Source organism: Antechinus flavipes, chromosome 6 (assembly GCF_016432865.1).
Source record: "Antechinus flavipes isolate AdamAnt ecotype Samford, QLD, Australia chromosome 6, AdamAnt_v2, whole genome shotgun sequence".
Classification (NCBI taxonomy): Eukaryota; Metazoa; Chordata; class Mammalia; order Dasyuromorphia; family Dasyuridae; genus Antechinus; species Antechinus flavipes.
This window is the reverse complement of record NC_067403.1, coordinates 262,460,360-262,522,866: the sequence shown is the minus strand read 5'-3', so window position 1 is coordinate 262,522,866 and position 62,507 is coordinate 262,460,360. Positions and strand designations below refer to the sequence as shown.

The 62,507-nt window shown below is 64.0% G+C and overlaps 3 protein-coding genes across 9 annotated transcripts in view; 2 read left to right on the top strand and 1 right to left on the bottom strand.

Annotated features, from left to right (window-relative positions):
- Positions 1-2,387: 2,387 nt before the first annotated feature.
- TNNT3 (troponin T3, fast skeletal type) lies at positions 2,388-27,527 on the top strand. 6 transcript variants are annotated; one of them, XM_051967285.1, is made up of 13 exons: positions 2,388-2,526; positions 5,407-5,421; positions 11,599-11,613; positions 14,121-14,156; positions 17,901-17,919; positions 19,745-19,790; positions 20,127-20,243; positions 20,325-20,402; positions 20,921-21,034; positions 21,112-21,221; positions 21,748-21,838; positions 25,510-25,550; positions 27,205-27,527. In XM_051967285.1, exons 1-13 carry the CDS (start codon positions 2,403-2,405, stop codon positions 27,251-27,253), a joined length of 855 nt encoding a protein of 284 aa, XP_051823245.1. In that variant the 5' UTR covers positions 2,388-2,402; the 3' UTR covers positions 27,254-27,527. The 6 variants fall into 6 exon arrangements, with proteins under 6 accessions (XP_051823245.1, XP_051823242.1, XP_051823243.1 ...); XM_051967282.1 differs by lacking the exon at positions 5,407-5,421 and adding an exon at positions 2,794-2,808; XM_051967283.1 differs by lacking the exons at positions 5,407-5,421; positions 25,510-25,550 and adding exons at positions 2,794-2,808; positions 23,378-23,418.
- A 1,139-nt stretch (positions 27,528-28,666) lies between these two features.
- MRPL23 (mitochondrial ribosomal protein L23) lies at positions 28,667-37,209 on the top strand. Of its 2 annotated transcripts, none has more exons than XM_051967310.1 (5): positions 28,667-28,757; positions 32,282-32,404; positions 33,081-33,163; positions 33,590-33,663; positions 36,945-37,209. In XM_051967310.1, the coding sequence occupies exons 1-5, from the start codon at positions 28,741-28,743 to the stop codon at positions 37,107-37,109; spliced, it is 462 nt and encodes a 153-aa protein (XP_051823270.1). In that variant the 5' UTR covers positions 28,667-28,740; the 3' UTR covers positions 37,110-37,209. The 2 variants fall into 2 exon arrangements, with proteins under 2 accessions (XP_051823270.1, XP_051823271.1); XM_051967311.1 differs by lacking the exon at positions 28,667-28,757 and adding an exon at positions 28,786-28,884.
- Positions 37,210-56,999: 19,790 nt separating this feature from the next.
- LOC127541728 (collagen alpha-1(I) chain-like) overlaps positions 57,000-62,507 on the bottom strand; it is a 5,583-nt gene continuing 75 nt past the window's right edge. The window contains exons 1-4 of the mRNA XM_051966948.1: positions 61,674-62,507; positions 60,901-61,033; positions 58,405-58,642; positions 57,000-58,101 (exon numbers count right to left, since the gene is read on the bottom strand). The exon at positions 61,674-62,507 is cut by the window's right edge and continues 75 nt beyond it. Of these exons, the coding sequence (XP_051822908.1) occupies positions 57,000-58,101; positions 58,405-58,642; positions 60,901-61,033; positions 61,674-62,507 (2,307 nt within the window). The remainder of the gene's footprint in view (positions 58,102-58,404; positions 58,643-60,900; positions 61,034-61,673) is intronic.

The window sequence follows — 62,507 nt, the reverse complement described above, 5'->3', positions numbered from 1 at the left end:
TTCCTCCCCCTCTCCTCTCCCCCTTTCCATCTCTTTCCCTCTCCAGAAGCGAAGCCCACCGCCACCATGTCTGACGAGGAAGTGTGAGTACAAAGCCCACCCTGTTCGATCCCACCCTGGGCCTGGGACCCTCGGGCCTGGGATCTTCGGGGCCGGGCCCCTTGGGGTTGGGACCCTGGGCCTGCTGCTGCTTCCCGCCCCTCAGACAAGGGCAGGGACCTGCTCCTTTTCAGGAGCTCAGAGGAGCTCCAGGAGAGCTCAGATGGGAGCCAAGCCCGTGGGGGGAGAGGATGGTGGGGTGGGGCTGAGCCATACTTGTGGCTGGTGATCGCCCTCATGACCTCCCACTGACCGGCTCTCCCTCTTCTCTCCACAGTGAACAGGGCGAAGGTAAGTCTTTAACCATCTCCCTGCGCTGGGACATTGGCCAGCACCCTGACTTACGGCCAAGCCTTGGGCAGAGCGACCCCCCTTTGTGCCGGACCCCCATCTCCCGGGGCTCCTGGTGGGGGTGTGGGCAGCAGGAGATCCCCTTAGCCCAAGGCCGGAGGCATCTGGCTCCCCACAGGAAGCTCACCATGTGCCCAGACCCTAGGCGGGTCCCGGCCGATGGAGCCCGAGGCAGAGGGAGCCGGCTGAGGCAGGAGCCACCCGCCGGGTGAGCCTGGCCCCGCCATTCTGCCGCCACAGGCCCACACGTCCCCCTTCCGCACTTTAGAATTGAGGAGGGGGACGAAAGGCGGTCTGGAGTTAGCCTCAGCCTTGTGTCCCCCCCACCCTTCTTCCCCCTGCCGGGGGCCGGGGGCTCCAGCCCTCCCTGCCCGAGGCGGGCCAGACCCTTCCCAGCTAACGCGACCCTCTCTTGTGTTTTTGTTCCAAAGCAGAAGAGTACGAAGAGGAAGGTAACTAGGAAGCCCTCCCCCTCTCGGGGTCTTGGGGCTTTCTCTCCTCACCTCCTTTTCCTCTTGCCTGCAGTTCTTCCTCCTCCTCCTCTTCCATGAATATTTCATCATTGTGATGAAATGTCATCACCACTAACGCCTCCTGCTCCTGATTAATCTCAATTAATGTCACTTAATGGATGCTGAAACTTCATTAGTGTTTCCTAATTAAGTCTCCATCACCTGTAATTAATATCCATTAATGGAACCTTCCCATGATTAATATCTTCACCCTAATGAATTAACAGCAATCGGGGCTCCCGGCTGCTTTCCCTGAGAGCCTTTGGGCAAGAACTCGAGGCTCGTCCGTCTGGGGGAACCTCCCTTTCCAGCCTGGCTCCCTGGGTCCCAGTGCCCCGTGGGCCCAGCCCCCGCTCCGACAGGAAGCGCAGACCAGTCAGAGTGCCTTCAAGGCGCTGGCGGAGCCCGACCGTGCTCCCAGGGCTCCCTGGGGTGTCCCCATGGGCCAAGCCACTAAAATGAGCTGGAGATCTTCCCAGAGCATTCAGCTCTTCAGCCCCCAAAGGAAGCTCTTTCCCTCCTGAGATGAAAGGGCTGAGAGGAGGTTTGAGCAGGAGCTCCTCATTTCCAAAGCCCCCCAAGATTCGTTCCAAAGTGTTCCCCGTGAAGGTGGGTCTGGCACAGAGGCCCCACTAAATATGGCCTCCTGCAGTCCCAAGCTGAGTGGAAGCCCCCTCCCCAGATCCATCCTCGGGGCCCCTTCCCCCAACTCTCCCCAGATCTATTCTCAGGGTCTCTGGAGTGACTTTCTGGGAGCTGCAGCCCTGGCTCAGAGGGGGCTGCCGGGGGGCTCCCCCGGGATGCCCAGATCATTCAGGGTCCCTGGTAATCTCTGGCAATGGAAGGAACGCTGAGCTGGGAGTGAAGCCCCTCTCAGGGCTATGGTCACCTGGCGTCCCTCCCGACCTCCCCAGGATGGAGGCTCCTGCAGGGGCCAGGCTGAGGGCTCCCAGCTGGGAGAGCCCCTGGTACAGGAAACCCCGGCAAGGGGGAGGCCGGACTCCATGGCCTGCGAGGCTCTTTCTGGCTCTAGAGCTGTGACTGAGGACCCGTGACGGGGGCGGGCTGCATTAGCTTCTGTGGGCCTCAATTTCCCCATCTTAGCGCGGACGCACTCATTTCTGTGATCCCCTCTGTGTTTCAGAGGGCGCCAGTGAGCCTGGCAAGCCCCTCCCTTCCTCAGAGCCTGGAGGCCAGGGCTGCCGCTCCCTCCCGGGCTCCGGGGCCTGCGGACAGGGGAACAGGCCCCAAAGGCCTAAGGCTTTCCCGGCTGGGGCAGGGTCTCCGGCTCCCCTCTGTCCCCCAGCCCTGTCTGGACTCTCCCTGCCCAGCACCCAGGGAGCCCGCTGCCCCCAGCCAGGCCCACTCAGCCCCCGGGGCGGGACCAGTCCCCAGGTCCCGCTCCTGCTGCCTGACTCTTTCCCTTCCCTGGGTGCCTGAATGTCTTTTCCTCCTAACTGCCTGACACCCCCCAGCCTCCAAGCCTTCACTTCTAACAGTTCCTTTTCTTTGCCTCCTCCTGCGACCTCCGACTTCCTCCCCCGAGCAGAAGCCCAGGAAGAAGGTAAGCTGCCCACCCGGCCCCCGGCAGAAGGGGAGCCGGCCTGGCCTTGGTCTCGGCTTGCGGCTCCCGGGCCCTGCCGGCCCGCCAGCTAACCCTCCCACCGCCAGCGACCCCCCTTGCTCCCCCTCCCCCCCTCGCGCCCCCTCCTCCCCTCGCACCCCTCCCCCCTCACACCCCCTCCCCCCAGGACTTGGCTCTGTGGCTCCCACTAACCCTCTCTCTCTCCTCGTGGCGACCCCGCCCGGCTCCGGCGCTTCCCACCTGCAGAAGTCCATGAGGAAGGTATGACCCCATGACTCTGGAATCCCACGTGTGGGGCCCTAAGCATGATGGGAATTCCAAGGCGGGAGCAGCGCCCACAGCATGTGGCCCCGTGTGCATGACTAACGCCTGCTGCTGCCTGGCCAGGGAGCCCGGGACGGGGGCAGAGGTGCCCGTCTTGTGGAGCTTGGAGATGACGGGCTCTGCAGCAGCCTTGCCAGGCCACTTCCCATCTGGGAGCCTCGGTTTCTCCATCTGGGGGCCGCTTCCAGCAGAAGCTCAGGCTCTGATGGCCTCCAGGAATCGGGGCTTGGCTGCCCCCTGTCCTGAGGTGGGCACTCACAGGTGGTCACAGAGACCCCCCAAGCAAGTCCTGGCTCTGCCGGCCTCTTCCCCGCTCATTACCTCCTTGTAAAAATGAGGCTACTGGGCACCGCCCAGGCTGACAGGGGCTCCCCGAGAACCCGGGCCCAGAGACGCAGCCCACGGGGGGCCTGGGAGCGGCTGGGGGGGCAGGGCGCAGGACTCTCACCTGCTTCTCTGACCGCCTCTCCTCAGCCTCCCTCCCTCCCTCTGCCCCCCCCCCCACGGGCCCCCACCCCACAAGTGCCTGGGCCCGGGTGGCCGAAAAGGAACAGGCCAGAGCCCGTCCCCCCACCCTCGCCCCAGCAAGCTCCCAGCCTGCCAGGAGTGCTTGTGGACTAACTCCCTAACTTGGGCTTGGGGAGAGACCCCTCCCCCTCGGGGCTGCAAGCTGGGCTCCCCCAGGGCCTCGCCCTTCCCAAGTGGAATAGGAGGCCTCAGCCCGGCCCAGACCCTCTCCCCAGCCAGAGCTTCTCAGGAAGTCTCAGGGGGTCCCACGGGCCATTCACTCCTGGTCTGATGTTCCTCAGGCCACCACAGGGCCTCCGTCCCTGCCTTAACCCGGGCAGCAGCTGTCAAAGGCCTGTGGGAAGAGGGGGGCCCTCTAACCTCATGACAAGAGGGCCAGGGGAGGCCCCGAGGCTTGTCCACCTCCCTGGGGGGCTGCTGTGTGACCCCCGACTGCTGTGACTCAGTTATCCTCCATTAACCAGCCATTTTCTGTTTGAACCCCTCCTCCTCTTCCTCCCTTCCCTCCTCCCTCCCCCTCCCTCACGGTGGGTGTCGCCTCTTGTTCTGGGACTCTTCTCACCCATGAAGTCCATGAACCAGGTATGAGACATGACTTCAGGCTCCCACGGCCTGCGTGAGTGCGTGTGTCCTGTGTGAGCGAGCGTGCGCAGGGAGCTCTGGGTGACCCAAGAGGAGGAACAAGAGGGGCCCAGGACCCACGGCAGAGACGGGGCAGCTCCCGTGTCCTCCTCCCTCCTGGCCTCCCTGCCTGTCTCTGTGTCTGCTCTGTCTTTCTATGATTCTGTCTCTGTCTCTGTCTCTGTCTCTCTCTGTCTCTGTCTCTGTCTCTGTCTGTCTCTCTGTCTCTCTCTGTCTCTGTCTCTCTGTCTGTCTCTCTCTGTCTCTGTGTCTCTGTTTTTGTTTCTCTGTCTCTCTCTGTCTTTTTCTGTGTCTGTTTCTCTGTCTCTGTCTCTCCCCCCCCTCCTCTCTGTCTCTGTCTCTCTCTCTGTCTGTCTCTGTCTCTCTCTCTGTCTCTGTGTCTCTGTCTCTCCTCTCTCTGTCTCTTTCTCTCTCTGTCTCTCTGTCTCTCTCTGTCTTTTTCTGTGTCTGTTTCTCTGTCTCTGTCTCCTCTCTCTGTCTCTGTCTCTCTCTCCTCTCTCTCTGTCTCTCTCTCTTCTCTCTGTCTCTGTCTCTCTATCTCTCTCTGTCTCTGTCTCTTTCTCTCTCTCTTTGTCTCTCTGTCTGTCTCTGTTTCTCTCTCTGTCTTTTTCTGTCTCTGTTTCTCTGTCTCTCTCTTTCTCCATCTTCCCTCTCTCTCTGTCTCTTTCTCTCTCTGTCTCTCTCTCTCTCTCTCTCTCTGTCTCTGTCTCTCTGTCTTTTTCTGTCTCTGTCTCTTTCTCTATCTCTCTGTCTCTGTTTCTCTGTCTCTGTTTCTCTCTCTCTGTCTTTTTCTGTCTGTTTCTCTGTCTCTGTCTCCTCTCTCTGTCTCTGTCTCTGTCTCTCTCTCCTCTCTGACTCTGTCTCTGTCTCTCTCTCTTTCTCTGTCTCTGTCTTTCTCTCTCCCTCTGTCTCTCTCTCTCTCTTTGTCTCTCTGTGTGTCTCTCTCTTTGTCTCTCTGTCTCTGTCTCTCTCTCTGTCTCTCTGTGTGTCTCTCCTCTCTCTCTGTCTTTTTCTGTCTCTGTTTCTCTGTCTCTCTCTCTGTCTTTTTCTGTGTCTGTTTCTCTGTCTCTGTCTCTTCTCTCTGTCTCTGTCTCTCTATCTCTCTCTGTCTCTGTCTCTTTCTCTCTCTCTTTGTCTCTCTCTCTGTCTGTCTCTGTCTCTCTCTGTCTCTGTCTTTCTCTCTCTCTCTGTCTTTTTCTGTCTCTGTCTCTCTCTTTCTCCCCCTCCCCCCCTCGCGCCCCCTCCTCCCCTCGCACCCCTCCCCCCTCACACCCCCTCCCCCCAGGACTTGGCTCTGTGGCTCCCACTAACCCTCTCTCTCTCCTCGTGGCGGCCCCGCCCGGCTCCGGCGCTTCCCACCTGCAGAAGTCCATGAGGAAGGTATGACCCCATGACTCTGGAATCCCACGTGTGGGGCCCTAAGCATGATGGGAATTCCAAGGCGGGAGCAGCGCCCACAGCATGTGGCCCCGTGTGCATGACTAACGCCTGCTGCTGCCTGGCCAGGGAGCCCGGGACGGGGGCAGAGGTGCCCGTCTTGTGGAGCTTGGAGATGACGGGCTCTGCAGCAGCCTTGCCAGGCCACTTCCCATCTGGGAGCCTCGGTTTCTCCATCTGGGGGCCGCTTCCAGCAGAAGCTCAGGCTCTGATGGCCTCCAGGAATCGGGGCTTGGCTGCCCCCTGTCCTGAGGTGGGCACTCACAGGTGGTCACAGAGACCCCCCAAGCAAGTCCTGGCTCTGCCGGCCTCTTCCCCGCTCATTACCTCCTTGTAAAAATGAGGCTACTGGGCACCGCCCAGGCTGACAGGGGCTCCCCGAGAACCCGGGCCCAGAGACGCAGCCCACGGGGGCCTGGGAGCGGCTGGGGGGGCAGGGCGCAGGACTCTCACCTGCTTCTCTGACCGCCTCTCCTCAGCCTCCCTCCTCCCTCTGCCCCCCCCCCCACGGGCCCCCACCCCACAAGTGCCTGGGCCCGGGCGGCCGAAAAGGAACAGGCCAGAGCCCGTCCCCCCACCCTCGCCCCAGCAAGCTCCCAGCCTGCCAGGAGTGCTTGTGGACTAACTCCCTAACTTGGGCTTGGGGAGAGACCCCTCCCCCTCAGGGCTGCAAGCTGGGCTCCCCCAGGGCCTCGCCCTTCCCAAGTGGAATAGGAGGCCTCAGCCCGGCCCAGACCCTCTCCCCAGGCCAGAGCTTCTCAGGAAGTCTCAGGGGGTCCCACGGGCCATTCACTCCTGGTCTGATGTTCCTCAGGCCACCACAGGGCCTCCGTCCCTGCCTTAACCCGGGCAGCAGCTGTCAAAGGCCTGTGGGAAGAGGGGGGCCCTCTAACCTCATGACAAGAGGGCCAGGGGAGGCCCCGAGGCTTGTCCACCTCCCTGGGGGGCTGCTGTGTGACCCCCGACTGCTGTGACTCAGTTATCCTCCATTAACCAGCCATTTTCTGTTTGAACCCCTCCTCCTCTTCCTCCCTTCCCTCCTCCCTCCCCCTCCCTCACGGTGGGTGTCGCCTCTTGTTCTGGGACTCTTCTCACCCATGAAGTCCATGAACCAGGTATGAGACATGACTTCAGGCTCCCACGGCCTGCGTGAGTGCGTGTGTCCTGTGTGAGCGAGCGTGCGCAGGGAGCTCTGGGTGACCCAAGAGGAGGAACAAGAGGGGCCCAGGACCCACGGCAGAGACGGGGCAGCTCCCGTGTCCTCCTCCCTCCTGGCCTCCCTGCCTGTCTCTGTGTCTGCTCTGTCTTTCTATGATTCTGTCTCTGTCTCTGTCTCTGTCTCTCTCTGTCTCTGTCTCTGTCTCTGTCTGTCTCTCTGTCTCTCTCTGTCTCTGTCTCTCTGTCTGTCTTTTTCTGTCTCTGTGTCTCTGTTTTTGTTTCTCTGTCTCTCTCTGTCTTTTTCTGTGTCTGTTTCTCTGTCTCTGTCTCTCCCCCCCCTCCTCTCTGTCTCTGTCTCTCTCTCTGTCTGTCTCAGTCTCTCTCTCTGTCTCTGTGTCTCTGTCTCTCCTCTCTCTGTGTCTTTTTCTGTCTGTTTCTCTGTCTCTCTCTGTCTTTTTCTGTGTCTGTTTCTCTGTCTCTGTCTCCTCTCTCTGTCTCTGTCTCTCTCTCCTTTCTCTCTGTCTCTCTCTCTTCTCTCTGTCTCTGTCTCTCTATCTCTCTCTGTCTCTGTCTCTTTCTCTCTCTCTTTGTCTCTCTGTCTGTCTCTGTTTCTCTCTCTGTCTTTTTCTGTCTCTGTTTCTCTGTCTCTCTCTTTCTCCATCTTCCCTCTCTCTTTGTCTCTTTCTTTCTCTGTCTCTCTCCTCTCTCTCTCTCTCTGTCTCTGTCTCTCTGTCTTTTTCTGTCTCTGTCTCTTTCTCTATCTCTCTGTCTCTGTTTTTATTTCTCTGTTTCTGTCTCTCTGTTTTTTTCTGTCTGTTTCTCTGTCTCTGTCTCCTCTCTCTGTCTCTGTCTCTGTCTCTCTCTCCTCTCTGACTCTGTCTGTCTCTCTCTCTTTCTCTGTCTCTGTCTTTCTCTCTCCCTCTGTCTCTCTCTCTCTCTTGTCTCTCTGTGTGTCTCTCTCTTTGTCTCTCTGTCTCTGTCTCTCTCTCTGTCTCTCTGTGTGTCTCTCCTCTCTCTCTGTCTTTTTCTGTCTCTGTTTCTCTGTCTCTCTCTCTGTCTTTTTCTGTGTCTGTTTCTCTGTCTCTGTCTCTTCTCTCTGTCTCTGTCTCTCCCCCCCCTCCTCTCTGTCTCTGTCTGTCTCTGTTTCTCTGTCTCTCTCTCTGTCTTTTTCTGTGTCTGTTTCTCTGTCTCTGTCTCCTCTCTCTGTCTCTGTCTCTCTCCTCTCTCTCTCTCTCTCTCTGTCTCTGTCTCCTCTCTCTGTCTCTCTCTCTCTCTCTCCTCTCTGACTCTGTCTCTGTCTCTCTCTCTTTCTCTGTCTCTGTCTCTCTGTCTTTCTCTCTCCCTCTGTCTCTCTTTGTCTCTCTCTCTCTCTTTGTCTCTCTGTGTGTGTCTCTCTCTTTGTCTCTCTGTCTCTGTCTCTCTCTCTGTCTCTCTGTGTGTCTCTCCTCTCTCTCTGTCTTTTTCTGTCTCTGTTTCTCTGTCTCTCTCTCTGTCTTTTTCTGTGTCTGTTTCTCTGTCTCTGTCTCTTCTCTCTGTCTCTGTCTCTCTCTCTCCCTCCCTCTCTCTCTGTCTCTGTCTGTCTCTGTTTCTCTGTCTCTCTCTCTGTCTTTTTCTGTGTCTGTTTCTCTGTCTCTGTCTCCTCTCTCTGTCTCTGTCTCTCTCCTCTCTCTCTCTCTCTGTCTCTGTCTCTCTGTCTTTTTCTGTCTCTGTCTCTTTCTCTATCTCTCTGTCTCTGTTTTTATTTCTCTGTTCTGTCTCTCTGTTTTTTTCTGTCTGTTTCTCTGTCTCTGTCTCCTCTCTCTGTCTCTGTCTCTGTCTCTCTCTCCTCTCTGACTCTGTCTGTCTCTCTCTCTTTCTCTGTCTCTGTCTTTCTCTCTCCCTCTGTCTCTCTCTCTCTCTTTGTCTCTCTGTCTGTCTCTCTCTTTGTCTCTCTGTCTCTGTCTCTCTCTCTGTCTCTCTGTGTGTCTCTCCTCTCTCTCTGTCTTTTTCTGTCTCTGTTTCTCTGTCTCTCTCTCTGTCTTTTTCTGTGTCTGTTTCTCTGTCTCTGTCTCTTCTCTCTGTCTCTGTCTCTCTATCTCTCTCTGTCTCTGTCTCTTTCTCTCTCTCTTTGTCTCTCTCTCTGTCTGTCTCTGTCTCTCTCTGTCTCTGTCTTTCCTCTCTCTCTGTCTTTTTCTGTCTCTGTCTCTCTCTTTCTCCATCTTCCCTCTCTCTCTGTCTCTTTCTTTCTCTGTCTCCTCTCTCTCTCTCTCTGTCTCTGTCTCTCTGTCTTTTTCTGTCTCTGTCTCTCTGTTTATTTCTGTCTGTTTCTCTGTCTCTGTCTCCTCTCTCTGTCTCTGTCTCTCTGTCTCTCTCTCTCCTCTCTGACTCTGTCTCTGTCTCTCTCTCTTTCTCTGTCTCTGTCTTTGTCTCTCTGTCTTTCTCTCTCCCTCTGTCTCTCTTTGTCTCTCTCTCTCTCTTTGTCTCTCTGTCTCTCTGTCTCTGTGTGTGTCTCTCTCTGTCTCTCTCTCCTCTCTCTCTGTCTTTTTCTGTCTCTGTTTCTCTCTCTCTTTCTCCATCTTCCCTCTCTCTCTGTCTCTTTCTCTCTCTCTTTTTCTGTCTGTGTCTCTGTCTCTGTCTCTTTCTCTATCTCTCTGTCTCTGTTTTTGTCTCTCTCTGTCTCTGTCTTTTTCTGTTTCTGTTTCTCTGCTTTGTCTCTCTCTCTGTCTCTGTCTTTCTCTCTGTCTTTTTCTGTGTCTGTTTCTCTGTCTCCTCTCTCTGTCTCTGCCTCTCTCTCTGTCTCTGTCTCTGTTTCTCTCTCTCTCTCTGTCTCTCTCTGCCTCTGTCTCTTTCTCTCCTCTCTCTGTCTCTGTCTCTGTCTTTTCCTGTCTCTGTTTCTCTGTTCTGTCTCTGTCTGTCTGTCTGTCTGTCTCTGTCTCTCTCTTTTTTTGTCTCTGTTTCTCTGCTCTGTCTCTCTCTGTGTGTCTCTCCTCTCTCTCTCTTTTTCTGTCTCTGTTTCTCTGCTCTGTCTCTCTCTCTCTCTGTCTGTCTTTGTTTCTCTCTCTCTCTCTCTTTCTCTGTCTCTTTCTCTCTCTCTGTCTCTGTTTCTCTCTCTCTCTCTCTCTTTCTCTTTCTCTCTCTGTCTCTCTGTCTGTCTCTGTTTCTCTCTGTCTCTGTCTGTCTCTGTTTCTCTCTCTCTCTCTCTCTCTCTCTCTCCTCTCTCTCTCTCTCTCTCTCTCTCTCTCTCTCTCTCTCTCTCTCTCTCTCTCTCTTTTTCTGTCTCTGTTTCTCTGCTCTGTCTCTCTCTGTCTCTCTGTCTGTCTTTGTTTCTCTCTCTCTCTCTCTTTCTCTGTCTCTTTCTCTCTCTCTGTCTCTGTTTCTCTCTCTCTCTCTCTCTCTCTTTCTCTTTCTCTCTCTGTCTCTCTGTCTGTCTCTGTTTCTCTCTGTCTCTGTCTGTCTCTGTTTCTCTCTCTCTCTCTCTCTCTCTCCCTCCCTCTCTCTCTCTCTCTCTCTCTCTGTCTCTCTCTGCCTCTGTCTCTGTCTCTCCTCTCTCTCTCTGTCTCTGTCTTTTCCTGTCTCTGTTTCTCTGCTCTGTCTCTCTCTGTGTCTTTTTCTGTCTGTTTCTCTGTCTCTCTCTGTCTTTTTCTGTGTCTGTTTCTCTGTCTCTGTCTCCTCTCTCTGTCTCTGTCTCTCTCTCTTCTCTCTCTGTCTCTCTCTCTTCTCTCTGTCTCTGTCTCTCTATCTCTCTCTGTCTCTGTCTCTTTCTCTCTCTCTTTGTCTCTCTGTCTGTCTCTGTTTCTCTCTCTGTCTTTTTCTGTCTCTGTTTCTCTGTCTCTCTCTTTCTCCATCTTCCCTCTCTCTTTGTCTCTTTCTTTCTCTGTCTCTCTCCTCTCTCTCTCTCTCTGTCTCTGTCTCTCTGTCTTTTTCTGTCTCTGTCTCTTTCTCTATCTCTCTGTCTCTGTTTTTATTTCTCTGTTCTGTCTCTCTGTTTTTTTCTGTCTGTTTCTCTGTCTCTGTCTCCTCTCTCTGTCTCTGTCTCTGTCTCTCTCTCCTCTCTGACTCTGTCTGTCTCTCTCTCTTTCTCTGTCTCTGTCTTTCTCTCTCCCTCTGTCTCTCTCTCTCTCTTTGTCTCTCTGTCTGTCTCTCTCTTTGTCTCTCTGTCTCTGTCTCTCTCTCTGTCTCTCTGTGTGTCTCTCCTCTCTCTCTGTCTTTTTCTGTCTCTGTTTCTCTGTCTCTCTCTCTGTCTTTTTCTGTGTCTGTTTCTCTGTCTCTGTCTCTTCTCTCTGTCTCTGTCTCTCTATCTCTCTCTGTCTCTGTCTCTTTCTCTCTCTCTTTGTCTCTCTCTCTGTCTGTCTCTGTCTCTCTCTGTCTCTGTCTTTCCTCTCTCTCTGTCTTTTTCTGTCTCTGTCTCTCTCTTTCTCCATCTTCCCTCTCTCTCTGTCTCTTTCTTTCTCTGTCTCCTCTCTCTCTCTCTCTGTCTCTGTCTCTCTGTCTTTTTCTGTCTCTGTCTCTCTGTTTATTTCTGTCTGTTTCTCTGTCTCTGTCTCCTCTCTCTGTCTCTGTCTCTCTGTCTCTCTCTCTCCTCTCTGACTCTGTCTCTGTCTCTCTCTCTTTCTCTGTCTCTGTCTTTGTTTCTCTCTCTCTCTCTCTCTCTCTCTCTTCTCTCTCTGTCTCTCTGTCTCTGTTTCTCTCTGTCTCTCTGTCTCTGTTTCTCTCTCTCTCTCTCTCTCTCTCTCTCTCTCTCTGTCTCTCTCTCTCTCTCTCTCTCTTCTCTCTCTGTCTCTCTGTCTCTGTTTCTCTCTGTCTCTCTGTCTCTGTTTCTCTCTCTCTCTCTCTCTCTCTCTCTCTCTCTCTTCTCTCTCTCTCTCTCTCTCTCTCTCTCTCTGTCTCTGTCTCTCTGTCCCTGTCTCTCTCTCCTGGGATTTTCACCACTCTATTTCTTTCTTTCCCTCTGCCTGACCCGTCTCGGTGATGAACCTCCTACAGAGGAAGTCCAAGAAGGTAAGTGTTGGCCGCTGCCTTCCCCCGATTTTGCTTCCTCCCTTTTTCCACTTGGGCCTGTCTGGGGGTGGGGGTGGGGGCTCCCTGAGGAGAGGATTTAAAAAAAGTCCTCGTCCCTTCCGGGGCATCAGTGTGGGACTCGCTGACGGAGCTTGGGGCAGGATCCAGGAAGAAAAAAGGGAGGGAGGGGTGAATAGGGTCACTGTCCAGGGAGCTCTGATTGCCGGGAGGTCGGAGTACAAAGAAGGGAAAAGCAGAAACAGCCGATGGAGGGGCTCCCTAAGGCAGAGTGCCAGACTCAGGCGAAGGGGAGGAGGTGGGGACCAGGGAAAGAGACCCAGCCTCCCCCCCCCCCCACACACAGCAGGGGACCTTTGCTCGGGGCCAAGGAGAATGGGACCGGGGTGTGTGGGTACAGAGATCGCCTCCCTCCCGAAGGGGAATTTGGGGATGTTATTGTTTCCCGCCCCACTTCTCTGGCCTTTGGGGACTCCAGAGATACTTGCCCAGCCTTAGCCCCGGCCCCTGTGGGGAGGCAGAGAGGGGCTGTGCCCAGCTTCCCGAGCCTCTGGCAGGTGCTGACAATGCAGTCCCCCCACTGAGGTGGCGGGGACACGGCGATGGGAGGGGCGGGCCACCAGCCTGGGTGTGCGGAGCCCGGGTTAGAGCCCTGGCTTTGGAAGTCTCAAACCTAGCTCCAGAAGTCTGCACAGTGGGCTTCGAGGCCTTTGTGGGAGGGGCCGGCCCGGGCCTTTGTGGGAGGGGCCCGGGCCTTTGTGGGAGGGGGCCGGGGACTTTGTGGGGGGGGCCGGGGACTTTGTGGGAGGGGCCGGCCCGGGCCTTTGTGGGAGGGGCCCGGGGCTTTGTGGGAGGGGGCCGGGGACTTTGTGGGAGGGGGCCGGGGACTTTGTGGGAGGGGCCGGCCCGGGACTTTGTGGGAGGGAGCTGGTCAGGGCCTTTCTTATGGTCCTCTCTAGCTGAGGCAGGTTCCGAGAGGGCGATGCTTCCCTGAGAAGGATGAATGGGCAGAGCGTGTGGTTGGCAGGTGGAGGCAGGAGCGCCTGCTCTGGCAGAGAAGGGGGCACCGGGAGCTGTCCAGGGCAAGACGCCCCGCCCCGAATGCTCCCGCGCTAGCCTTTGCGCTGTGCTGCCGCAACGCTGCCCTGGGCCAGCCGGCTGAGCCACGCTTGTGCATGGTGTGGACCTCCCGAGGCCGGGCCCTCCCCCACTCACTGCCCCTCCCCCAAAGGGCTCCATTCGTCCTCCCCCTCCCTCCTCCCCTCCCCAGTGCTAAGCAAGCTCAGCTGTGGACACCCCAACGTGTGTCCTCTGACGGCCGGTGCTCCCCACTCCTGAGGATGGGGGGCCTCCCTCCCTGCCCCCTCCCCATTATGCAGGCGGGCAGGCAGTTTAGAATTTCCTGGTCCTCCCCCCCCCCCCGCCCCCGCCCCGGCCCCCACCCCTCGGTTCTCTCTCCCTTGGAACCAGGGGCTGCGCGGGAGCCTGGCTTCCAGCTAACTCGGGCCGGGAGGTTCCAGACTCTGCTCTCCTGGGTGGCCATTTCCCAGCTGGAGGCTTCAGGCCCGGAAGCCCCGGGGCCCACTCCCTGTGGGACGTGGGAAGGGCCTGGGGGGGGCAGTTAGAACCTGCTGCCCAGGGAACTTTGGGAACCCCATCCCCCGCCCTGGGCTGTCTTCGCTCAGCTGAACCATGCTCTTGGGTACTGGGGCAAAGGCTCTCGTGCAGTCACCCGGCCCCCCGGCCCCCGGCCTGGAGATTCAGAAGCCCCCAAAAGGGGGCCTGGGTGAGGGGCCCCCCACTTCCCGTTTCCGGGGCAGCTCCACCCCCCCCCACGGGGTCGCCCCGCCCGGCTGCCTTCCTTGCATCCTCACTTCCTTGCATGGGGCAGTCTGGCCTCCAAGGGCCCGACCTGGGAGCCGCGCCTGGCTGCCCTTCAGTCTGTGGCAGGAGACGGAAGGGTCCAGACCCCTCCCGGCTGGACGTGGCATTCATCCTTCCCTGGCCGGGCGTTGCCCCCTTGGGGCAGAGAGCTCCCGGGCCAAGGCGGCCGGGCCTGGGGCGAGGTCGGCCTCCCGGTGGGTGTGGCCGGTCTCCCGCCGCCTGGCCCCTGCCGGAGTCAGTCTCTCCTCTCGCCTCCAAGGGAGGTTGGGGCCGGAGTCCGGCCACTCAGCCTCGCACGCTCCCAGAGTTGGGGGGGGGGGCCTTGCCTCCTCCGCCACCCCCATCCCCCCATCCCCTCCCAGCTGCCCCCGCCCCTCTCGCCAGCTTGTCACAAGGCTCTGGGAGGGACGCGGAGGGAGGTGAGCTGAGTTCCCCGGGGGCCCAGACCCGGAGACGCCCGTGCAGCGCGCTGCCCAGCCCTGTGCCCGCCCCGGCGCCCTGCCCTGCGTGCCCTGCGTGCCCAGCCGCCCAGCCTCTGTGCCTCTCTAACGGCTCTGGCGCTCCTGCGTCTCGCTCTTCTTTTGCATGTGCTTGCCTTTGTGAAGATGTGGCCGAGGACGAGCAAGAGGATTACGAGGAAGGTAAGGGCGCTGCCCCGCGCGCTGTCCGAGGTCTGCCCTTCCCCGCCCGCCCGCCCGCAGCCTCCCCGCTTCCTTTTCAGAACCATTCGGCTGACGGAGCGCCCGGCGGCCTCCTGGGGGGCCAGGACCCGCTTCTGGCTCGGCAGCTTCTCTCCTCCTCCGCCCCCTCCCCATCCTCTTCGTCCTCGTCTTTGTCTCCTTCCTGTCCTTCCTCTTCCTCCTCCTCCTCCCCTGTCTTCTTCCTCCTTCCCATCCTTCCTCCTCTTCCTCCTCCTCTTTCTCTTTCACTCTCTTCCTCCTCCTTCTCCCAGTTCTTTTCCTCCTCCCCATCCTCTTGCTCCTATCTTCTTTCCTCCCCTTCCATCTCTGTCTTTCTTTGTTTCTGTCTTTCTGGCTCTTTCTGTTCTTCTCTGTCCATCTCTCTGTCTCTCCCCTTTCTTTCTCCCTTTCTCTCTCTCTCCCTCCCTCCCACCTCTCTCCGTGCCTCTCCTGTCTCTGTGTCTCCATCTGTCTCTGTCCCTCTCTCTCAGTCTGGCTCCCTCCCCTTCGCCCATTTTTTCTGTCTCTCTCCCGCATCCTTCCTTTCTTTGTCCAGCTCACTGAGCCTCAGGCCCCAGCCTGGTCTGTTTCTGTCCTGTCCGCGTTTCTCTTTCCACTTTCTCACCATTTCCCCCAGGCCTCGGCGCCTTCAGGGGAGATGGGTCCGGGCTCCTGTGTGGCCCTTTCCCTCCTGCCCCCTTTCCATGTGTTTCCAACTTGACTTTCTCCGTCCTGAAGTGGAGATGCTCGCGTCTCTTTTTCTTCGCCCCCTGTCTGGACCCCGGAGCCCTGATGGATGGGCTGCTCTCTGTCCTCTGCTGAGCCCTTCCTGCCCCTCTTTCTGTTCCCTCGGGTCTTCCGGGCCTCGGAGGCTTCTTGTGGCCGCCTGCCTTGTTTGGCCTGCGGGGCGGGCCTTGGGCTGCGCTCACCGAAAGCCTGTGGCCAGCACCGGTTCAGCTCCCTCCGAGCAGTGAGTCTGTCGGTACCTGGCGGGAGATGCAGAGGGAGGGGCTGCTGGTGCTGGTGCCAGAGAGAAGGCTCCTGAATCCTGGAGAGTGATGATGGCCTTAAGAACAGTTCAGAGATGGGGACCAGGGCCTCCTCCCTCCCTCCCTCCTTCCCTCCTTCCTTCCTTCCTCCCTCCCTCCTTCCTTCCCTCCTTCCTTCCTTCCTTCCTTCCTTCCTTCCTTTCTTCCTTCCTTCTTTCCTTCCTTCCTCCCTCCTTCCTTCTTTCCCTCCTTCCTTCCTCCCTCCTTCCTTCCTTCCTTCCTCCCTCCCTCCCTTCTTCCCTCCCTCCTTCCTTCCTCCCTCCTTCCTCCCTCCCTCCTTCCTTCCTTCCTTCCTTCCTTTCTTCCTTCCTTTTTCCCCTCCTCCTCCTCCTTCCTCTCCTGTATCCCAACCCTTGTAGTAAAGCTTAGACTCTCAGAAGTCTCAGAAGCAGCCCTGTGTCCTTCTAAGTCTCTCCCTGTCCCTGCTTCTTCTCAGTTGTTTCTGGAGCCAGATCCCCCTTCTTGCTACCTCTTCCTTGTTCACGAATCCTGCCGTGTGTGTGTGTGTGTGTGTGTGTGTGTGTGTGTGTGTGTGTGCAAAAATTCCTTCGAAAAAATGACTGAGCCCAGGAGGGATGGACGTGGTCGGGGCTGGAGCCCAGTGTCAATCAAAAACCCCATGGGCAGCGGGGGAGGGGGGTCAGCTTGCATTGTTGCTCCAATGGGGGTGGCCCAACCTCCAGGATGATGGGCTCCGAGCTGCCCCAACTCCTCCCCAGATCCCCTGCTCTCAGTCTCACATATGCTTTCTCTCTCTCCTCTCTCTCTCTCTCTCTCTCTCTCTCTCTCTCTCTCTCTGTCTTTCTCTCTCTCTGTGTGTCTCTATGTCTCTGTCTCTCTCTTTTTCTCTCTCTCTGTCTCTCTGTCTCTGTCTCTTTCTGTGTCTCTCTGTCTCTCTGTCTCTGTCTGTCTGTCTCTCTCTGTCTCTCTCCCGCATCCTTCCTTTCTTTGTCCAGCTCACTGAGCCTCAGGCCCCAGCCTGGTCTGTTTCTGTCCTGTCCGCGTTTCTCTTTCCACTTTCTCACCATTTCCCCCAGGCCTCGGCGCCTTCAGGGGAGATGGGTCCGGGCTCCTGTGTGGCCCTTTCCCTCCTGCCCCCTTTCCATGTGTTTCCAACTTGACTTTCTCCGTCCTGAAGTGGAGATGCTCGCGTCTCTTTTTCTTCGCCCCCTGTCTGGACCCCGGAGCCCTGATGGATGGGCTGCTCTCTGTCCTCTGCTGAGCCCTTCCTGCCCCTCTTTCTGTTCCCTCGGGTCTTCCGGGCCTCGGAGGCTTCTTGTGGCCGCCTGCCTTGTTTGGCCTGCGGGGCGGGCCTTGGGCTGCGCTCACCGAAAGCCTGTGGCCAGCACCGGTTCAGCTCCCTCCGAGCAGTGAGTCTGTCGGTACCTGGCGGGAGATGCAGAGGGAGGGGCTGCTGGTGCTGGTGCCAGAGAGAAGGCTCCTGAATCCTGGAGAGTGATGATGGCCTTAAGAACAGTTCAGAGATGGGGACCAGGGCCTCCTCCCTCCCTCCCTCCTTCCCTCCTTCCTTCCTTCCTCCCTCCCTCCCTTCCTTCCCTCCTTCCTTCCTTCCCTTCCTTCCTTCCTTTCCTTTCTTCCTTCCTTCTTTCCTTCCTTCCCTCCCTCCTTCCTTCTTTCCCTCCTTCCTTCCCTCCCTCCTTCCTTCCTTCCTTCCTCCCTCCCTCCCTTCTTCCCTCCCTCCCTTCCTTCCTCCCTCCTTCCCTCCCTCCCTCCTTCCTTCCTTCCTTCCTTCCTTTCTTCCTTCCTTTTTCCCCTCCTCCTCCTCCTTCCTCTCCTGTATCCCAACCCTTGTAGTAAAGCTTAGACTCTCAGAAGTCTCAGAAGCAGCCCTGTGTCCTTCTAAGTCTCTCCCTGTCCCTGCTTCTTCTCAGTTGTTTCTGGAGCCAGATCCCCCTTCTTGCTACCTCTTCCTTGTTCACGAATCCTGCCGTGTGTGTGTGTGTGTGTGTGTGTGTGTGTGTGTGTGTGTGTGCAAAAATTCCTTCGAAAAAATGACTGAGCCCAGGAGGGATGGACGTGGTCGGGGCTGGAGCCCAGTGTCAATCAAAAACCCCATGGGCAGCGGGGGAGGGGGGTCAGCTTGCATTGTTGCTCCAATGGGGGTGGCCCAACCTCCAGGATGATGGGCTCCGAGCTGCCCCAACTCCTCCCCAGATCCCCTGCTCTCAGTCTCACATATGCTTTCTCTCTCTCCTCTCTCTCTCTCTCTCTCTCTCTCTCTCTCTCTCTCTCTCTGTCTCTCTCTCTTTCTCTCTCTCTGTGTGTCTCTATGTCTCTGTCTCTCTCTTTTTCTCTCTCTCTGTCTCTCTGTCTCTGTCTCTTTCTGTGTCTCTCTGTCTCTCTGTCTCTGTCTGTCTGTCTCTCTCTGTCTCTCTGTCTGTCTGTCTGTCTCTCTCTGTCTCTGTCTCTGTCTCTCTCTCTCTGTCTCTGTCTCTCTCTCTCTCTCTCTGTCTCTGTCTCTCTGTCTGTCTCTCTTTTTCTCTTTCTGTCTCTGTCTGTCTCTGTCTCTCTGTCTGTCTCTCTGTCTCTCTGTCTGTCTGTCTCTCTCTGTCTCTGTCTCTCTCTGTCTCTGTCTCTCTCTCTGTCTCTCTCTCTTTGCTCTTGCACTGGCGGCTTGGCGGTGTTCTGAAAACAGAAGAGAAGCCTCGGCCAAAGTGAGTAACCCTTCCCCTGGGGGAGGGGAGCTGCTGGAGGGTGTGGGGAGGAAGGGAGGGAGGGGCACCTCTCAGATTCCCCCAGAGGAGACGATGATTCCTGGAGCATCTCACAAAATGCTTCCCATCCCTTCTGTGAGCCTTCCGCAGCCCCGAGACCTTCTCTGTTGCCATTTTACAGATGAGCAAACCGAGGTTCAGAGAGGCCTGGGTCCTGTAGCTCCCACTTACAGTGAAAATGTCCCATTTTATACTTGGTTTTCAAGGCTGTAAGATCAAGTGCCTTCCCGGCATAGGAGAAGGAACTTCCCCACTGGGTCTTCCTCCAAAATCATAGATCTGACTAAAACTAAAGTGAAGTTTTATATTTGGGGTCAAAGAAATCAGCTCTCCGGATAGAGAACCACAAAGTCTGGGGGTAAATAAGAGCTCATCTGAAAAGGATCTGGGGGTTTCAGTGGGCCACAAGCTTAGGAGAAGCCGATGGTGTGATAAGGCACCCCAGGGAACTGAGGGCATCTCAGAGTCCGCGAGGATCACAGTCATGGCGCTTCGGCCTGACTCCCTGAGTCTTTGGAGTTTCTTGGCGGAGATTGGCCTGGTTGGCCATTTCCTTCTTCAACTCATTTTACAGATGAGCAAACTGAGGCAGCCGGGACGAAGTGCCTTGCCCAGGGTCACTAGGAAATGGCTGAGGCTGGATTTGACTCGGGCCTCTTTATTGATTTATTTTTGCTTGTCTGAGAGTCCCTTCTTATTTTTTGAACTCGGGCCTTTCGGACTCGGAGCGGCTCCTAAGTCGCCTCTGCTCAGGGTCATTCGGTGATCAGCAGGGCGGCCGCGTGCCCGTGGAAACCCAGCCCCGCGCGCTCGTCCCCGAGGTCTCTGATCCCGGCCCCTCCGAAGCCTCCGTCTCCCCGATGCTCTCCCAGAGCCCGCCCTCGGGCCGCCGAGGCAGCAGAGCCACGAGGCCGGTGACGTCAGTCCCTGCCGTGCCGCTGGGGGGCCGAGGCTTCGGGGCGGGCGCAGGAGAAGCCCTGGCCGGGGAGGGGCGGGAGAGGCGGGCACGGAGGGGGGGGGGGCAGCCCGAGGAACACCAGAACGCTTGGTCGCGGGAGGAGGCTCCGTGGGGGCCATTTGGGTGAGGCGGGGCCAAGGGTGGGAGGCGAGGTCCCGCCCCCTGGCCCCCGGGCTCCCCAGGACCCGCAGAACCTCCCCAGCGGGGCCGGGCGTGGGAAGGACCGGGAGCCCCTGGGAGGCTCCGGGAGGGGAACGGACCAGGAGAGGCTGTGGGCGGGGCGGCCAAAGGCTCTGGAAGGGCGCCCCCCCCAGGAGCCCCAAAGGAGGTGATGGAAGCTCGCGGCTCCAAAGGCTCCAAACTCTGCCTCATTCCTTAAGCCGGGACGGCCCGTTCCCCAGGCGGGCCCCGCTTGTTCGCTGATCGGAGCTCCCCTTCAAGGCTGGAGTTCTTCCATTTCTCAGCTGGGGAAACTGAGGCTTGGAGGGAGGGGGGGCGGGCAGCGGTGTGTGGCTGAGCCTCGGGCTAAGTGGGCGGGGCCTGCGGGGCCTTTTATTCTCTCCCGTCCGATGGTCTAGGTTCTTGGTTCTAAGAGCCCCCTCCCCGCAGACGTGCCCCGCCCCCCTTCTAATACGCTAAGTTCTGTGATTCTAAATGGGCGGTGGGACTCGTGGCGGTCTCTGGCGCCCTCTGCCGGACGTGGTCAGAGGTGCAGCGAGAGGAGGGGGGGGGCGGACTCTCCCGGCGCGAGGGGGGCCCAGGAGGCTCCCGAGGTAACGGCGGCTCTGCCCGCTCTGCCCCCCACAGACTCACCGCGCCCAAGATCCCGGAAGGAGAGAAAGTCGATTTCGACGTAAGTTTCTCTCACTGCGGTGTTTGTGGCTTCTTTCTGTCCCTTCTTTCCTGGGCGGGGAGAGAACCGCGTGGATGCGCAACCTCGGGCTCCACGTGCCCTTCACCGAGCTTAACGTGGGGGGGGAGGGGCTGCCTGCCGGGGGGGGAGGGGCTGCCTGCCGGGGGGGGGGGGAGGGGCTGCCTGCCGGGGGGGGAGGGGCTGCCTGCGGGGGGGGGGGGGCGGCTCAGGGCTCCCGGACCCCACCCGCCCGCTGGGAGGACAAGGCCGGAAAGAGGCTGCGCAGGCAGGTGAGGGGAGCCTGCCTGACCTCGGGCCTCTCCTGGTGGCCTCCAGGACATCCAGAAGAAGCGGCAGAATAAAGACCTCATCGAGCTGCAGGCCCTGATTGACAGCCACTTTGAGGCCCGGAAGAAGGAGGAGGAGGAGCTCATCGCCCTCAAGGAGAGAATCGTGAGTGGGGGGTCCGGGGGAGGGGGGCAGGGGGAGGGGCGCCCAGGCTGGAGCGTGGGTCCATCTGTGCGCCCCCTGCAGGAGAAGCGGAGGGCCGAGCGCGCCGACCAGCAGCGGATCCGGGCCGAGAAGGAGCGCGAGCGGCAGAACCGGCTGGCCGTGAGTCCCCTCGCGCAGCCCCTCCCCGTGTCCTCCCTAGAGCCAGCAGGTTCCCCGGGCACCTCCTGCCCAGCTCCAGCAGTGCCCACAGAGCCCCTCAGGCTCCCGGGCCAGCGGCCGATTCAGGGTCTCGGGTGGGCCGGCGCCTGGGGGACGTGGGGTCGGTCCCTGCCCGGGGTCCCCCAGCTCACAGAGGGCCCCTCGCCCCCCTGCCCGGGGACCAGAATCCCCCGCGATGGCTCTTGGGCTTCCTTATTCCGAGTCCCCAAAGCTGTGAGACTTTTGGGGGCCGGACCGTGGCTCCTGCTGGGGGGGCAGTGATGGGGGGAGGGGACCCTCCCTCTGGGAGAAGGACATGGGAATGTGAGCGCGGGGAAGTTTTGTCTCCGACCTCGGCATTTTACAGAAGGGGAAACTGAGGCCTGGGGCAGCACCTGGGGGCAGACAGGAGAAGGCCGAGCCGCGGGCGCTGTCCAGGGTGCTGACCGGGGGCTCTCCCCTGCCTCTGGGCCCCGCAGGAGGAGAAGGCCCGGCGGGAGGAGGAAGACGCCAAGCGACGGGCCGAGGATGACCTGAAGAAGAAGAAGGCCCTCTCGTCCATGGGGGCCTCGTACAGCTCGTACCTGGCGAAGGTGAGCGGGGCTCGCGGACCCTCCCCTCCCCCCCCCCCCCGCCTCGGGGGCTGCCACTCAGCGTCCCCTCCCCCCAGGCCGACCAGAAGAGAGGCAAGAAGCAGACCGCCCGTGAGATGAAGAAGAAGGTCCTGGCCGAGAGGCGCAAGCCCCTGAACATCGACCACCTGAGCGACGACAAGCTGAGGTGGGTCGGGGGCCGCCCGCGGGGCTCGCAGAGGGGGCGGGACGCCCATGGTACGGAGGCACAGCCGAGGCCCGGGAGGACTCACGGCCTGGCAGGTGCCAGCCTCCGCCCGGAGCCCTCTCGATGACCCAGGGCCGCCTCCCTCGTGCCCCCCGCCGGGTCGTGGGGGAAACGACCACCATAGATGGGCAGGGCCTCGAAAAATATCGGGGTCTTCACGGGGAAGGAGGAAAGAGGAAACTGCTTAAGCAGGGCCCCGGGGGTCGGCCTGGGGCATTCAGGCGCAGGGGTGGGCTAGTGGGGAGGGCGGGCAGCCTGGCTCTGCCCCGTGCCCACCCGGGCCGCCTCCTGCCCTCTGGGCCCCTCCTGCTCGGCCATCCTGTTTGCTGTGACTGGTCGGAGGCCGGGCCTGGTGCCCCTCTCCCCCCCCCCCCACGCACGGCCGCCCCCGGGACCCCCCCAGGCAGCCTGGCCAAGTGCGGGGGCTCAGCCGTCCCTAAGGCTTGGGGGCGTCTCCTCCTTCCAGGGACAAGGCCAAGGAGCTGTGGGACACCCTGTACCAGCTGGAGACGGACAAGTACGACTTTGGGGAGAAGCTGAAGAGGCAGAAGTACGAGGTGAGCCCCGGGCAGCCCTCAGGGGCCCCTCAGGCTACCGGGTGCTGGGGGCAGGGGGACGGGCCGGCCTGCCCTCTGCAGCTCGGCCCTCGGAGGGGCCTGTGGGGGCTTCCCGACAGCCCCCCCGGCTCCCACCATGAGCCCGGGCAAAGCGCTCCCCCTCCTCCCCGCGGTCCTCCGCTGCCTGCATTTCAGACCCCCAAGGCTGTAAGGGACCACTGGGGTCATGAACCCGAGAGCCCTTGCAGGAGCCCGGCCTGGGCGGACACTCGGGACGAGCGCCTTCCCGCCCCCCCAGGCCGCCCGCCTGCCCCCCAGAGAGCTCTGCCCCCTGCCTCCCACGTGGGAGGATCGGCCCCCGCCCGCCCGAGGTCTCCCCCCTCCTTGTCCAAACATCCCCCGATCTTTTGAGAGACATTTCTGGAACTTTCCCCAACCCCCTCTGGACCCACTCCAGCTTCTCCCCCAGCCGGCGGGTCGGCCGTTGCTGAGCGCGGCTCCCGCGTTGCTGGGGCCCTTGGGGGCCCTTTCTTCCCTGCGCCAGACTCGGGCAACGGGGGAAGACGCAGCCAAGCCCTGGGCGTCTAACCCTCCTCTCTAGGGAGACTGTCCGTGTGCATCCGCTGCCCCCAAGGCCAGAACCTCCCTGGCTCCAGGGGACCCTGGGCCTCGCCCCCCCCCCCAAGGACAGCAGCTCAGCCCCCGAGCCCCGCTCCGGCATCGCCCAGACCAAGGCCAGCGGGGCCCAGAGGGCCGGGGGCCGCCCGGACTGCCCTGCCGAGGTGTCCGGTTCCGCTCGGGGCGTGAGGAGGAGGGGCCCCTGGAGACAAAGTGTCAGGAAGGAGCGCGCCGGAGGCTGCTCGCCCCCCCCAACCCTCGCCATACCCCCTCCCCCCACTCCTGGCTCTAGCTCTGGGGCAAGGAGGGCCAAGGAGCCCCCCCGTCCCCCCTCTCCCCTGTTTCTGGCTCTAACTCTGGGGCAAGGGCACCCTCGGGCCTCCCGGCCTTGGGAGAGGGGCCAGTCAGAGCGGGGAGGCTGGAGTCCGGGCGGAAAGGAAGGAAACCTGGCCCAGGGCCTTGTTTGCTGCCCCCGATAAGGATCGGCCGCGCTCAGCAGATTCTCGCTGCAGTAAACAGGAGCTAACCGTTGCCCGCTGGCCCGACGCCTTGGCAGGGTCCGTTTGCTCAGCACAGCCTGGCAGCCTCGGGCGGGCCGCCCTCCGTCCGGCCTTTGGGGGCCCCCTCCGTGCTGGCCTCTGGGGCGGAGCTCTCTCTGCTCGTGCAGACCCCCTGCCGCTGCCCCCCAAGCCAGAACCTCCCGTGACCGGCTCCCGTTCGTCCCCACAAGCTTCCCGGGCCCGGGCCCACGGCGAGCCCTGCGGGTGAGGGCAGGCGGCGGCCTGAGGCTCGTGGCCGGCTCGGGCGCCTTCTGGCAGCTCAGGGGGGTCCGACACCCGCCCGAGGCCCAGCCCTTGGTCTCCGGGCCCCCCGAGCCCACGCCCAGGCCCCCTCTTGACGTAACCCTCTCCATCTTCCTAGATCATGACTGTCCGAGCCAGGGTGGAGATGCTGGCCAAGTTGTAAGTACCGAGAGTCTGCCATGGGCTAGGCTGCTGGCCATTTCATGCATGGTGAGATTCTGGGTCCTTGCGGAGGCTGGCAGGCAGCGGGCACAAGGCGGGCAGAAGGGCCGGAGGCGGGCCGAGGCCATCTGCGGGCCTCCCCCTCCCACCCTTCCCCCCGGGCTCTGGCGGAGCCGGGGCGGGGCTGCCGAATGAGTCCTACAGCCGTAGTGCGGGCGAGGGGCCGGGAGACCCCTGGCCCTGCCAGGTGTGAGGCCGGAGGGCGTGGGGAGGGGGCCAGGGCCGGGGAGAGGCAAGGAAGGCAGGCCGGCCCCAGCCAGGCTGTAGGACTGATTCAGCGGCGTGCCCTGGGCCCGCTGCCCCCCGGCCTCCCGTGCCAGCTGGGAAGAGGTAAGTGCCGTGCTCCCGGGCGGCCACAAGGCTTGCCGAAGCAGGAGCTGACCCCGGACACCTTCCCCCCCAGGTGCCAGTCTCTCCCTGCTCCCCCCTCGGTGTCGTCCTTCCTGCTGTTCCTCTTCTCGCCACAGGGCGGAGGGAGAGCGCAGCTTTGCTGGTCAGCTCCCCCAAGCCAGGCGGGAGCTCGGGGGGCACGGGCTGTGCCCACAGAACGGTGCCCTGGGCTGTGCCCACTGGCATTCCCATCCTCCTGCCCCCACGCTGCCGGATCCATGGGGGCACGTTACCTCAGCAAGGGACGGCGGCCCGTTCGGCAAGGCTGCCCTTCGTGTGCTCGGGGAGGGCTGAGGGGCCAGAGGGAGTGACCCCCAGGCCGGCAGCAGCCCCTCCCCCGGGAAGGGCGTCCCCTGGCCCGCTTGGGGCGCCATCCGCCGGCCGTCCCACTGGCAGCCCGGGGCCAGAGCGCCCCCCATCTGGGCCACACCTTTCTCCTTGGGCTGCTGGAGCGACCTGGGGCCTCCTGGCTCAGAAGCCCTGTGCGGGGCCCGTTGGGTGACGAGGGCAGTGCCCTCGGGCAGAGGGGAGCCTCCCTGCCCAGGGGCCGGGAGTGAGGGCCCCCAAGCCCGCCTTCTCAGCGTGACGGCTCTGGGGCCCTGGGTGGGCGGGCTGGCACAAGAGGGCCAGTGTCCGGTCTCCCCACGACTTGTCAGAGGGCGCCTCGCTCCTGCGGGCCAAGCAGCGTCTGCTCTATCCCCCCCATTCTGAACTTCTGCCTCCTGCCCCCTTCCCTGGAGCCCCATCGCCCATTCTGGGACGGGGAGAAGGGCCTGGTGGGGCCCGAGCGTGGGCAGCGGGGGCCCTCCCGGGCCGAGCAGGACCTTCGCTCCTTTCCTAGAGGGAGAGTTCCCCGGGCACTGCTGCCCCGGACGCGAGGGGACGTACCTGGGCCGGCCTCGGGCTGCTCCCTCCCGCCTCGGGACCGCCCTCCGGGGCCACAGGAGAGTCCGGCGCGACTTTGGCACTGAGGGGCCCTTTGTGCGCCCCTCAGGGCTCCGATTCGGCTCGTGCGGCCGGGTCTTCCACGGCCCTTAAGGCCTTTCTGGGCTGGACCCGCTACAGTGGTCACGGAGGCAGAAGCGCCCCCCCCTCCTTCGGGCAGCGTGCTCCGTTCCCGGCCTGGCAGGGCCCGCAGTGGCCTCCAGAGCCCCCGGCCGGACCGCTGACCAGCACAGCTGGCGGGGCCTGAGCCTGACCGAGCGTAACGACTAAAGATCCGCGGGCAGTAAGGGGGGGCTCCTTCCCCTCCTTGGGGGGCACCAGTGCCTGATCCCGGGGGCGATGGGAGCTCTGCGTCTGGAAGGCTGCTCTGAGGCTTAAAGGCTCAGCCCTCGGCAGCCCCGCTCTGCCCCCCCCTCCCCCCTCCAGGCTTCCCGGGAGGCCGTGCCCCCCCCCCCCGAAGTCCGCCGGCTCCCTCCCTCTGTCTGGGACGAGCTGTTTGCTCTCCGGGCCTCAGTGCCCCGGTTTCCGTGGGAGAGCTTGGGCTGAAAGGCCTGGATCGGGTTAGTTTGGTTCCTGCCGGGCCCGGCCGGACTCGGGCCACCCTTGACCAGCGTCACCCACGGACGGAAGGACCCCGGGCCCTCCCACGGCTGCCCCTCCCCCCGTGACAGCCCGGCCTTGTGTTATTTGCAGATTACCACTCTCAGGAACCGGATTGACCAGGCCCAGAAGCAGTGAGTAGCCCAGCCCTGCTCTAGCCCTGTGCCCGGAGCCCGGGCCGGCCCGGGAGGGCAGGGAGGCCAGAGACTAACTGGTGGGAGCAGCCGCCGCCCCCTCCCCAGCCCTGGCAGGGCAGGAGGCGCCCGGGGGTCCGAGGGGCCCGAGTGAGGGGCCTGCAGGCCCAGCTACGGAAGCTCAGGCCCGCCCGCCCCCCCGGACAAGGCCCGGCCCAGAGCCTGGGCGGCGGCGGCTGCGACCCGACGCCAAGGGCAGTTACCCACTAACCCCGTGTGTTCCTGGCCGGACCATCAGAGACAAGGGCGGCCCGAGGGGAAGAGGCGCGGGGGCGGGGGGCAGGGCCGGCCTTCCCCGGGGCTGACCTGTGCCCCTCGTAATGTGTACAGAGGCCCCGCATCCGGGGGCACCGGGCGAGAGTCCAAGCGCTTCAGTCGCCTCTTGGGCCCAGCAGGCTTCCTCCTGTCCCCCACTGCCCCGCGGCCCCCCCGACACCCCGAGATCCCGAGCCGGGCCCGGGGCAGCGCGGGGCGAACCAGAGCCCGGCCTGACCCCGACGGGCCTCGGGGGCCCCAGTCCTCTCCTGCCGGGGGCTCCCTCAGCAGTGAGCAGCTTTGTGGGGGACCCCCGGGGGGGTGGGGAGCGTCAGAAAGCTTCAGTAAGGACTGGGGGGGTCTGTGCTCAGCCTTCCCACCCAGACCACCCGCTCCCCCCCTGGAGCTCCAGGGCCAGGAGGAAGGCCGCTCGGGGCCGGGAGCTCAGAGCCCTGGTCGGAAGGTGCAGGGACTCTCCCCAGTGGGCTTGGGCCCTTGTCTCGGATGGAAAGGTCAGGGGTCGGCACAGACCACTCTTGGAGTGAGCCGGCTGGCTGGCGAGGTGTGCCCGGGGGGGGCATGTGCTGGGTGGGCAGCTCCTCCTGAGGCAGCAGCGAGCCCCCGAGAGCGGCCCCTCCGGCCTCTGCCAGGGAAGCTCTTCTCCGCGGGGGCAGAACCGTCCCCCCGCCTTAGAAACCTCGGCGCCCCCTTGGGCGGTGCCTCGGTCTCCCCGATCTCCTGGTGGGGAGCGGCCCGGAGTCCCGGCTTCGAGCCCGCCTTGCCCTTCTCTGGCCTCAGTTTACCCATCTGTACAATTGGGGCTGGGACTTGGCGATCTCTGAGGTCCCCTCAGGACTGAGATTCTATGAGCCGAGGTAGGAGCTGGTCGCCCTTGAGGAAGGAAGGGACGGCGGGAAGCACGGCGGGGGGGGGGGGTCCCGTGCTTCCCAGCCCCCTCCTCCTCAGACCCCTAACCTCAGACTAACCCGCTTGGCGAGGGACAAGCTCACCCCGGAGCAGGTAAGTGGAGGCCGCTTGGCACGGGGGCTGTGCTTGGAGGGGGGATGGGCTGGGCCCCCCACCCATTCTCCCCGGGCCGGGCACTTGTGGAGCAGCTGGAGGGGAGAGAAGGACCCCCGGGAGCACTTCCCAGGTGCCCTTGGGGCCTCCTGCAGGGACGGTTCAGGACCAGGGACAGGGGCCGAGCCTGACAACTGAGGATGGGACTGGTTAAGGACCGGGGCCAGCGACCTCCTCCCCCAGTGGCCAGAGTCAGCTCCGGACAGTCCCATGGCCCTGCCTCCCGCGGCTGACTCGGTTTCCCTTTCTCCAATTGCAGCAGCAAGAAGGCCGGAGCCAAGGGCAAGGTCGGCGGGCGCTGGAAGTAAAGCTGGAAGCGCCTCCAGAGCAGAGAGCTGCCCCTCCTCCCGATGCCGCCGTCCTCCCTGCCCCCCACGTATCCAGCCTCCCCCCCCCCCCCGCTGCCTCCCCGCAAGGGTTCCAGGAGGTTCCCCCAAAGGGGAAAGGCGGCGCCCCCTGGGGGGCCAGGCAGACAAGAAGCCCCCCTGCTCCCCGGCCCCTCATCTCCTGCCAGCAGCCCCCCCAGGGACTGCTGGGCTCTCCCCGGTGGGGCGTGTAAATAAAGCTCGAGTGACCCCCTTCTCCATGAGTTCTGTGTGTTTGTGGGGGGAGGGGGAGAGGCTGCCTGGAGGAGGTGGCCAGGGGAGGGGGGCAGGACTCATCTGGGGGGGGGAAGGAGAGGCTGGGGGCACAAGCTACCCACCCCGAGTGCCGGGCGCTCCCTCCCCCCGGCAGGGCCCCGCCCTCTCCGTGGGGAGACTGACCAGGGCTCCCTCAGTGTCGGGGAGTTCCGGCTCCGCCCCCGCGGGGTTCCCTGCCAGCTCAGGCTGCTGTGGCCCGGGTGGGGGGGGGCTCAGCGTCAGCAGCCGCAGCTCTGGAGCTCGGGTCTGGGGGCTTGTGGAGCTGAGACCGCCCCCCTTGGTGGACGTGAGGGGGAGGGGAGGAAGAGAGGGGGCTTTCCAAGTCGGGTGAGGAGCTTCCCTGGGCCAAATGAGCCCCCGGTGCGAGGGGGGGCTGGGGCAGCATGACCCGGCCACTGAGGGAGGGGTCGCTGTGGCCGCGGGGGCCGCCCTGCCGTTCCCTTGGGGGGGAGGGGGACACCCCGGGGCGCAGAGAGGGCCTGCCCGTGTGGCCGCTGCCCCCGCCACAGCTTCTGGGAGTCACTCGATCATTGCGCATTTATTAGGCACCTAGTGTGTCCCAGCCCGGCGTTAGCAAGTGGGAGCACAGACGCCACGAGGAGGGAAGAGGCCGCCCTCGGGCAGCTTCAGGAGGCTGAGAAGTGGGGCTACTCTGGGGAGGCGGGGGCTGGCCCACGCGGCTGCCCCGCTTCTCTCGGTACCGAGGGGAAGTCAGCGAGGACCCATTTCATAGATGAGAAAACTGCGGCTGAGACAGGTGGCTGGCTTCCGCCCTTTCCTGATCCGGGCCTCAGTTTCCCCCTTTGGGGTGAACATCTCAGGCGCCGCCTCCAGGAAGCTCTCCCGGACTGCTCCCAGCCACCTCGCGGCCCTGGGACTCCGTCTTTTCACGTGTCCCTGTAGGAAATGGCCGGGGCCTGGCGTCCGTCCCAGATGCGGAAACGGGCCCAGTAGAGGGAGGGCAGCAGACAAAGGTGCGGAGGAAGGAAGTGAAATACAAGAGCGGGGCGCAGCAGGGCAACGCGGCCTCCGGCCGCCAGACGGCGATGCAGAAGGCGGCCACGGCGCAGGCCCGGCGGCCCCCGCCTCGTCTCTACTCCACTTCCGCCGCTGACAGGAAGTTCCGGGAGCTGCTGTCAGAGCGAACGCGCGTCATGGCCCGCAATGTCCTGTGAGTACCCAGCGGCCTGAGACACGAGCTGGGGTCACCAGGGGGGAAACTGAGGCCGGTGCGCCCGTGTGACCCCGGCCCCCGGAGCGGGGCTGGCTCCCGGTCACCCCCAGGGTCGCCGCGCTAGGTGACAGCCCCCCCCGCCGCTCACTCGCCCCTCAGGCGGTCTCTCGCAGCCTCTCACTCGCTCAGCCTCTGGCTCGTTCAGTCCCTGCCGCTGCTGCCCGCGGCTCCCGGCCTCCCTCAGTCTCTGCTGCTGCTGCCCGCGGCTCCCGGCCTCAGTCCCTGCTGCTGCCCGCGGCTCCCGGCCTCAGTCCCTGCTGCTGCTGCCCGCGGCTCCCGGCCTCAGTCCCTGCTGCTGCTGCCCGCGGCTCCCGGCCTCCCTCAGTCCCTGCTGCTGCTGCCCGCGGCTCCCGGCCTCAGTCCCTGGGTCTTTATCCGCTGGTTCACCTGCTCCCCGGCCGCTCCCTCACACATTCTTCCCCCCCTTGTGCATTTATTCATTCGTCCCCTCGCTCACACGCGAGCGTTCGCTTGCGCTCATTCACTCCCTTGTCCCCCATTTCGCGGCGCGCCCTGCGCGTGTTCCCCCCATTGATTCTCTCACGCGCTTGCTCCTTCCTTCCCTTATTCCCTCCCCCTCCTCGGGCCGCCTCCCGGCCCCCCCCGGGGCCCCGCCCTTGCCTCAGACCCCAGAATTTGCCGAGTCCCCCAGCCCCCCTGCAGCGGCCCCCTCCCCTCCAGGCCCGCTCCCGCTCCGGTTCCAGGTTGGAGGTTCTGGATGCAGGGGCGGGGCTTCAGTCTCCGTTTCCCCTGGTTCTCTTGTCTTAGTCCGAGGCTCTGGCCAAGAAAAGTCGCCCCCGGTGTCCGGCCCCGGGAAGCCACAAGGGCTTGATTTGGCGGGAGGCCCGGGGCTCAAACCTGGCAGCGCCCCATGGGGGGCCCCTCAATACACCCCGAGGAGACGCCTGGCCCAGCCCCCAGCTGGCAGCTTTTGCTGGACGTTGTCCTTTGGGGGCAGCCCAGAAGGAGTCCCGGCTCCCAGCCCGGACTCTGTGAGCCCATGCTGCTCCCTTCCCCCTCTCAGGACCATTCTCCCCTTGGGGGGGTCCTTTACTGTCCCCCCAATCTGCCACCAGCGGGGAGGGTCCTGGTCTATTCTTCTTAAAATCCTTACGCCTTCCATCCATCTCACGACTCTCTCGCCCAACTTCCTTGGCTCCCGTTGGCCGCTGGACACCCCTTTCATGGAGCGGGCAGGCCCTGAGGCCCCCTGGGCTCTGTCCCCTTCTGTTTTCCACTTGGAGCCCTGCCCAGTCTCTGCGATCTCCCTGAAGGTGCCCCACCCCCGGCGGAGAGCTTGGCGTTAGGGCGCCCCCGAAATCCTTCTGGCAGCCTGCCTGCTGTGCATCTGTCTGTCTTCTGTCCATCCATCCGTCCGTCTGTTCATCCGGCTACGAACTGATCTCCGCGCCTGTCTGCCTCGCTGCCTCTCTGGGCTGTCTCTGTCTGTCTGTCTATTTATCTGTCTTTCAGTCTATCTTTCTTAAGGTGTATTTATCTAGCTATCTTTCTATTTATCTGCCTCTCTCTTTGTCTCTTTATCTATCTATTTATATGTCTATCTTAATGTCTGTCTATTTGTCTAGCTATCTTTCTGTCTTTTTATTTATCTGCCTGTCTATCTTTTTGTCTCTTTATCTTTTTCTCTTTTTGTCTATCTGTCTTTCTATTTTATCTGTCTATCTATCTTTCTGTCTATTTTGTCTGTTTATCTTTCTATTTTTCTATCTATTTATCTTTTTGTCTATCTTTTTCTATCTTTTTGTCTATCTTTCTATTTTTCTATCTGTTTATCTATCTTTCTATTTATCTGTCTAACTTTTTGTCTCTTTGTCTATCTAGCTACCTGTCTGTTCATCCGTCTTCCTGCCCATTTCCTGTTCTGTCTGTCTGTCTGTCTGAGATGCTAACTGTGGGCCAGGCCCAGGGCTCAGCCTGGGGTGGGGGGTGCACACAGATGGTCAACCCTCCACTCTTTTATGCCATTGCTTGATGACATCAGAGCCTGATGACTGCATCAAGGACTTGGGGGTCGCGCATGGCAGAGCCCTCTGGGATGGGGTTGGATTCTGAGAACTTGTTATTAACATGTTTTGCTCATAATTGGTTTGTCATAATCCCGTGTAGTTTCCAAGCAGGGGCATGATTTTCCCAGAGGAGCTGAGGGACCCCAAAGAAGGAGGATCCCAGCTGTCATTCAGCCCATGGCGCAGCGGGTCCGAGACCCCACGCCCTGCTGGTTCAGAGCCTCGCTTTGGGCTCCCCTGTGTAATGTTCTCTTCTCTAAATGCAATGTTCTCTGGGAGCAGGTTTCTTGGGGAGCTCTGGAGGCAGCCTTAGTTTCAGTTCAGATCAATAATCACCTCAATGCAGCCGGCTGGTAAAAGTTCAGATCTTTTATTTTCTCCTTCCAAGTCTTGTCTCTTTCCTTGGGCCCGGGTAGCTTTCTTAGAGGCCTCTCTCCCTCCTTCCAAGAGCTCCCTCCGAATGTCCCCGAATCCAAACGTTTGTCCTCCAGCCTCCAGCTCTCTCAGACTCCAAAGCCTCCGGCCAGCGCCAAGGGGGAAGATGGAATGAATCTGTCTCCTTCTCCAGTAGCTTCTAATGGGCTTCTGAGCCTGGCCCTGAGAGCTTCTAGCTTATCTGCTGCACACTGAGTACACACCAATCACCAGATCACTGGGAAACCATTCTTTGTTGTAGGATTAACTCAATTCTAAACTAGATTGAAGCGTTGTCTCCTCAGTTCCACTTAGTGCCCGGTTTTAAGTTCTGGCCCAAAACATCTGCTTGTAGGATCAGATCAGTCCTACCGTCTTAGTACCTTGTAAGGATCATAACACCCCTGGCCCCCCCTTCCTCCCCTTCGTCCCCAGGCCATATCGCCTTCCCTAACTGCTTCCCGGCGCCCCCTCTATGGGGGGCCCTTGGAGGCCCAGGATGGGCACATGCCCTGCTGACAAGCCCTGCTCCGAGCTGCTTGGGTGCAGACCGTGGGTATTGTCCACCAGGGGGAACATGGGAGGCTGCTGCCCGCCTGCCTGCACCAACACGAATGGCCACTGGAGGGCCTTGGGGGAGTAGAGTCCCACCGAGGTCTGGAGCTGCCCTTGCAGGCCGCCAGAGGTCTCTCTCCTGCAAGCTCCCCTGCTCCAGCCCCGGGAGTCCCCAGGATCCATCCCTCGTGCAGTCGCCAATGCTGGAACTGGGGGCGGCCTCCAGCATCACCTGGAGGGTCACCCGGAAGCTCCCCGCGCTTTAGAGAGAAACCGGGCCATTTGCTCCCATGTGCCCCCAAATCCTGCCCACGGTGCTTCGGGAGGACTGAAGGGCTGAGGGAGCTGGCCGCCCGCAGAATTTGCCTGGGGAGGGGGGATCTGCCCGCTCTGCCAGAGCCCTTGGCCTTTTAGGTTCTGGTTTTGGGGTGCTCACCACTGAGATGACCGAGGGCTTTCTGGCAGGTACCCTCTGTACCAGGCAGGAAACCCCCAGCTTCGCATCTTCCGGACCAACTTCTTCATCCAGCTGGTGAGGCCGGGCACAGTCCAGCCAGAGGACACCGTGCAGTTCCGGATTCCAATGGAGTGAGTGCTCCCTGGGGAAAAGGGGGGGCCTAGATGTGGGACTTCTTTCTTGGGCAGTGCAGCTATCCAAGGGCGTCCTCAGGAAAGGTTCTGGGGGGGACCCAGGTGGGGCCCCTCGGCCCCAGGAGGAGATGGCCACAGGTTGGAGTACAATGGAGACAAGAAATCCCTGAAGGGCAGTTTTTTCTGTCTGAAGCTAGATGGAACTCCTTGGCTTTATTCAGTGTGGTCGTGGGAGGGCTATGGGGAGGGGGGGTCATAGGGGCCAGACCCCTGGGTCTGGGCAGGCTCTGTAGGCCTCCTGGCTGCCATCTGCATGGCAGCATTGGTCCGGCCAGCCCAGCCCAGCCAGCAGGAGAGAAGGGGGTGCGGGTTCTGGCTCTTTGGTTGGCCCAGCCTGGTCAGTCTGCCCCGGCCTGCACTCGCGTGCCATCGCTGGGGCCAGGCCAAGCTGGTGACCCGGCCGGAGGTCGGTGCCCAGGGGCCGTATGGACTCCCACAGAGGGGCCCACTGGAGCAGGGCTGCACCCACAAGCACGGGGCCACGGGGGACGTGGGGGGCACGGGGGGCGGGGGAGGACCCGGCTGCCGCGTCTGCGACCCTGGCTTCAGGCCGGGCCTCCTTGCTGTGGCTGGGGTTCCAAGGGCCTTCTCTTCCCTCTTGTCTGGTCCGCAGGATGACCAGGGTTGACCTCAAGAATTATCTGCAGAGCATCTATAATGTGCCCGTGGCTGCCGTGAGAACCAGGATACAGCACGGTGAGTGGGAGGGGAGAGTGGGGGGGTGGGAATGGGATACAGCACAGTAAAGGGGGAAAGGGGGGGGCCAGACCACAGCACGGTGAATGGGGGCCCTCTTTCTCTTGCTCTGCTCTCCCCAGCTCTGCCACTAGTGACCAGGTGGTGGCGCTTCAGGATCAGAAGAGCAATGGTCAATGGGGCTGGGCAGCCTCTAGCATGGTGGGCTCTCCCCTTTGGCTGGGCTATTGCCTTTGTCACCAGCTCTGCTGCCAGCTCCCCCCGCCCCCCCGGGCAGGTTCCGAGCCCCCACTAAGGGATGCCAGTGATGGAGCTCCTTTGAAGGGATGGGGCTTCAGGAGCCAGGTCGGGGTGGCGAGACTTCTGGGCCCAGAATAATTGGAGCAGAACTCAGGAGGGGAAACTGAGGAAGGTCTCTTCCAACAGGGTCCAACAAGAAGCGGGATCACAGGAACGTGCGCATCAAAAGGCCGGATTACAAGGTCGCCTACGTCCAGCTGGTGAGTCAGGCCTGGCGGTCGGAGCCACAGGCACAGGGCTGCTGAGGGTTGGCTCAGGGGAAAAGGGGGTGAAGGGTATTCCCTGCGACCTCCCCCTCCCGTCGCCGCCCGGTGTCCAAGAGGGCTAGTCCTTGCAGGCCTTGGGGGGGGGGACTGGTTCCTCTGGGCGTCTCTCTGGGGCTGCTCTGGTCTACCTGGAGATTGTGGGTGTTGGGGGAGACTTCAGAAACCGGCACAGTTCAGGGCATGTGGGTGTGAGTGTGTGACTGTGTAAGTGTGTGTGTGTGAGAGAGAGAGAGAGAGAGAGAGAGACACCTTGGGGAGCATGTCTGGCCCCCATTAGCAGTTGGGCCCAGGGTTTCGAGTGTCTTAACACTGTGGCTGTTGCTGGTCAGTAAGGCTGGGGGCAGCTCCTCAGGCCCCTCACTAAGCAGGCTCCCTCCAGGGGTCTGATGGGAAGTTCTGGCTTCTGCTGGGATCATGGGGGCCTCGGCACTGAGTCAGGGAGACTGGGGCCTCTGGGCCGACTGCAACCTTTGCTCAGCCCGGCTGCTCTCTTCACCTCAATCTCTTGGGATCTTGGCCGTGAGAGTCCCCCCAAAGTGTCCCTTATGCCCCCCTGACTCTCCACCTCCTCTTGTAGCATGGAGTAAGGAGGGGTGACCTTGGCCTTAGTCCCCCCTGGTCAGGTCTTGGGTCGTCTTTGTCTCTGTCGCCCCCACTGGGCCTCCCCTTGGCCCGCAAAGAGCTGGGATTGCTCAACCATCAGATAAAGGCCCATGGAAACAAAGGGCTGTTTGCCTGGGAAGGGGGGTCACGGCAGTGCCCCAGGGTCTCCCCTTCAGAGGCCTCTGGACCCCTGGCCTTGGGATGACCTGGGAGGAGGTGAGGGAGAGGGGAGGCCCAGGGCCCCTGCCCTTTGAAGCCCCCTCCCCACCTGGCCATCTTTGAGCCCTCTCCCCTTCAATCGTGCACATGGCCGGCCCTTGTCCATCATCTGTCCCAGATCTCCCTCCACATCTGAGTCGGGGCGGGAGGGGGCCCTCCACAGGGCCCTGGGAACCCCATTTGTTCCCAGCTGTGCTTCCTCCAATTTCACTTTAAACAGCCGGAGCGGAGGAGGAGGAGGCCGGGTGGCGGGAGCCCGGTGGCCGCCTACGCCCCGTGGCCGCCAGATGGCAGTAGTACTCTTGGGGAGAGCGCGGCGGGGGCGCTTTGTGCCGAGCTGGGGTCAGGCCGCCTCCCTCAGACAACAACTGCCTTCTTTCTCCCGCCGGGAGCCCACGTGCGCGGGCCGCCGGGCCGGCTCTGTGGCAGCCCAGCCCGGGAGGAAGCCCCTCGGCAGAAAGCCCCCTGTGGGGGGGGGGGCGCCCTGGGCCCCGGCCCCTTCGGGGGAGGCTACGGTTACAGTGGCTTTTGAGTCATCCGAGCCGGCCCCCAGCCCCCAGTCGTGAAAATTGAAATGTAGCACGGAGATCTCGTATCAACAGCTGCCTCGGAGGCTTAGCCGGGAACAGTGTGTCTAATGTCCCGGCTCGGAGGCTCCTTGATCATAATTTGTAACGGCCGCTCCCCCATCCCCGACTTGGCTGGCTTTTGCAGGACGTGGGGGGGGGGGATGGGGGAGCCCGAGTGACGGGAACAGCCTGGGTGTCACTTGAAAAGGGCGGGGGGTTTGGGGGGGGGCTGGCTTGGCCTTTCTCTGACAGACTGTGAAACGGCCGGAGGGGCTTTGGGCAGCAATGAGCCCGCTAGGAAATGTATCTCGCACCCCGTTGTCTGGCGCGAGAGTCCAACCCGGGAAACGCGGCTTTGCCCTAATTGTGGACAGCTAGAAAGGCCCCGGCCCCCCAAAGGGTCCGGCCTTCGTGGTTCCGGAGGCTCGGCCCACATAGAGGGGTCCCGGGGAAAAGCGGGAGCACCGTTCCCTTTGTCCCGGGCTTGGGGGCGTTATTTTTTTTATCTGTTTTTCCCTCCCAGTTCTTTGCCCAGGGCAGTTTTTCCTTTCTCTTTGTAAGGACGAGGGGCTTCCTTTCTACCCTTTTCCTTTTTTAGGGAAAGGTTACGTTCTCTAGGTGGGGGGAGCGGCCCCCAAAGAGCCCGCCGCTTCCCGTCGCGCCAGCACCCACGGATCCTTGGAGCCTGCGGAGGAAGCGCCCCCCGGTTTTAGCCCGAACCTCCCTCCCGGGCTGGGCTGAACTCTGTAAATCGCACTCTCCGCATTTACATTTGAAAGTGTCGTTTTGCATCCTTCTCCTGGGGAAAAGCGGCTGACTCCCCGCGATCTAGTCCCATCAATCCCCCGTTCTGGGCAATCAGCCCTGCGTGTAAACTATTGCCCTCTGGTATTTTAAAAAAGAAAAAAGCCCTTGGAAATGTGTAAGCTAATCCCCCCGCGAGCGGGCTACCGAGCTCGCCGGCCCTGCTTTTCATCACTCCCCGCTCTGACACCCCGCTCCATCTGAGCAGAATTTATCAGCCTTCAATTCTCAGGGTGTCCCGTGCTGGCCGACAGCCCGCGCTCCGACTTCTTGACAGAGCGCGGGCTCTGGGGAGCCGGCTGCCCCCCCCCCCGTTTTATTTATTAAAACGTCCCGGAGCCAGGCGGGCCCTTTGTGTCCCCTGACCTATCCCGGAACGGCGGAACGGTTCGATATTTAATATCGCGTGTATTACTGAAGGGGCGTTGATTAAATAGAAATCGGCGATACTTTAGAAACGGAGGCCCGAGGGGGGCCGCCCCCGGGCGGGTTGGGCTGCCCCCCCCCCGCACCCCGAATCACGCCCGGCGCGGGCCTTTGTTGATAGGGATCGCGCTGAGTTTCCTAAGACCAGTTAATTTGCAAAGCCTTCCTGATTTATAGAGCGGGGGGCCGGGGCGGCCGTATTTCTCCGCCGCTCTGGGCCGGGAGGAGGGGGAAGGGCTTGCGGGACTCGGGGTCTGCAGGGCTCCCCCCTCCCCCCCCGGAATGGACACCGTTAATGAGGCCACAAGCGGGGCAAATGCGGCTCAATGAAGAGATAATGTCAGTGAAAAGATCATTGTCCCAGAGTGATGGTTTCCTGCTGCTAGATGAAAGCCGAGGCCGGGGCGGAGGCAGAGACGCCGCTGCCCCGGACACGCTCCGGCTGCCGGGGCGCGGAGTCCATCACGGCCAGCAGCGGGGGGTGGGGGGGCCGTTAATCACTGCTCCGGGCGGAGGGGGGGGCCGCTGCTCGGGGATCGGGCCCTCGTGCCCAGGGGCCCCCCTTCCTGGAGCCCGTGGCTTCTTCCTCCCCAGGCTTACGGACAGACCTTCACGTTCCCCGACCTGTTTCCTGAGAAAGAAACGAGCCCCGACGCCGTCTCCTTTGAAGCCATCCAAAATGAGTTTATGGATAAAGAGAGAGAGAGGCAGAAAAGAGACCCCCGGCGCGGGGGTGTCCCCGACTGGTTCGGTTTGTGATGGGGGAGCCCACGCTGCCCCCGGGCCCGTCCAAGGGCAGGGGGGGGGGGGGGACTCTTTAACAAGGCGGAATTAAAGCTTGCTTTACGGAAAAGGAAAATGGATTCCTTGCTTTTTTTTTTTCCCCTTGCGTAACCCGAAGGTCTCCAGCGAGGCGGCAGCCATTTGTTCCCGGTGGGGCCCTCCTGCAGCAAGCCCCCCAGCCCCTGCACAAGTGTGCTCAGGGGGACCTCAGCAGGTCCAGGGCCCGTGCCGGGGTGGAAGCTGGGCCTGCGAACAAAGATGGGCGCCTCCACCTGCGGGGACCACCCGGCGAGGAAGCACCCGAGGGGCAGGGCCAGAGACGGGGCACGCCAGCGGGGCTCCCAAGTCCCGTCAGAGGCCCGGTGGCCCGAGGGAAGGGTGGCTCAGAGAGGTGGGGAGGCCTGGGGACCGCCCCGCAGAGCCAGACAGCATGAAGGGGTTTGGAGGGGACATGGCCGGCAATGGGGAGCAGCTTTGTGTTTCGGAGCGAGGGAGCGAAGTGTCTGGCAGTGGCTGGAGTGTGGTCTGTAGGACTGCGAGGCTGGGCGGGCAGCAAGGCCACAGGAAAGGGGAGGGGACCCGGGCAACCGGGGAACGGAGCTGAGTGGGCCCGAGTACTCTGCTCTGGAACGGAGCTAGTAAGGAGCGGAGCCGAACCGGGGCTTGCTGCCAGCCGGAGGGGCCGCGGAGGCGGCCCAGGAAGGGCCCGTCTAGAACTCCAGCCCCATCCCGAGGCCCGCGCCCTCCGGCGTGTGCCGGCTCTGGGTGTCTGGAGGGGCCGGGCAGGGGCTGTGTGGTCCCTGAGCGGCCCTTGTAAATAAGTGCCGACTGTTTAGGGGCCCGGCAGTAAAAGCGGGAGAGGCGGGTAATTAAGAGCACAGGCCCATGGCCCCGGGCCACCGCGCCCGGCCTCCTTTCCCTTTTACGAGTCCTGCTGAGCTGCTGGAGCTGGGCTCTTCTGCCCTCCACGCTGCAACACTCAGCTGCCGGCGGGGAGCAAGGCCGCAGACCGGAGCCGGGGCTGGGGGAGTCGGGGGTCCCGGCTCAGTGCCCGGCCTCCCTCGGGGAGTGTGACGGGGCCTCGCTGACCAGGGGAGCCCCGAGGCTTTCTGGGCTGTAGGGATGGACCATGTCTTCACGGGAGCGGCCTGGAGCCGGGAACAGCCGGGGGAGGCAGCGGCTTCTCCCTTATGCCAGGGGGCCCAGGCCGCCAGCTAGGATTCGCACTCAGAGCTCCCGGGCCCACACAACTGCTGTGTCCAGGCCAGCAGCTCTGCCCCAGCCCCTGGGCGCCCACCCTGGACCTTCCCAGAGCCCCCAGAGAAAGAACGGGCCGGAGTCACAGGGGCCGCGCAGCGATGGTTTATTAAAGCAGCTTTCCCCTGTGGGGCCCAAGCCCTGCCCGTTCCCCATTCGCTCTGAGGCCGGGGAGCTCGCCCCAGAACTCGGGGTCTGGGGTCCGGCCAGGCCCGAGGAGGCCCCGCTCCTGCCGGTGAGGCTTCCCAGGGACGGGAGGCAAGAGCGCCAGGTCTTCGAGGAGCCCCTCCCGGCCACGGCTGAAAGAAGGGAGCTTATGGGCCGTGGGGGCTGGGGAGGCGGGGGAGGCCGGAGGTTGGGAGGCCGGAGAGGCCGGGCTACTAGGCCTGCCCCTGTGGACATCTGCAACTTGGGGGCCTAGAAGCCAGGAGGGGCTGCGCTCCCAGAGGCCTCCAGGGCGCCCTCAGCTTGGGTCGGGGGCTGCTCTGGATCTACTTTCCCAGCTCCCAGACCTTCAGGGTCGAGGGTCTCCCAGCGTAGAAGCAAGGAGCGGAGCCTCTGGGGCCAGTGAGGGCTGGGCCCGGGCTGGGGTCTCCCTCCGAGGCCCCCTTTTCCTTCTCCCACGGAGGGCCCTCCAGGAGTTAGATGGAAGCCTTCCCCACTTGGCTCTGCCCCCCCCCCCCCCATCAGATGGTCCGGATGCAGGACTTCTCTAGGGCCCGGCCGGAAGCAGCACCTGTTGCCAAGGCTCCGAGCATCCGAGAACCAGGTCTCGGCCCTTCCCTCCGGATCTGTTTCTGCCTCTGTGAACATATCCAGACCATGTCATTGCTGGAAAAGGGGATAGTCCCCGAGGGAGACTCAGCCCCTCCTCACCTCGTCTCCCGAGGCCGGCCTCCTCGCACAGCTGGCGAAGGCCGGCCTCCCTCGCCGGGCCTCCAAACATCCTGTTTATTCCTACACCGGGAACAGTTGATTGAAAGATAAATAGCAGAAGGTTGATTAGAAACACATCCCCCTTTGCCTGGACATCACCAAGAATGACAGGCGGGGGTGGGGAGAAAAGGGGGGGCTTACAAAGCTGAGGGGGGATATGGGAGGGTGAGAACGGGGAACAGGCGGGGGTGGGGGAGGGTGGGGGAACGTTAGCAGGGGTGGGGTGAGAATAGGGGAAACAACCACCAGGGGTGGGCAGAGGGGCCCCGGCCCTGCTCGGGGGGCAGCTCCGCTTGCTCTCGGTGCCCCCCCAGGGCAGCGGTCCTCCGCACTCTGGCCTCCCTGCCCCCTCCCATCCTGGGAGCTTCGTGACCCCCCCCAGCCCCTAGTTCTGCCCGGGAAGCCCACTTCGGAGTCATTTCCTGGGCATTCTGCGCTCTCCAAGGGGGAGGGAGGGAGACAAAGAGAGGCTGGTCCCCCGGCCCGGGGTCTTCGGCCTCCCCCCACCCCCAAGCCCTTCCCAGCTCTTGCCAGGGAAGCCCTTGGAGCCCGGGCTCGCTGGGGGCCCTGGGGGAGTCTGGGGCGCTCCCGCCCAGTCGGTGCCCACAGACCCGGCCCCCGGGGCAAGACCAGGGCCCTCCCTCTGGGCTAGTTGGCGGTGCCCATTCAGCCAAAGAGCCCAAGCGAGACCCAGTCAGAGGCTGGTGAGAGGAGTCCGGGGGGAGGGCGAGCTCGGGCCCCTCCAGGGTAGGGGGGGTCAGGGGGTCGGGGAGGGGCAGGAGCCTCCGACTGGGGGAAATCACTGTCCTCGGGAGGTGCCCAGGACCCTCCCTCCCCCTCCTGCGAAGCAGGGACCGCTGGGTAAGCACGGGAGGCTCCCTGATCTGGGGCCAGAGCCGACAGATGAGGAAACTGAGGCCGGTGGAGGGGACACCCAGGGAGGAGCCGAGGGGGCTGTCTCGGGGCTCGGCCCCCCCTCCCCGGCCGAGCTTCCGGCTCTCCCAGAGCCCTCAAGGACTGTTTCCCTCTCCTAATTAGTCCTCGGGGCTGCGCTGAGGCGGCCCAATTGTTCCCCATGTGTGGCTTTGGATGGTCTGTCTCCCCAATTATGTCGGAACCTGGGAATCTCTCTCGCCCTTTGACCTCCGGGCTCCTCCCCCTCGGCGGCTGGACAAAGCCTGAGGGGGGATGGCCGAGGGCCTTCCCGGGGGGAGCCGGGCTCGGGGTCTCAGTTTTCTCCCCAGCAGAATGGGTCGTCTGCCCGGGGTCTTCCCGGGTCCCGGTGGGCTGGGTTGGGGCAGCCCTAGGAAGGTGGGTGTCCGTCTGCAGGAAGGGACCCCAAGGGGAGCCCCCCACCCGGACCCTCACCCGGGCAGGGGCCCAGCCTGCAGGGAGCTGCTTCTGCCCGGACCAGGCCTCTGTGACCGGGCTCCTGCCCCCCAAGCCGCCCCTGCCTCGGGGTTTCTTTGTAAACAGGTCTTTTCCTAGACAAATAACCAGCATTTGGGGGCTGCTCTCACATCTGGCTTAGATTGGCTCCAGTCTCCGCACAGGCCTTGAAGTTAGGGCCGGAGGAATAAAGGGCCCCCCCCAGGGGCCTTGTTTGGGCTCGCCCCTCCCCCTTCCAGCCGGCTCCCCGCGCGCCCCTGGGGGCCACCCCTGTTCGGGGACACACCGAGGGCCCGCGGGCATCTTGCTGCTCCCCTGAATCTCTGCCTTCCCCGGCCCGAAGCCCGTTCCCTTCCTTCTCCGGCTTTGAGGCCACTTGGGCAGAGGAGTCCCCGGGGAAGCCCCCAAACCCTCACCCCTCGGCTGGGGGGGGAGGGGGCTCGGCCTGCGGCTTTGTTCTGCTGGGAGTGAATGGGCGAGTGTGTGGTCCGGCCCTCGGGGCGCGGGGAAGGGTGCCCGGGGGGAGGGGAGGCGCCACGCTTGGCCGAAGCCGGAGAAAACGCTCTCCTGAATCTTTTTCATCCTTTGACCAGCTCTCCCCTCCCACAGTCCCCCGCGGCCTTTCAGGGTCCAGCAGGCCGGAGAGTCGGGTCAGGCCCCCACGGCGCCCTCAAGATGGCCGGGCTCAGGGCCCAGCCCCGGGCAGGAGAACGGCCTCCATGACAAGCCTTGGCCGGGCCCCTCTCCTTCCTGGGGAGGGTCTCTACAGAGGGAGCTGCCTCAGGGCCCGACTCCGAGGGGCTGCGTGAGGTCAGGGAGGGAGCCCATTAGCAGAGAGCGAGGGAGGGCCCCCCCTGTCCCTGTCCCTGTCCCTGTCTCTGTCTCTCTCTCTCTCTGTCTGTCTCTGTCTCTTGGGCCTTGGGCTCCTGATCGCGGGGCGCCCCCAGATCCCACTAAACGCCCTCCAGGATCATAAAGAGCCCTCGGCTCTGCTCTCAGGACCCCAGCTCACACCAGCAGCGCCAGCTCCTGGGCCCGGGGCTTCCCTGCCCCCCCTTTCCGGGGACATGGGAGGAGAGCTCCGCCGCGGTGGGGGGGGGGTCTCTGATGAGTCCCCAGAAGGCTCGAGACGAAGACGACCTCAGGGAGCGGGCGAGGAGCGGCCCCAGCCCCGTCTGGCCTCGCCCCCCCCCCTTCCTGAGTGGGCCCAGCTGCAGCCGCAGCCGGAGGGGAGGGGGGCCCGCGACAGGTCCGGGGCACGGAGGTGAAGGGTCCTCTTAAACAGAACAAGGTGCGCGCCTTTCATGCCTTTTCTTTACGAAGTGTTTGGAATCCCAGGCGGCAGCTGGACGCTGCCCGCCGCTGCTCCCGGCCCCGGCCCGGCTCTTAAATGGCGCTTATAAAATCCGTGTCAGCCCCAGACCCGCGGCACCTGATTTGTGGCCCTCATAAAGCCCCTGCCGAGGGGGAGCGGCTCGGGGAGGGGGTGGGGGGGCTGTCCCTGCAGAAGCCCCCGCCCCCGATTCCCGGGCAGAGCTGGGAAGGCAGATGCCCAGGGGCCGCAGGGGTGCCAGGCTCTGCCCGGGGGATGCCCGGAACCCGCGGCCGGGCCTGGGTGCACCTGATGTGCAAAGGAGACCGCCAGAGCAGGGAGGGGCCTGGCTGCGGAGAGCCAGCCCGCCGCCCACCCCCTCACTCCCTGGGGTCCCCCAGCCACCCCCGGGGTCTCCTTCTCCAGCCTGGCACGTTTGGGGCAGGCCAGCAGAAGCGGGGTACCTGAGGTGGGCACAGACGCCGCCCTCAGCCCCTTGGGGGTCCCCACAGTGAGGCTGGGGCTGCCCAGCTGTGGCAGTGACCATTGTTCATGGTCCGCAGGAGGAGGGAGAGCGGGGCCCTCTGGGGAGGGGGAAGCAGCCCCTCGGGCCCTGTTTCTCGGCAGGGTGTGGAGGGCGGGGGGCCGGGCAGCCCCCTCCCCTGCTCTCCCGGACACGCCATCGAGCCCCCAGCATTTGGGGAGCCATGAGCCTGGCCCAGGACAGATGCCCGGGGGTTCCCTGGGCGGCCGGAGCTGCGGACGCCCCCCTTCCTCTCTCTCGCAGGACCCCCGTAGAGAGTGCCCCCTGACCTGGGGGGGGGCAGGCTGAGGACCTGGTGCCGCGAGAGCTGTGATAATAAGCACCAAATGTGAGGCAGGAACAAGCACTGGGGAGGGGGCTGCCGGCGGGGGCCGCCCTTAAAGACCCGGATCAAAGGGAGCCCCACGAACCGGCGCGGCTCATTAGCGCAGGCGGCCGGGCGGAGGGGGCTGTGCCTCCCGGACTAAGAAATCAGGCCCCCCCGCCGGGAGACACATGCTCGGGTCGCAGTCAGCAGCTCCGGCCGGGGGGGGGGGGCCGAGCCCTGCTCCCCTTCCCGGCCTCTGAAGGCCACGGGCCGGCCCGGGCCCACCCATCAGGTGCCCCCCACGAGGCCCCGGGGCCCCGGGAGCAGGGCCGGGCCCCCAGCCCCGTCTCGCTGCTGACCCTGACTGGCTCCCTCCTCCCCAGGAGCTCAGAGCTGAAGGAGCCTCCTCTCCCCACAGGGCCAGGCCCAGGGAAGGGCCAGGGGAGCTTCCCCCCGGGGCGACACCCACGGGCCCCCCACAAATGGTGGCCAGCCGAGGAGGCACAGCCCCTCCCCCCATGCCCGTGGGGGCTCCAGGGGCCGCTCCCCCCACCATTGTGGCCCCGCCTCTACTGCCCGGGATCTCTGAGGTTTCCCTGCGGGGGTCTCCTGAGCCCCCAAGCTTTAAGGCAGAGGGCGGGGGGGCGGCGGGCTTTGGGTTCGTGGCATTTCAGCGTGGTTCCCTCCAGCAGAAGGCGACGGCGCCCGCAGAGCAGTGGGTGCCGGGTCCTCAGCCCAGCGGGAGCCCAGAACTCTGAGCCCTGGAAGGGGGGGCTGCTCCCTGTCTCAAGTTCCCTGGGGGGTCCCCGAGTGCTTCGGCATCTCAGGGTTCACCTCCTTGCTTCCCCAGGGGCCCCAAACCGGGCTGAGCGGGGGGGGGCTCGAGTCAGGAATGTCAGCAGCTGCTCCCGCCCTGTCCACACCCGACCCCCCCCCCCCCCGCCCAAGTATGTCCCCCCCAGTGAGCGAATGTTCTCTCTGCCGGAGTTAGCAGGGCCCAGGCCTCCTCAGCTGTCAGGCAATGGCCTTATAGAGACAGCCCGGGCACCCCCCGCCCAAACCAGCCCCCCTGGCCCCGGGGTCTGGCCCCCCCGAGCTCGGCCAGATTCTGTTAAACACAAAAGCAGCCCCTTATGAGGGGCCTGGGGGGGGCTTCTCAGTGGGAGACCGTCCGGGAGTGGGGGGGTCTGGGACCCACTCGCCCATCCTGGCACTGGCGAGTGCGGGACAGCTCGGCTCCCCCGGGGGGGGGAAGGCAGGCCGGCAGCCCCCCAGATTGCCTCGAGCGGGTCCCTATGGGGCCCCAGGGCCCGGGGTCACTCCCTCTGGGAGCTCTGGGATTTCAGACCCAAGCCCCCCGTTGGGCATTCGGAGCCTTTCCCCATGGGCACCTTTCTGACCCTCCCCCGGGCCAGCTGGAAGGCCCCTCAGTGCCCTTGTTGTGGGGGCTCTCTCTGAATGCCCCCCCAGAATGGAAGCCTGTGGAGGACAGAGCGCCGACTTCCCAGAGAGCTGAAGCTTCCTCCGGCCTGATCCCCGCCAGAGCTGGGGGCGCGGCTCGGGGGCAGGGTCCCCGCACCCCTTTGGGGGACTCGGCTGGGCCCCTCGCCCCCAGGTGTAGGGGAGAAGGGGCCCCAAGGCTGAGGTCCCAGGGCAGGCCGGGCAGGAGGCGGGGGAGGGGCGGTGGAAAGTTCAGGTCAGAGTCAGGCCGAAAGCCGCCGCGTCTGCACTTTTGGGGGCCACGAGGCCGGACATGTGCGGGGCTGCCCGGAACCCGGGTTAAGTTTAGCCAGGTATGCGGTCAGCTGAGGCCCGCGGGGGCCGGAGGCTCCAGGAGCGACGTCAGGGCGCCCGGCGGGGCTATAACGGGCAAGGTCTTCACCCCGGGGCCGCTCTCGGGTGTCATCGCCATGGCAACCCCAAGAGGGGCGCCGGGAAAACAAACAGGAGAAAGGTCAGCATCCCGAGGGGGGGGCAAATGGGGAGGATGAGCTCTGGGGGTGGCGGCCGGCCAACAGCTGTCTCCTGCTCGCCCGCACCCAATTCCTGAGGTGGGACGGGCAGCCCCGGGGAACCTGAGGCCCTTGGAGGGCCGGGGGGGTCCGGGGGGTCAGGGGGGTCAGGGGGCTCGGGGGGGCTCGTGGGGGGCTCATGGACCAGGAAGGGTCTCGGGGGGGCTCATGGGGGGCTCATGGACCAGGAAAGGTCTTGGGGGGGCTCGGGGGGTTTGGGGAGCTCTCTCCTGGAGGAGCCGGGGATGGCAGGAAATGGCCCTTCTAGACTCAGTTTCCTTTGCTGCAAGATGAAGAGTCTCTCGTTGCTTCTCTCCTCCCCACACCCCTGCCCCCCTTAAACAAACACCCCGAACTCCGGGTGTTGTGAGAGCCCAGTCAGCCCTGGGGGGAGAAACCCTCGGAAACATTCACGGGCAGAAGAAAGGTCTCCTTGTTCTGGCTGCCTGCGATGTGCCTCCGGACAACTGCTGAGGGCAACAGCGGGGTCGACTGCTCTGGGAGGGGACCCCCTCAAGGGGAGAGATTGGAGCTGGGCCTCTGGGCCTTGTGCTGCCCCCCCCCCGCCTTGTGCTGCCCCCCCTGCCTTGTGCTGCCCCCGGGCCTTGTGCTGCCCATCCCAGGCAGGGACCACACCTTTCCCTAGGATGTCCTCATGGGGAGGGTCCTGGGTGGGGGACAAGCGGATGTGGGCGCTCTGGGGGGCTCCAGGCCCCGGGTCCCCACCGGAGGCAGTGGCGGAGAGCTCTGCTGGGGGGGCTGGCGCCCCAAGCCCGAGGGGGCTTTGTTTACACTGCAGCTGGGCATGGCGGGGGAGGGGCAGTGCCCCCCTCTCCCTCCTGTGGCAGAGCATCCGCTCCAGGCGGATTGAGCGTCCGGGCCAGGGGTGCAGCGCCCCCGCCTCGCCCGGCCTGCCAAGGGGCCGGGCCTGGGCTCTGTCCCTGCCTCCGCTTATCCCTGGGAAAAGGATTATCTGGGTTTGATGCTGAATCTCCATCCTGGAGTTTCCAGTTGCAAAGTATTTAAGAGACTGGAGGGAAATGAGTTGAGCAGATCTTGACCCTTTCCCGCTTTGGAAAGCAGGAGACCCCCTCCCGGGAGCCAGCCCCCGCCTCCGGCCGGAGCCCCCCGACCCCCCCATCTCAGCCCCAGCAGCTGCTCTCTCGGGGGCCGCCCCCCCCCCGCTCTCCCGCTCCCCCTCCTGCCCCCCAGGAGCCCCCTGTCTGCACATTCTGGCGCTCCCTCGCGTCCTCCCACGCGGTTCCGTATTGTTCTTTGTTCCCTGCGCCGGCCTGGGCCCGCGGAAAGCCCGGGCGGCTGCCTCCGAAGCCCGGCCAAGGGCGGTGGGCGAGCAGGGGGGCAACCCCCGATCCTCGGGCCCCCGCTTCGGGCAGCAGCCCCGCGCCCCCAAGGTGTGTCAGGCCCCCTGGCCTCCCGGGGCCGGGCAGCGCGTCCTGGAGGAGAACCAAGGGGTCGTGAGCTCTCTTCTGGGCAGACTTAGGGCAGAAAGGAGCCCCTCAGGAGGCTTCCCCATATCCCGGCAGCAGAACTGGGACCCGAAGGCCAGCGGGAAAGGGGAGCCGGGCTCAAGGTTGGGGCCCCAGAACCAGAATGTCCAAGTTACTGTCAGCTCGAGGCTCCCAAAGCTCTACCTGGGGCCGGAGCCCCCTCGCCCTGCCCCGCCCTTCTGGAGCTTCTGTCTCCCCCCCTCCCCCAGAATCCTGCCTGCCTCAGTGGGGCTCCCTCCCCTGGGAGCCCCTCATTTTGTTCTCGGGTTCCCCCAGCAGCCCTTTCAGCTTCCCCTGAATCCCCTTCCCCACCCTGTTCTCAAACATCCTTCACCCCCGCTGGGGGGTCCCCTTAGACATGGTCCGGAACTCAAACTGCCCGGCTCTCAGGGCTTGGTGCTTGTCAAAAGGCCCATTGTGCGGTCCCCTCCCCAACAAGGCATCTGGCCGCCCTGGGGCCCAGCCCGCAGCTGTCCCGGAGCCTGGGAAGCCTCTCCCGGGGCCTCCCTAAGCCCCCCGGCTGTTGGCAGCCATTGTTCCGAGGAGGCAGGAACCTTCTCCTCCGGCCAGAGGTGCCCGGCCGTCCAGCTGTCGGGGGGCGGGGGAGGCGTTCATTTGGGGAAAGTTCACTTCTCAGCCCACGCCCCTCCCCCTCCTCCCTCCTTCCAGCTGCCACTGGTGTTTTTCGGGGGGAGGGGGCTCTGCTTCCATGACCCCCGAGACCCTTCCCCCGGCTCCGCCACCTTCTGGCTGCTGACTCGGGGCTGCCGCCCGGGGTGCGGGGGACAAACACAAACACGCGCCGGAATAACTGTCGGGGGCCGGCTCCCGCCGGCGGCAAGCAGGCCGGGCAGAGGGCGGGGGCGCCGCGGGACGGATGACATAGGTGTCGGGGGCACCGCCAGGGCGGGGGGCGCGGGGCTTCTGGGGGCGCCTCGCCCGGGAGTGACTTCATTTATTTCCATAAGATTGCCGGCTCCCCCTCCCTGCTTTCTTGGCCCCGAGCTGGCTGTCTGAGCTCGCTCCTCAGAGCGGGAAGTGAGAACCACAAGAGGAAACGGGCTGGAAAATGTACATTGGAGCGGGAAAAACATTTTGGAATCAGCCTCGGGCGGGGGCGGCCCCGGGGGCCTAAGGGCTTTGTCTTGGGGGTCGGCGTGGCTCCCTTTGGGGGCTCCCCTCGGCGTCAGAGGTGGGGAGGAGCTTCTGGGCTCCCTTTGGGAGCCGCTTTTCAGTGTCAGAGGTGGGCTCTCTTGGGGGATTCCCCTCGTTGTCAGGGGTGGGGAGGAGCTTCTGAGCCCCCGCAGAGGCGCGCCCTCTCCCCAAGAAAGCCCCCAGCCCTCCTCCGCCCTGGCCGCCCCTCCTGCATCTTGCGCCCACTGCATCCCGCCGGTAGCCTGGGGGGCATGGAGTCTAAGGCTGAGGCAGATGGGGCTGGGGGCAGCCCGAGCAGGAAGAGGAGGCTGCTGGGGTGCAGCGGGTGAGACCCCCGTTGTCTCCCTGGTGAGAGGAGGCGGCCGCGCCCGGTCTCTCGGGGACCCCAACTTCCTCCTCTGGCCGCAGCCCCAGGGCCGGGGGCAGGGCCGGGGCTCGGGCCAACAGGGCTTGTGTAAATGGGGTCAAGGAGTCATTGTGTCAGCCTCCCCCAGCGTGGCCCTGACGGCCGGGGCCCGGGGCCCCAGAGCAAACAGGGCTGCCCGCCGCCTCTCCCTGCCCGGCCTGGAGGCGGGAGCCCCAGCTCAGGGGGCGGCCCCAGGAGGGGACCTGGTGCCCCTCCCTTTCAGGACCGTTTCGGGGCTCTGGGGGGCTGACTGTGCTCAGCTTTCTCTTCCCGGCGGCTCTTGGACCCCAAGACCAGGGGCCCGGCTTCCGTGGCGAGTGGGCGAGAGGCGGGCGGGCCAGTGGAGCTCCGTGGGCAGTAGAGACAAGGAAACGACTCCCGCTTCCTCCGAGCCCCTTCCCAAGAGCTGGGCGGTGACCCTGTTTCGCTGAGCCGGGCTGTGGGGTTCAGGCCCCCCCCCCTCCCCTTCCCACCCTGTGGCCCTCGGGGGTTTCTGAGATGATGCCTCAGTGAAAGCTGAGCCGGGGGAGCGATTGTCACAAACTTTTCGTGTTAACGCGGTCCCCGACCTTCCCTCGCGCCCTCTGAGCTGATGCCGTGGGGTGGGGGGGGAGTGGCTGAGACAGAGGGGAAAGGGGGGAGGGGCTGGGGGGCAAACGAGGGTTTAATCCGAGGGCCCGGAACCAGCCCAAGGAGACTGGGAGGGGGGCAGAGCTGGGGACACAGGGCAAGTGTGAAAGCAAAGCGGGGGCGCCGAGGAGCGAGGGGCAGGAAACGGGGACAGACGGGGGAGAAATGGGAGCCCCGGAAAAAGGCGAGGGTCTGGGCGCGGCGGAGATTCGGGGAGAGCGCGGGAAACGGGGAAGGGAGCGTGCTACGGAGGGGGGCGGGGGGGGGGCGCGCAGGAAGCGCAGCAGACGGAGAGGACAGAGCCCGGCCCGGGGGAGAACAAAGGACGGACAGACTGAAGGAACGGGGCTGGGGGGGAGGGGGGGAGGGAGTCCTCCAGAGCTCTGGGGAGGGAGGGGCCCGCGCCGGGAACTCATATTGTCTCCGGCCCGAAATAGCCCGTTTTCCACCGGCCCCTTAGCGGAGGGGAGGGATTGCACAAAACCCCGTCTGTTTCCCCGGCGGGGGAGGGGGAGAGGAAAGGGGGCGCTGCGGGCCACAGCCGCCCCTCCACAAGAAGCGCCGTGTTCCGGATGCCCAGCAAGGCGTGGGGGGCATGGCGCAAGGAGCTGGTGGGTGGGGGAGTGGGGCCGCGGCTGGAGGAGCCCCCCCCCCAGCTAGTTGCGGGGTTGGGAAGCGTGAGCGCAACGCTCCGTTATTTGCACAAAGCACCGGTTTATGTCTGTGCCCTGAACCTGGGCGGCCCCGGGCAGATCTGGAGGGGCAGCCTCGGGGGCCAGGCTGAGAGGGGCAGAAAGCGGCTCCCGAGACTCCCCAGTCCCGCGCAGGCCCCGCCCGGTCCCCGAAGGCCGGCCCGGGGCAAAGCTGCCTCCCCCCCCTTCTGAGGTGGCCGGTGGGCTCCAAACTGGTGCCATGGGGTCCTGCCCCACAGGGCACCGCTCCCGTACACACTCACACGCACACACGGGCTCAGCCTTACACACTCACACACACACTGGGGCTCAGCCTTACACACACACACACACACACACACACACACACACACACATACAGGGGCTCAGCCTTACACACACACACACACACACACACTCACACACACACATACAGGGGCTCAGCCTTACACACACACACACACACACACACACACATACAGGGGCTCAGCCTTACACACACACACACACACACACACACATACAGGGGCTCAGCCTTACACACACACACACACACACACACACACACACATACAGGGGCTCAGCCTTACACACACACACACACACACATACAGGGGCTCAGCCTTACACATTCACACACACACATTCAGACTCACAACTGGGCGCTCACATGCTCCTCTTTTCCAACGTACAGTCAGGGATTTTGGGGGCCTCAGCAGGACCCAAGAAGGGGCAAGGGGCCAATATTTGAGCCAGGCCGCAAACGGAAGTTGTGCAGAGAATTGAGAGGCCTCAAACCCAGCCTGGGCGACCTTGAGCTTTTTCTGTACAATGAGAATTTGGCATCGCTGCTGCCCTGAGCCTAGGTACCTGTGATTGAAAAGGAATAACACTAAACAGAATCCCATGGTGGTCTGTGCCCCCAGGTGTAGGGTCTGTGCCCCCCAGGTGTAAGGTCTGTGCCCCCCAGGTATAGAGTCTGTGCCCCCCAGGTGTAAGGTCTGTGCCCCCAGGTGTAAGGTCTGTGCCCCCCAGGTATAGGGTCTGTGCCCCCCAGGTGTAAGGTCTGTGCCCCCCAGGTATAGAGTCTGTGCCCCCCAGGTGTAAGGTCTGTGCCCCCAGGTGTAAGGTCTGTGCCCTCCAGGTATAGGCTCTGTGCCCCCCAGGTGTAGGGTCTGTGCCCCCCAAGTGTAGGGTCTGTGCCCCCAGGTGTAAGGTCTGTGCCCCCCAGGTGTAGGGTCTGTGCCCCCCAGGTATAAGGTCTGTGCCCCCCAGGGGTAAGGTCTGTGCCCCCCAGGTGTAGGGTCTGTGCCCCCCAGGGGTGGACCCTGGCCTCCCGTGGCTGTCCAACGATTAGAAGGGGTTGGCTCAGCCTCTGCGGACTCAGAGCCTCCAGGGAGGTCCCTGCGTGGGCCCAGTTCTGCAGCTCCCGGCCAAGCTGGGAGCGTGGAGGCCGCCGGTGGGGAGGCCGAGGCCCCGGGCGGAGTCCTGGGAGGGAGTGAGGCTCCACAGGGACCCTGGGGGGAGGCCCCACTTAAACAAACAGCCTTCTCTGCGGGACTTGGGTGAATGTTTGCCCTGATAGGAATCAGTGCTGGGGCGGAGGGAGCCGTGTTTATTTAATCAGGAGAGAAGTGAAGGTAACTTAACACCCCGCCTGGACCAAAGGGCCCTTCCCGGAGGGGGGCGACCCGCGGGTCCCGTCTCCGCCAAAGGCAGAAATGGAGGAAACAGCTTTCAATTGCAGTGGGAAGCAATTAGAGGGGAGCAGAGGAGGGAGGAGGGAGCCGGTCCCCGAGCTATTTCAGGCCGCGGAGGGAGCAGCCCCAGCTGGGAAGTCCGCGGCCCCTTCGGCAGCGTCGCCCCAGGGGCATTTCCTTCCCAACAGGACGCGGAAGGGGCCGGCTCGGGAGCCTGGGGAGCTGCCTCCACGCTCGGCAGCAGGGCCGAGGAGAATGACCCGGCCGGGTTCCAAAAACACAAATATTGACCGGGTTGCCTAGCCGGGGCACGTCAGCCCTGGGGTCCCTGGGGGGGGGGCAGGACGGGACTGCGCAGGAGTTTCCAGAGGAAGTCCCTCTCTCTCCCTGACCCCCCAGCCCACTTTCCCAGCCTCCACCCGCCTTCGAACTGACCTGTCCTGAGATGCCAGCCCTGGGGTGGGACGGGCCGGCCCGGGCCGCCGAGCCCCCCCTCCGGTCCCCGAGGCCCCCGAGGTCCCCGAGCCCGCCGCCGAGCCCCCCGCCGGTCCCCGAGGCCGCCGCCGAGGCCTGGCAGTGAGGGAGGGGATGGCCGGCCACTCTGGCGCCGCGCCGGGGAGAAGGTCCCGTCCGGAAAGCCGGCCCGGCCCTCTCACCTCCACGCCGGGCGCTGCTGCCCGTCTCACCAGAAACCGGGACCCAAGTGGGCCGCCTCCGGCAGGGTCAGGTGGCCTCTCCCCACGGCAGGCTGGGCAGACGCCCATCGTGCAGGCGCCGGGCACAGTGGCTGGGGATTGGTCATTGCCCGAATGTCCTCGGGCACATGCCCATGTGCCTCGGGCAGCGTTCCCCTCTCGACACTCTGCCCAGCCGAGTGGGTGAAAACCAAAGCCAAAGGATTAGAAAGAAGCGGCGAGCTGAGCCCGCAGCCTGGCGCCCGCGCCCCGGGCGTCTCATTGGGTAGATCTGTCCGGGGCCCATTAGTCAGTGGGGGAGAGCCCAGTGGCCGGGAGGCTCACCGGCCGGGCCCCACCTCACTTCCTGGCTGCGCCCGCAGGCTGAGCCCCGGCCAGCACGGAGAGCGGGCCCGGCCCCAGACCCAGAGGCCCAGCCGGCCACGCTGCCGCTATGCCAACGGCCATTCGGGAGGGCGAGGGCTGGCTGCGCGGGCCGGGGCTGCCGGTGGGCCACCGTGGAGGCAGGGCCCGGGGCCTGCCCTCCCTGCTCTCCATCACGCTCCTCATGGGCGCTTCTGGGGGCTGTGGGAGAGCCTCCTTCCCCGGCCACGCTCTGATCCTCCAAACAGGGCCAGGTGGGCGGCGGGGTCTGGGGGCCGAGGGAGCCCGGGTGGGCGGCGGGGTCTCGGCAGAGTTCTGAAGGAGGGGAGTGGGGGTCGAGGCAGATTTCTTTCTTTTTTATTTTACTTGCATGAAATTTTATTTTCTTTTTTTACATTTTTCTTATTATAGCTTTTAATTGACAAAACACATGTCCGAGTCATTTTTCAACATTGACCCTTGCAAAAACTTCTGTTTCAACTTTTCCCCTCCTTCCCCACCCCCTCCCCTAGATGGCAGGCAGAAGTCTGGGCAGATTTCTGACGGGGGACACGGGGCCTGGGGTGCGGGGCCTGGGCGGTCTCCGCTCTGGCTTGGGGGGCAGCTGGAGTCCTCCTCGGATTCTTCCTGTGTCCAGGGCCCAAAGGGAAGGCTCCCCGAGCTGCCCCCCCTCCACACCCCACCTCAGCCTCTTGTTGGGCCCTTGTGCCTCCTGTGGGAAGGGGGGGGCAGCTGTGTGGGGGAAGTCTCCGGGTCGGGGCTGTGGGAAGGCGGACCAGGTTTTGGCCTCAGCTTTCCCACACTCGGCAGGCTCCGTTTGGAGGGTCCTTCCCAAAAACCAGAACTGGGCAGTGGGGTGGGGGTGGGGGAGTCCCAGACTTTAAGTGGGGCCCCCTTCCCCCCTCCCCCAGGAGCCTTCATTTGTCCCGGGCCTTGCCGGGGCCCTAGATGTGGGGACCGCGCCCCGGGATCCCTGGCCTCCGAGCCCCGGGACCCCAAGTGCCGCCGGCCGCTCCCCTCCCCCGCGGCCGCCCAGCCAGCCAGGCGGGCGGTCACCTGAGACAAAGATGCTTTTAAGCAGCCCCGCCGGCGGGGCCTCGCTCTGGTTTTTCCATCGCGCTCGAGGCCTGCTCATTAAGGCCTCTATAGACACAGCTGGCCACACAGCACACAGACGCTCATTGATCCCCACACGTTCGCACCCCGGCCTCCGCCCAGCCTCTGGCCGGGACCCCGGTCGGGGGAGCTGCCACCCGCCGCGGCCAGACCCGCTGCCTCCTCTGCAGCCTCGGCCCGGCCCACTTAAAAATAATGAGGGCCAGGAAGCCTCGGTGACCTCCCCTTGTCGCGGCCCCCGGCGCTCCCCTCCCCCGTGGCCACGGTAATGACAACCAGAGGCCGGAGGGTGAGACTCGCCTGGCCGTGACAAGGCTTTGGTGAGGCCGGCGGCCCCCGCCCCCGCCCCGCCAGCTCCCCACGCGCTGATTTGGAGCAGACCCTGCCCTCCCCGCGCCGCTCCCAGCTTCCCCAGGTGATTTCGGCCCAAGCTCGGGAGCCCCGAGAACCAGCCCGGGCGTGGGCGCCGGCTGCGAGGCTGGCCACGGGCCCCTTACCCTGCCTGCCTCGGTTTCCCTAAGTGAAAAACGGGGTCTTCCCCCTCTAGAAGCGTGAGCGCGTAAGGAGACCTCTCCGCGCCCCGGGGCGAGCCTGTCTCCGGGCCGGCCCTTTGTTCTCGAGGTTTCTCGGATCCAGTCGCGGAGGGATCCCCCAAGTCCGAGCCGGGGCCGCCCTGTGGGCTACGGCAGCCGCTCCGCTTGGGCCGGACTAGGGCGGGCCGGGGAGGGAGGCGGGAAGAGCCTTCTGTCCTAACCCGAGAGGCGGGCAGCAGGAGCGGGTTCGGAGAACGCAGGGGTGGCCAGGGCAGGGGCTGCCGGGCCCAGGAGGCTGAGGATCTGGGAGAGCCCCGCGGCCTGAGGTGGCCAGTGAGGCCTCGGGCTTGGAACAGCCAGGGAGGCCCGGAAGGGAAAGGCCCCGGCCCGGACAGCCTCACCTTGGACTCACATGGGGGACGAGGGCAGAAGTTCCCCAGCCTCCGGACTGCCTGGAGCCCTCCCCCCTTGGCACCCCCTACCCAGGTTTCTGCTGGCACCCGGCGCCCCTCCACAGCATAGGACCCCCAGAGCACCCTCTGGCCCTTTGGGCTGAGTGCCAGCCTCTGCCCTCTGCTGCCTGGTACTTTGGGCCCCGGGGCTGCAAACTGACCGGCCGGGAGTCAGAGGTCAGGCTTTTCCCGTCCCTGCCCTCCCTGGGGCCGTCCCGGGCCCCGCTGCAAAACCCTTCTGTGGCCCTTTTAGCTGGGGGTTCATTTGAGGCCGCCCTCTGCCCCGACCTCTGCCTCAGTGGCGTTTTCTTGCTTTACGGGTTGGGGCGTGGGAGCGTGGGAGCCGCTTTAGGCCCGCTTGCAGCCAGAGGAGGGACGGACATTCCTGTGGAGCGAGATTCGTCTTGGGGGCCGCAGGCCGGGAGGGGCTGCCAGCGGGGGCGGGGGGCTCGCATTCCCCCGCAGCGTTCCCGTGACGGCCCTAATCCCCCCGGCCTCCCTCTGGCACCCCGTCCCTCGCAGCTGCTCTTTGGGGATCCGGTCAGCTGCTCCGCCAGCCGCTCCACAAGTGGGGAGAGGGGCCCCGGGCATGTGTCTGGGGGAACCTGCCCCGTCAGCTCATTCCCACGGAGGGGGGGGCGCCAACAGCTGGGGCTCGAGCCCCCCGCCCAGCGTCCTGGGAACAGGCTGTTTGGGCTTAGGGAGGGGGCAGGGGGTGCAGGGCATGAATCGACAGCACCAGGCTGGGCCGGGCTGTCGGGGCGGCTCGGGTGTCCGAGAACCGGTAAAAGGCCCCCCTTGTCTGAGAGAAGCCCGAGCGCAGCTGTCGCCGGCGGTCACCGGCTTGTCTGGCCGTTGCCCCCCGCCCGCCCCCGCCTTCCCTCCCTCCGAAAGCAAGCCGGGAAACAGGCAGGCCCCCTAGCCGGGCCTCGGTTCCCCATCTGCAAAATGGGGGTGAATAATCCCTCCCGTCTCTGGGGTGTCATGAAGCAGCAGTGAGATCATGGCTGGGAAAGTGCTTTGGAAGCCGGGCTGCTGAGACAGCGGAGGCAGATTGGCCTTGCCTCGGGCCGCGGAGAGCTGACCCGGCCCGGCCTCGCGGGCTCCGGCCTCACCTGGGCCGGACCGGCCGCGCTGCCCCCGGCCGGCCGCCTGAACTCTTGCCCTCGGGGCGGGCGGGATGGGGGAGGCCGGGGTCTCCTGCCCCCCTCCCTCCCCCTCCCCAAGCAGCTGTCCCAGCAGCCTGGAGCCATCTGACAGGTTCCGCCGGGTCCCCCAGCGAGGGCTATTTGTGATTTATTACGCTGGATATTCACACCAAGCAGGGTGGGTCAGATAAGCCAAGGCAGCTGCGAGGTGGGGAGCGGGGGTCCTCGGGCGCCTCCTCGGCTCCCCCTCCCACCCTCTGCCTCCTGCCAGGCCGGGCCCCGCCCCGCCCGCACAGATGGCCCGGCCGGGCCTCCGGAGGGGGGCAGTGTGCTCCACAGAACTGAGCGGCCCAGCCTGGGACGGCGGGGAGAGCTGGGGGGCAGTGAGGAGCCCCGGCCGAGGAGCACGTGGCCCCGGCCCCCACTGCGCCGTCGGGCCGGAGGGGAAGTCGGGGCAAAGCCCCGGCCCAGAGAGGGGCGCTCAGGCACCTTCCCCCGCCTCCCCACAGCCTGTCCATGTGTGCTCCGGGCCCCCGCGCCCTCCTTTCTAAGCGCCCCGACCCCCGCTCCAGCGCCTTTAATGAGTTCCCTGTGGGACGGAGGCTCGGTTCTGGGCCCAGTGAGCCCCATGCTCCCTGCTGGGGCCTGAAATACTGCTCCAGCTCAGGGAGCAAGTGGGACAGGGCCGGAGGGTGCGGGGGGGGGGCGGAAGGTGGGGGGGGACCGGCGGGCACTCTCTGGGAGCGAGAAGGGAGGGCAGGGATGGCTTCGGAGGCTGGAAGGGCTCATGGCACATGGCAGCCCCCCTCACCCCCGCCCCGGCTGCTGGGGTCTTATGGGCTGCCCAGCAGGAGCTGACCCTTCACCGGCCTTGCCTCATCTCCTGCTCCCCCAGCCCCCCAGCGCCCGCCGTCTCCCCCTGCCTCTTCCAAGCGGCTGCTCCTGCAGCGGGGCTTGGCCCCCTCAGAAACACTCTCTTCCATCATGTCGACAGCTCCTGGCAAGCCCTCCTCCTCCCCGGAGCCTTCCTGGACTCCTGGAAGGGGGGAACGGCCAGCCGCCCCCTCCCTTCTTCCCAGCCCTGCAGCTAAGGGACGGCCTGAGGCCCATGTGCTCGGGCAATGATCTCACCCCTTGTTTTTGTTTGTCCCGGCTGCAACCAGGCTGGGGATCCTGGGGCCTCCGCTCAGCTCTCCACCCCCCCCCCGCCCCGGGGCAGCCCCGGAGAGATGGAAAGCCGGAGCCCCCACAGCCCAGGCCCGGCCTTACAGAGGAGGAAACTGAGACTCCCCGGCACGGTGGCCCTCCCCCTCCTCCTTCCGGCCTTCCCAGTACCTGGCTGACCAAAGTAGGGAGTCAGGGAAGCACAGGGCCAGAATGTGGGGGGTCAGGGAAGCCCGGGGCCAGAATGTGGGGGGTCCACTGCCCACTGAATAGCCCTCCCAAGTGACAAGGAAGCTGCATTAAGAGGACAATGGCCGAGTCAGAGGGGAATTAGGCTTCCCAGAAGCAGGAGCCGACTCCCCACCTCTGCAGGGGCTCGCTTTTGTGCTGAGCCCCCTCCCCCCACCCTGCCCCCAGCCCGGTGGCCTCAGGCCTTTGAGTCCGGGGTGTATCCTGGGGAGGGGGAGGGGGCGAGCGGCCGGCCCTCCCCCCTCGCTCTCCCGAGTGCCTGAGCCCGGTAATTGTGGGCAAATGCGGGCCAGATGCTCTCGCCGGCTTCACACTTAATTCAATCCCCGGCTCTCTCCTCCGGGGACCTTTTGATGTCCAGAGGACCCGGCCCAGAGCTCTGGGGTCTGGAAAACAGGAAGCAGAGGGTTTGGCAGAACGAAAGGGGGCGCCATGGCCCTTCTCGCCCTAAGGGTGCCCGCGTCCTCCCAGGCAGGGCCCCCTCCCCCACCCGCAGCCCCAGGCCGGGGAAACCCCGGGAATGGGGCTGACCCTCGGCCCCGGGCCCCAGCTTGCTGTAGCCAGGCTCAGAGCTCCGGCCGGGCTCGGGTCCGAGGCTCGGTCCGGGACCACTGCCGGCCGGCCGCAGGAAACCGGGGGCAGGGGCCAGAGAGCCTGAGCCCCCTCCAGGAGCCCCAGCTTTGGTTCCTCGTTCAGCCCCCGCATGGGCCCCGGAAAGGGCAGAGTGCAGCCCGCGCCTCGCGCCCCTGGGGCAGGGCTGAGAGAGCAGCCACGTGCTGGGCACGGGGCGCAGGCTGGCAGTCGGGCGGGGGAAGTTGTCCGGGTCGGGCAGGGAGGCTGAGCCCTGGAGGACAGAGGGGCGAGCGGAGGCCGGCGGGCGCGAGCGCGGCGCGTGCCGGCCGGGAGCAGGTCTCCGGGACCCCTGCGGCCCCCCCGGCCTCTCCAAGATAAGCCGTCTCAGCGTGAGTGCCCGCTCCGGGCAGCCTGGGTGGGCGAGCCGACGGCGGGGCCGGGAGGGAGGCTGCGAGCCCCAGATCCGGGCAGCCTCGGGAGGGGGGGCGGGGGCCTCTGTTCTCCTGACATTCCGCTCCCAGGCCCCGGCGGGGGGAGCCTGGGCTTTTTTAAAGTCATTTAAAAATAAACAGTGGAGCTGGCGCTGCTGTGATTGACCCAGAAACCCCCTCCACCTCAGTGGGAGCTGGGGGGAGGGGTACCAGCCTAAACTGTCCAGGTGGCCCAGGGGCTTCCGGGCCAGACCCCGGCCTCTGACCCGAGGGCGGCGGCGGCAGCAGCGCTGTGGCTGTGCCGGGCCCTCCCCCCCACCCGCCAGATGGCCCTGAAGAACAGGCAGGGACCCTCTCTGCGCCCCCGTCCCTGCCGGCCGGCCGGCCCACTCGGCTGGGCCCTTAGCCGCCTCCCCCCTCAGGGCAAGCAGGAGACAGCCCCCTGCCCAGCAGAGCCCACTTTGGGGGGTGGCGGAGCCCCCTCCACGTGTGATCATGAATAGTGCGGGAGGCCGCTGCCCCCCCCCCCCAGCCCCCTCCTCTCCCCCTCAGGCCCCAGCTCTGAGGGAGCTCCTGCCAGGCTGGGCGGAGGGTGGGGCCCAGCCTTCCTCCTTGAATGGGCCTTTCAGGAGAAGCCGGGGAACAGAGGGAGGCTTTTGCCAAGGTGGTCGCCTCTCTGAGGCTCGGGAGGAATTTCTGGGAGGTGGGAGGTGGGGGCACTTTCCGGGGTGCTCGGGGCCAGGAGCCTCCCTCCCGCTGCTGCTCTCGGCCCCAGCCCGAGGCAGGTCCCCGCTCCTGGACCCCGGGGGACGTGGAAGGGCCCCCAGCCCGCGATTCCGGAGGGAGCGCCCGCGGCCCCCGCCCCCGGGCAGACGCTGGGAGCGGGCAGGGGACGGCGCCAAGCCTCCACACAAAATGCCCTCTCTCTGCGGTCCCCCGCCCGCCTCCCCCGGCATACCTGTGGGCAGAGGCCGTGTTATTGGAGCCAGCCCCGAGCCCATCACTTTTTCCACTCTGGAGTCAGTGACCTTCTCTGGGCTGTTTTCCTTGGAATCCTCCCTGGCTGGGAGGCCGAGGATGTGAATCCCATCTCATGCTCAAACACCCCGGTCCCCGCTCCCACCCGGGGGCACTGAGGGAGATCTGCCGGGGGGGGCCGAGCTCCGGGCCCCCCCACTGTGGCCCTGAGCTCAGCTGGGGGCTCCGCCTGCCCCGTCCCCCGGACTCCCGGCACTGGGCGGTCACGGCACTCCCGGAGCCCGGATGGGAGCCCTGCGCCTCAGAGCTAAAGAAGAGGGGCTCCCACGGGGGGCTTGTGACTAAATCCCTGAGGTCTGAGGCTCTGGGGACTCAGGGAAGAAGCCTCATGGCCAGTGGCCGGGGGCCGGTTCTGGGGGCAGTGAGGGCTGGGGCCAGGGCCGGGGCACTGGGGGTCTGCGGCGCCCCGGGTGCGTGAGAGTGAGAGTGTTTGTGTGTGAGGTCAGCAGCAACAAGCATAAGTGCCGCCTCTGTGCGCCCGCTGTGGTGACAGAAAAGCAGGACGGCCCCTGCCCTCCAGGAGTTTACCCTCGGGCAGCTGGGGCTGGAGTGTCACTGGGCAGATCAGGGGAGAGCGCGTTTGTGAATGTGAGTGTGTGTGAGTGTGTGAGAGTGTGTGTGAGTGTGTGTATGTGTATGTGTGTGATCTGTGTGTGAGTGTGTGTGAGTGTGTGTTGGGGATCTCCCCCCCCCTTGAGGCCGGCCCCCAGCTGATGCTTATGCGGGCTTCCCTAGTAAATGAGAACAGCAGAGGCCCCGCGGAGGTGTGAAGCCTCCTGGTTTCCTGATGGGGCCCGAGCCCATCTGGAAATGCAGCCTGGCCCTGAGGGGTCACGAGGCTTCTCCCGGCCTTGGGTTCCCTAATGGGGGACATCTGGTAATTGTGCAGCATGGGGAATGTGGTGGGGGCGGGGTGGACAGATGGCTCCCCTTCCCCCCTCCCGGCTCCAGTGGGGCCTGGAAAGTTCACAGGTGTGTCAGGGCCTAGGAAAGCTGGCCCCGGGGCCAGGCCCAGGATGGTGGCCAGAGCCCCTGCCTTCCTCCCGGGCAGTGGGCACAACCCTGTGCTCCCCCAAAGGGGAGCTCCTCAGTACTTGTGTCTGCCACTGGAGACCAGGCTCTCTGGCTCTTGGTCTCTCTCCTGTCCTGTCCTGCCCCGTCCTGTCCTGTCCTGTCCTGTCCATTCCAGTCCTGTTCAATCCTACCCTGCCCCGTCTATCCTATCTAGTCCTATCCTGCCCCGTCCTGTCCTGTCCTGCCCCGTCCTGCCCCGTCCTGCCCCGTCCTGCCCCGTCCTGTCCTGTCCTGTCCTGTCCTATCCTGCTCCGTCCTGTCCTGTCCTGTCCTGCCCCGTCCTGTCCTGTCCTGTCCCGTCCTGTCCTGTCCTGTCCCGTCCTGTCCTATCCTGTCCCGTCCTGTCCTGCCCCATCCTGTCCCGTCCTGTCCTGCCCCGTCCTGCCCCGTCCTGTCCTGTCCTGTCCTGTCCTGCCCCATCCTGTCCGTCCTGTCCTGCCCCATCCTGTCCCGTCCTGTCCTGTCCTGTCCTGCCCCATCCTGTCCCGTCCTGTCCTGCCCCGTCCTGCCCCGTCCTGTCCTGTCCTGTCCTGTCCTGCCCCATCCTGTCCCGTCCTGTCCTGCCCCGTCCTGCCCCGTCCTGTCCTGTCCTGTCCTGCCCCATCCTGTCCCGTCCTGTCCTGCCCCGTCCTGCCCCGTCCTGTCCTGTCCTGTCCTGTCTTGCCCCATCCTGTCCCGTCCTGTCCTGCCCCGTCCTGCCCCGTCCTGTCCTGTCCCGTCCTGTCCTGCCCCATCCTGTCCCGTCCTGTCCTGCCCCGTCCTGCCCCGTCCTGTCCTGTCCTGTCCTGTCTTGCCCCATCCTGTCCTGTCCTGTCCAGTCCAGTCCTCTCCTCTCTCCCCTTCCCTGCTCTCCTCATCCCGCCCACTCGGGCCGCCATGCTTTAATGTGCAGAAGCCTTTTGGCTGGGAGAAGCTCGACAGCGTCCACGGCAGAGCATGAATGGCGGCCGCAGAGAGCTGTCCTCTGTTAACAGTCTTTCCCCTTTCGAAACATCAGAGCTTTCCTCCCGTTCTTCCTCCCTTCTCTCCCCAAGGCCAAGCCGTCCGCTATCTTTTATCTCGGCCCCACCAGAGCTTTCCTCCCGGTCTGCCTGAATTTGGGGCCTCCTGGGCCTCGGGGAGTGGCGAGCAGAGGCTTGCCCGGGACCGGGCCAGCGCCCTCTGGGAGTCTCTGCCCTGAGCCGAGGCCGAGCCGGGCCGTTGTGGGTGGCTCCAGCACGCCGTGGGCTCCACGTGCCTGTGGCAGAGGGGGGAGACACCAGGGGCTCACCTGGAACTAAGGGGGGTCTGGCTTGATTTCTTTCTTTTTTTATTGTACATTCATCTATTCGGCCAATACAGAGCCTTACAATAGTCTTAGTGTAGTTGTCTTTTTTTGGTTCTTTTTGTAAATTTTTAAAGCTTTTTATTTTCAAAACATCTGCACAGATAATCTTTCAACACTGACCCTTGCACAGCCTCGTGTTTCAGGTCTTCCCCTCCCCCCTCCCTAGATGGCAAGCAATCCCATATATGTTAAACATGTTAAAATAGATGTTAAATCTGTTTACCATGTATGGGACTGCCCGCCATCTAGGGGAGGGGGGAGGGGAGGAGGGGCAACGTTGGAACAGAAGTTTTTGCTGGGTCAATGTTGAAAAATTCCCCGGGCATATGTTTTGTATATAAAAAGCTCTAATAAAAAATATATGTTAAATCCAGTATGTGTAAACACATTTGTGCAGTTCTCTCGTTGCACAAGAAAAATCGGCTCAAAAAGGCAAGAAAACGGGAAAACAAAATGCAGCGAACAATGTCAGAGAGTGAGCGCTGCCAGCCCCCCCCCCCCCCCCCCGGCCCCACAGCCTCCCCCTGGGTGCGGACGCTCTCTCCGTCACAGGAGCCGGAACAATCGTCTCATTGTTGGAAATGGCGTCAGAAGGGATGGTCGTGCGGCCTTGTGGCCCCGTCCCCCGATCCCCTGCTCGTTTCCCTCGGCACCAGCTCCTGCGGGTCTCGGCGGCCCCGGGAGATGGTCCCGCGGATCCTTTCCGTCCCACGCATCCGTGCGCTCGCTCGGCCACGCTCGGGCTGGTGGGCGGCCACTCGGCTTCCAGGATGGGGCCTGGCTCGATTTCCACCCAACTGGTCAGAGCCCACGGCTCCAGGGAGGGACGAACGACAGGTGACTCTCGCCCTTCCTCCCGCTGTTGTGTCTGCAATGGCTCCCCTGGACCTGCCCGGGGGCTCCCCGTGCCTCTGTCCCCTCCTGCCCCCCCCCCCCGTTCTGGCGTCACTATTTCTGATGAGAGGAGGGAGAAGGCTGGGGTGAGGGGCTGGGGCGAGGGGCCGGCCTCGGGAGGGATGGAGACGGCCGGCCCAGCAGATGAGGCTACGAACCTGGCCCTCGTGGGGAGCCGGGCAGGGAAAGATGTGGCGGGGCTGGTGGCGAGAGGGCCGGGGCCAGGGGAGGCAGAGGGAAGAAAAGAGACCGGGGAGAAGCGGGCGAGGGCGACTGGATCCAGTCTAATGGCACAAATGCTCTTTGGCCCCCCCAGGCTGGCTCCGGCCCCGCTGGCTCCCAGAGCCTCGAGCCTCCCTGTTTGGAAGCCCGGCCGGCTCTGCTCTCTCCCAGAAGTTTGGTTTCCCACAGAGCTCCGTCTCCTGGTCCCCAGAGGCCATCCCCTCCCCGGCTGCGCATTCACACCTGCTCCGGGCTGGGCTCCGGGGTC

Excerpts from the sequence above, each read along its gene's own strand:
- MRPL23 (XM_051967310.1), top strand. Across the intron at positions 32,405-33,080 it reads CAGTTCCGGATTCCAATGGA|GATGACCAGGGTTGACCTCA; the intron begins GTGAGTGCTCCC and ends TCTGGTCCGCAG. Across the intron at positions 33,664-36,944 it reads AGGTCGCCTACGTCCAGCTG|GCTTACGGACAGACCTTCAC; the intron begins GTGAGTCAGGCC and ends CTTCCTCCCCAG.
- TNNT3 (XM_051967285.1), top strand. The coding sequence starts at position 2,403 with ATGTCTTTTCCTCCTAACTGCCTGACACCCCCCAGCCTCCAAGCCTTC. Across the intron at positions 20,403-20,920 it reads AGCGGCAGAACCGGCTGGCC|GAGGAGAAGGCCCGGCGGGA; the intron begins GTGAGTCCCCTC and ends TGGGCCCCGCAG. Across the intron at positions 21,839-25,509 it reads TGAAGAGGCAGAAGTACGAG|ATTACCACTCTCAGGAACCG; the intron begins GTGAGCCCCGGG and ends TGTTATTTGCAG.